Below are 72,089 nucleotides of genomic sequence, written 5' to 3'. Positions count from 1 at the left end.
GACTCAAACAAGCAGACTCGCCGATCACTGATGGCAGCAGGTTGAACTATCAGGTAGTATTCAGGTTCCATGTTTAGTTGAATGATAAATCCCATATAAATGGTTGGAATTCTAATGATGTGCAAGTGTGATTTTGTCAACTTTAGTGCTGTCTGCTAGCAGCCTGTGAAGCTGCACGATAAGACCGTGATAGCAAGTTAGCTCACGACAGCAGCTTCCATAATATTAATGGTAGCTGTCGGTGGCTAAAAAGCAGATAGCTAACTTTACAACGATGATTCCTGTAGCTATTTTGATTTTGATGCTATTAGTTCAACTTCTGTTTCTCGGGCAGGAACGGAGACAAACTCGCATTAGCAGCAAAGCATCTAGAGGAATGATCTTAACATTAGCTAACTGCTTTAGCTACTGCTAGCTACCGTCTCCTTCACTTCTCCTTCGGTAAAACATGACACCGTTGTGTTGTGGTATTGTGGAGGGCTTAGGCAGAAGCAGGAAGAGAAACCACTTTTGCCCCATATAAGTAAAATAATGGTCTCATAAGCATTTTCGATTGTAAAATTGTGTTCACTTGTTTTAGTTTGCAAACATATGCAATTTTCTTAGCTTTCCCAGCTTTGTATGTAGTTTTAATGTGAAAGATACATCTTGAATGCAGTCAAGACAAATTATTTTGCCTCATAACTTTTGTCAAACCCCCTGGTTCCAGTCAATTGGATTATAGGCTATAGGCTACTTTCGTTTACAATGACGTTACCTTATGAACACAAATAGCTTAACCTATAGGCCTACATAAAAACAATAGCCTGAAACCATGTTTATTTACAATGTATTTTCTTTCATTGATAGCATGCCAATAGTTAGGGTGAGGAAAACGACATGCGGTCTCTTTAGCCCTGAGACCATCAGGCAGGCAGCTCGGGAGGTCGTTGAAGGCTATATATATTATTATGATATTATGTCTAATAATACATTCGTTGAAAGAACACAGGCTGATCTACTATACGGAATTGGACCGAGGAGTGTTCTCATATGGAACTAGGCTGCACACGCCCGCCCGCGACAAGAGCTGAATTGTAGTCGATCCGAGCGAGAACGCAGGCGGAATGTTGCTCCCCGTCTGAAACGGCCTTGACTCCTGGAATCCCAAGGTCTTTCATATTGAAATTCTCTTGATGGTCTGGGGATGCGAGACGTGTTAAGGGAGTGCATCAGTCGTGAGCCTTGACAGTAGGCTACCAGCCTGCGCTGCGCTCAGAACAAAGTTGGATGAATGGATGGACTTATTGGAATCCTGGAAAATGTTTATTGCGCTCTAAAATCATGAAAGCATACATGTAAAAATGCAGCAACAGAAGTAGTCTAGATGAGATGGTGGTTTAAATGAATGGCAACACATAAATTGAGACATAAATTGAGACTGGTGATAATGCTGATAATCTACAGTAGGGCCTACCTCTGGCTGAGTTCATGGTTACAGCCATTCATCTCTTACACATGGGCCTATACAATACTTGCACAATCTACTTTGGACGTTAATCCATCCATCTATCAATCAAACTAGCGAATTCAATGGCCGGTCATGGCAAAGCACCCGCTAACGCAGGCTACCCCCCTCCCCACGATCCAGGGCTAGGAAACCGGTTCATCCAGTTTATTTGAATATAAAAGAATTTGGGGGGGGGGGGGGGGGGTTACAATAGTCTAGTCCAGGTTCGCTGGCGAGTGACGAGCTAGTCAGATGGCGCATGCATGTGTGGACATTGTAGGCCGATTCTGTAAAACCTAAAGAATAAAAGTAGGCTACGTTCAACATTCATTGGAGTGGTCCAGTTGGATAGGCTAGTCTAATCTAAATAAATTGAGGACCTGTATTTTCAGTGTTTGCTGGTAGCGGACTGCATCGATCAATGCAATGACTCTCCATGTTTTTCAGTTTTACCCTTTTCATCAATAAAACATTTTTACAACCATGTCTCATTGATTGGGAAGGCATTTAGAGCTGCCGGTCTATTAGCCTACATTCGGACTCAGAGGATGACATAACTGTTTATTGAGAAACAATTGCAGGCTGGGCTATATAAAGAAATACCACAATGCATGCAGTCTAGATATATTACATTATGGTTATACACTTTATGGTAGACTGCCCTCTCGCTCGCTAAGCAGGCTACATTGTGGCTGTTTTGTTCATCGCAGAAGCCTATAGGCTACACATTAAAAAAAAAAAAAATTTATATAGACCTAGAAGGAATCAGAATATGTGGAAATTGAATTTAAGCCTATTTTAATACAATTCAAATTCTGCTTAGAGGGAATTATTTTCAACGGACATTATGACCTGAGCATAATTAATAATTATCTAAGTTAATATAGGCCTACGAGAACGCAACGCTTTTTACGATAGGCTAGGCCTATGCGTCTTGTGATTGTACTGTAGCCTAGGCTACAACTTAAGGCTTGCCCTATTGAATTCATTTTATAGCCTACTAGGCTACTCATTATTATCGAATTATCTAGTTGATATATGAATAAAACAATAAGCCGTTTTAATGGCTATGGGCTACTAGTTGTAGCTATATGATGCGCTCTGCTCTTATACGCACGGTTGAGGCGGCAGCTCAAATACACTTCGCACATATCCTCTGCTATAGCCTCTCACAGACAGCTAGGTGTACTTCATGCATTGGTAGACAGTTCTGTTCTTGCTGCAGCTTGTCTTCACCATGCAAGTATTTTTTTGGGGGTATTCTTCTGTGGACACTGCGAGGGGCGCCGCAGGTGGCTGTTTGGACGCCAGAGCGCGCAGCTCTTCAGCCAACTGGAGGATGTCGCGTCTGGGGAGAAACAAAACGCAAAACCGTCACGTTCACCACATCTTTACTAACAAATATATTAGCAATACTGTTATTTTGCGCATTTGACTTAACAGACACCACGTCTTGACCCGACGTCAGTTGCCGAGATAGATAGGCTACTGTAGGCCTAGATATATTATAGGTGTTCGTAATAATTAAATTACATCGAGATGGAGAAAACATGTGTTTGAGAACAAGTTAATAATAACAATTAAACGTTATTTGTAGAGCCCCTTTCATACAGATAAATTCAGCTCAAAGTGCTTTACAACAGAGCATTTAAATTAAAGAATGTGAAATTTAATGATGCTTCATTCGTAGACTATAGGAGAAAAACACTGAGCCCAGCCTGCTAAATCTACTCAAAGACGCCACCTGGCGGTGGTGCATCACTAAAACAAAATAACACCCGTCTGAAATCCCACGAGATTTCCAACGGGATTTCCCTGCCAAATACCGCGAGGTGAAATGCTGCAGCATGTGACATTTCTAACTTCCCACATCTGTACAAATAAGGAGTAAATGAAGGATAAAAAACAGGACATAGGACAGAATTTAAATATTGTTTAGATTACTTTTTTCTTAATACAAATTCACTTGTTGGCACTCCCAATTTGTGCAAATTTTTTCATAAACTGTATTTGAAGTTCACAAATGTTCAGGCAAATGCTTTGCCCTACTATGGTACACAACCAATGGGAATCAATAATAATGTACGTTGACGTTTCATCTACCAATCAAGATGCAGTATATTGAACAGCAAAAACAAACTATCCGGCTAGCCCTGTGAGGCAGTATACATCCGTAGTAGTGATGGGCAGTTCGACTCTTTTCTAAGATCCGGTTCTTTCGAGTCGATTCATCTAATTGAACCGGATCTTTTCGAACCTTTCAAGTTTTTTCCCGGCGCCAGCACAGTAGACTAGGCATGTTCCTTGACAGCTGACCGAACACTTCTCTCCGGTGCAAATCCATGAATTATCACTCAATCCAGCCTCTAGGCTACATTAGCTAGGCTACTCATAAGCAAATCAGTATTAATTTTGACAGCAAATTATGATTTTGTTTTAGTCATAGTCTTTTGACTAAAATGCCATTTAGTTTTAGTCATATTTTAGTCATCTGACTTGTTTTAGTTTTAGTCTAGTTTTAGTTGACTAAATATCATTACGATTTTAGTCGACGAAATCTACCATAGATTTAGACAACTCAAATTTAACAGGCTTAGTTCAATCAATCAATCAAGTTGGATTTATATAGCGCCCTTCATGAAACCCAGAGCACTTTACAGAGTCCAGTATTCATTCAGACACAGTCATACCGGTGGTGGTCAGATACATCTGTAGCCACAGCTGCCCTGGGGCAGACTGACAGAAGCGTGGCTGCTTCTGTCAGACAGTTTCATAATGAAGCATTCCTTTCCCCCAGTCTGATGCTAACTGTGTCTGTGCCTGATATAGCAAGCTATAACATTATCATGTCAGCACTAGTTGGCTACTCAGGCTAGCTAACATCAGGCACAGGCTAGCTAACGTCACACCGGAGGAGAGGGGCTATGGCGGCGCCAGGTAGCTAACTGTTCATGTCTTATCCATCTAGCTACAGTATAACATTAGACAGCAGCAGTAGTTGCTTAGCCATTGTCCAGGAATTTACATCCAAACACCTTAAACCTTTGTCTTTGTAATTCATCACCTCCCCCCAAGTCCCCTGCAAACCCTAGTTTTCAGTCTCCCCTTTGTAAATGTAAAACACCTCAACCCTCCCCCTTTGTAATTGTAAACACACTCTGCCTAGCTCTTCCTCATCTCTTTGTTTAAGTCAGAAGGGCCACACCTTCATCTTCCTCGTCCTGATTCAGACCTTTGTTTCCTTTGTTTGTCACGTCTGTACTCTTGGCCACGCCTGCCATTCATGTACAATGCAGTAGCCAATCACATCCTCAAAGCGCCGTACCTGTGTTTTGCTTGAATATAAGACTGAGCATGACAAGCTTTGAATTCACTTCTCTGACTATACCACCCTTGCTGTGTTTCTCAGGAAGTCCTTGCGGCTCGTATTGATTTTCACAATAAACCAGACTCAACCTTTTGAACGTATCTTGGTAAATCTTTTGACTAGACCAGTCTAAAATACTATCACAGTTTGGCGAACGGGAATGGGAGCACTGCCTGCGTGTTGCCGGGATTCCAGTGGATGAACTGGTGACAGACGTGTCGGTCCATATAGTGGGCGTTGGAAAATCAATTTTCTCTCTTGCGCCAGAGCGCACGCAGAGATTATTTCCTCAGTTCTTCCACTGGATTCTTGAGGCTCACAGGTACGTTTAAACGAACCCTCTTACGGGTTGAGTTGTATTTGACTTGATTTGGTTCAGCTTGTTGGTCTGGATTGTTTGAAAACAGAAACCCCAGCGTGGGTATTTTAGTACTATAAGTTGTGTAATTATCTAAGGAGGTTGTGAACAGCAATAGATATTTATATCGTATTGTCGTTTTGACTTCGTCCTTGTTTCGTTACGAGGGCATGAGCAGTGTTCAGAAGAAGTGTGATTCAGAAGAAGTGTGATTTTTGGTCTCGTGAAGCTTGTTTCCCCTGTAGTTTGATGTACAATTTAGGTTGTTTATCGGTTACAAGTTAAAACGTGAGTTAAAAAAGGCCACAGAATTGGCACAGAACAGGCTTCCCTTTTGGCCGGTCGCGGGTGAGATTAAAACCGCAGAGCCCGTTGAGAGAGTTTTGCTCAACGGAGATATAGCTTCGAAGTGATTGTTGATGTTCGTTGAAGAACGATTACCAACGAGATGGTAGCTACGGGAGTGATTGAGAGTTTTTGCAATCCGCGTTTCTTGGAGAAACGTTTTCCCCTTTGTTCCTGGGTGACTTGGTAAACCTAACGAGCGTTAGTTTTCACCAAGTGGCTGTACATATTTGGTAGGATCTAGACATCTGGTTTAGCCTGGACCAAATTGCTAGTGCAGCCGAGCATGGTTGTTGTAAACGTGGGCCTTTGTTTCGTCGTGTCTTATGTGTTCACTGTTTGAGCCTCGGCTCTTGATTGTATGTTTGTTACACGCGCCATGGATCCAGGTAAAGTATTGTAAAGTTTTTTTTTTTTACACTTTTTAGACTGTTAAAATTCTGCTAGATTCCCAGTAGGCTAGCTGGTTGCCTAGGAGACGCAGGAAAACTCCCACTCGCGGTGTTCCGCCATTGAGCCAGAAGAGAACAAAGCACTTCCTGACTGGGTGAGTACTAAGCGAATTAAATGTGTCTTAATGTGTGTTTCTTTCGAAATTGTATTCTTTCCCGCCGTGAGTTAACCATAAGGTTTCCTTTCATTGCTGTTTTGGGGTTTTAGGCTGCGTCGTGATTATTAGGGATTTGTTTCTTTAAATTTCCCCGCGCTGCCAAAGACAACTTCCGGGTCATACATGCAACATTTTGGGAGCATCACTAGGTGTAAATGTAACCCCGGCTAATAACATATGGCTAGAGAATGTAACAGAATTCTACTGCTAATCGTCTAGCCTGATGAGATTGTTGTGCTAAAGCATTTTCAATTTCTTACATCCACATCTGACATTTTAGTGTTAAATTCTAAGATTCGGGCTCAGCTAGAGGTGGTTGAGATAAGGTTAAGGGAAAAGCCTGTTAATTCTATAGCACCCAACCAGGCTGTTGCTGCCCCCGCCATTAGCCACGCCCCTTCTCTCTACGAGTTAAGCCACCCCTTTCTACGAGGTATTTGTCCGAACAGGTCCGGAAGGAAGAGCCTCCGATTTTGGGGTCGAGCGCCACCTGCTGGAGTTCCCTTGAACAACCCATAAGGGAGATTTTAAACTAGCCAAGATAGAGAGTTTTAATTTTTTAAGGTAAATAAACAGGATAAAATAGATGTAGAGCGAACTCAAAAGTCTGACAGGGTTTTGAATAGGTGTTTGATTCAGGAGTTTGTTTCAATAGTCAATGAATGGCCATAAGCTGTTCGTTTTATGCATTTCTACTGTATGAATTTCATTCATATAATGATAATGTGTTTTTGAGGAGTTGACTTTAGGCCTTCTCCTCTGCTATTGAACCCAGTCTGTGTTTGAGTCTTATTTTTCAGGTGTTATGGACCCTGGGCGGCAGGTCTTTGAGGAGCCTGGATCATGCCTTCCTGGGGACATTGGAACCTGCTGTTGGTCTGTTTAACTGTTGTTTGTTTTGTCTCTTTTTCTGATATGTAGCTTAAGACATAAGGTTTGTGCATAATAGTGGGGGGAATAGATAAGGGTTGCCAGTGTCTTAATCTGAATGCAGCATCTCATAACCCAATTATATATATTTTTTTAAATGAGTATGTTAAATATCTCATGTTTATAGTTTGAGGCACATTCATCGGGCCTGAGTGTTTTTTCTGAGTGGTTTTTTACAGACAACTGTCGTTCCGGGAGTGATGGGTGAATGCCGAACCAGGAGACGGGCACAGACCGGAGGTGGAGATGGAGGTTACTGGCCTGTTTCCCTACAGATGGGCGATCTGGGGTTCGTGAGATGCAACGCCAACGCCATGTCACCAACTCACTGTGAGCGACAGATAAGTATGAAACGGAGAAGAGACCATTTTGTCCGAAGCAGTGCCCAAATACTCTGTCCTCAAATGCAGAAGAGGGAGGTTTTAGATATACAAATTTTAGCTATACAAATTAAGCTTTGATGGAGTTTTTTGATTAGTTAATTGTAAATGAAGCCAATTCATTTTAGTGTCATTTTCTTTGCCCCATCTCTAATTTTTATCCTGACTTCAGGAAATTTTTGCTTTCACCCTTAGGGGGTGTTGTTTTGTTGAGACGAGAATGTGGGTTATTTTATTTTATTTTCATAAAATCGCGAGAGAAATGCTAGAGCCAAATCCAATTGCCTTGATCATGACTGGGGACTGGGCGTGTTGAAGTCATTCTAACACTGCCCCTGATGTCACTGTAGGGATACTACAGACTGGCTCTAAATGACACTTGAACAGACAACCTGTTTAAGTGTTCCTGACTGAATAACAACATTTTTCCCCAAAGCAGGAGCTTGCGCTTAACCATGTTTCTGAGTATCTCCTACAGACTGCTGATAACCGTTCCTGACCAAAGAAGGGAACAGGGAGACCAGACCAGAGGACTCTCCTTTTGCTCTTCTGTTTTGTCTCTGTTTGTCTCTCTCATCTGTGGATCCACAGACGGAGCACTTCATCAGCCTGTACTGGGGGAGCGGGAGCGCCGAGAGTGAGGACCGCCATTTCCTGAGGCTAAGGAGGGGTTCCTGCATCACATCTCTCCTGGGGATTGGGTCCTGGTCCACGACCACAGACGAAGGAGCTGGAACTCGCCGAGGTGGCTCGGGCCGTACCAGGTTCTACTCACCACGCAGACAGCGATCTGAGAGGACTTCGTGGACCCATGCAAGCCATTGCCGACGGGTCCAAGCAGCAGAGGACGGTCCACCAGGGGATCGCAAACACCAGGAGATCAGAATGCAGCTGAACCAGAGGGCTCAGAGGCCAAAACCATGGGCCATCACACTGTCCTCTCCTCTGACGAGGAATCGGAGGAAAAATGACCTTGCTGGTCACCTCCTCACAAGATGCACCACACACGCACACACACCTGCACACACTAACATTGAACATAACTGATTTCAAGCAACGCGACATTGAAGTTGCGATCTAGAAGAGAAGACGCCTTGCATTCCCCAATGACATTCTATTGGCCAAAAGAGAAGTGCCACCTAAATGACTGTTGGGATACACTGTGAACAAGAGTGACCTTGACAGTCACCGCCACACTCTCCTCTCCTCTGATGAGCAATCGGACTGCACCTCTGATCGCACACACTGGAACCTACATTAAACATTCAGAGACGCACACATGGAATCTATGTTCCATAGGACATCACATGCGATTATTCACAAGAGTGAATGAATTTTGAAATAATCTGAAAAATATCATATTTGTTTACAAGAGTTACAATGGTTGAAACATGAGTTGATAAATAAGTTTGGGTTTTTCCTCTAAATTGACCAAGAGGTTTTTTGCCCCTCTTACACTGGTAACCATTTTATCTTTTTTTTGCCTTGTTAAATCAAGTTTTTTTTTTTTTGGTGAATGGTTGTCCACTCTTAGACTATAAATAGTATATAATCATGTCATCTTTTTTATCTTGTTTCCTGTCAAATTTCTGAAACAAGGGGTTTTGGTGCGTGATTTTGCACGTGGAAAGAAAATAATAAAAAAAAAAAAGAGAATTTTTTTTTTTTTTTTTTTTTGCTCCACCTAGTGGAGATTATTTTCCTTTCCACATGTATAGCATAGCTGACTGTTTACACTGTGTTTGGATTTTATATTTTATTTTTGTGTACCTGTTTCAGGCACAAATGGGGGATTGTCCAGGAATTTACATCCAAACACCTTAAACCTTTGTCTTTGTAATTCATCACCTCCCCCCAAGTCCCCTGCAAACCCTAGTTTTCAGTCTCCCCTTTGTAAATGTAAAACACCTCAACCCTCCCCCTTTGTAATTGTAAACACACTCTGCCTAGCTCTTCCTCATCTCTTTGTTTAAGTCAGAAGGGCCACACCTTCATCTTCCTCGTCCTGATTCAGACCTTTGTTTCCTTTGTTTGTCACGTCTGTACTCTTGGCCACGCCTGCCATTCATGTACAATGCAGTAGCCAATCACATCCTCAAAGCGCCGTACCTGTGTTTTGCTTGAATATAAGACTGAGCATGACAAGCTTTGAATTCACTTCTCTGACTATACCACCCTTGCTGTGTTTCTCAGGAAGTCCTTGCGGCTCGTATTGATTTTCACAATAAACCAGACTCAACCTTTTGAACGTATCTTGGTAAATCTTTTGACTAGACCAGTCTAAAATACTATCACACCATCTTACCCAGACTAGCTAACGCTAGATACCCCCGCCAGCCGCCACAAGCATAGCCCCACTTGTTGCTAGCTAACCTGTGCCTAACATTAGCTAGCCACTAACCTTAGCGTTGCAATGATCACACTTCAGTTCTCCCCCGCCACAAACCTACGTGAAACACTGGTTTCTTTTAGCTTGTATTGTATTTGAAGTATTTCAGAAACACACCAGCTTGGTTTTAGCTAATACAGTAACGTTAGCCGGGGGTGGGGGGGTGCTTACCTTCTCGTGAATTTCGGGATGACTGTTCTCCAAATGTCGCTTTAAGTTTGTTGTATTTTGCCAGTCATTTTCACCCCACACGGTTTACAAATGGTTTTGTTTTCCTTTGCATCAAATATGAAGTTTATCCAGATATCTGCTCTCCTCTTTCTCCCGGTGTGTGCGAACGCTGACAAAGAAATTTCTGAACTGTGGTAATTTACTGATCAGGCGCAGCAGTCGTATGCTGTTAGTTGACTTCCCACCGGGCGGTGTAGCAACGGTACTATTCAAATGTAGGCGATACACACAGGCTACCTGTAGGTTGCATCCAACTCGTTCTATTAATACATCCATGATCCAACTGCGCACATCCCGAACCTCGACATTCTGATTTGAACTTTTCCCATACGTCCCTCCATAACCATTTTAGTCTAGTTTTTATTTGTTGACGAAAATGTGAATAGATATAGTCATAGTTTTTGTCATCATACATTCATTTTTATTTAGTTATCGTCTCGTGACGATAACCCAAAAAATGCCGTTGACGAATAGTTTTCGTCATAGTTCTCGTCAACGAAATTAACACTGAAGCAAATGCGACCATTATCGAGATGTTTAGGTTTTTGTGTGTAGTCTGTATGTAGCTATTTATTTGACAGGTTTCTGGTAGGCTATAATGTTCTGGTAAAGAACAAAGGTCGAAACCATGCCTGACAAGGTTCTCTCCGGTGCAAATACTCAACATGTGCATTTTAATAAAGATTGTTTTTAAAAGCCACTCTACGTTGATTGCTTCGGTTTGTGTCAAAGCTGCAACTAGTAGGGTGCACCCAGGATTACCGCCCCTCTTGGCGGTGACAGGCCAAATGTGTCCGAGTTATTATATAGCTCAATGGTCCGAGTGCCAAAATGTGTCCGGCTAACGTTTTTAGCATAAGTCAATGGAGTTTAACATAACAATACTAGTTTGCTAGTAAGGGGGCCAGCTAGTAATAATGCTAGTGAGAATGCTATGTAGCCAAGAGGAAAGCTGTCCTGGCCTGGGTGCCACACGGTGGGATCAATTGATCAGGGCACCCACCCAGCGTATGTGCCGGCTGATATGACTACTCAGTGTGCTGTGGGGGTGTGCTGGCGTTTAATCATAATTATATAAGTCTATTACGTTCATTTGCAAGCCAGGGAACGAGTCACGTTCAGTCGCAGACAACGAAAGAAGCCGCATGCAGGGAGTGGTGGTAGGTAGTCGGACGTTCGACAGACTGTTCGGTATCGTTCAAAAAGATTCGTTCGTTCATTTTCGCCAATCCGTAGGTGACTCAAACAGTAACTTAAGGCCTATTTCTTCGTCGACAGTGGACAGTAAGTATGAGACAATGTATTCTTTATTATGTCTCTTGGCCTGATGTTTTACTGTTTTGAAATTAGCTTTGTGATCGCTGGTATGCAAGCTAGCTATAGCTATAACGCTAGCTAGCTAACGTAGCAAGTTCGCTAGTGATAGCTGTTGACGTTAGCAGGTTTAGTCTCAACAGAACAACATCCAGACCATGGTATAGCTAATGCAATGTATTGCAATTGAACGCACCGTCTCTGTTGAGACTGTTGACTATTAATAATTGAAGAGTTTGGTTCCAAAACGCGATAAACGCCATTTTTTGACATTTGCATTTTACTACTGGAAATGGTCCTTCAGAGGTACCTTAATGTATGTGTGAATTATTGCCATTAACGAATTTTAAGATTATACATTTTAGGCCTACTTTAAAATGTATTTTTTCCACAAAACGCTATATCCGACAGACCAGTTTCTTTTCAAAAAGCGATATAGCTGGAATAGAACGTTCAGAGCGCTGCGCGTGAGCGCAGAAGAGCGTCTCCTGTCACTGAGAAGCGCACCTCTGAAGTGACACTGATTAGGCTAGGCCTACACTACTGCAAAATAACAATCGGTTAATAGGCTATTATAAAAGGAGGACGAAATAATAACTAGATCCATCAGTAAGGTTTTATTGTTTTTGTCGGCTGCGGTCGAGTCAAGTCAAGTAGGCTATAGCTAGCAACGTAGCGATCAGGTCAGCGATCAAGTCAGTCAAGTCGAGTCAGGTCTAACATCAGCTAGCAATGGATTTCGATGATGGATCGGAGCCGGTCATTCCAGCTGTTGTTGGGAGAAAGAGAAAGCCATCGAAGGCAAGCCACCAAAAACAGAAGGCCAAGATCATAAGGCATTCAGGAGAGGGGAAACATCCTGGAGTTAATTGTGGTCACCGTGCAGCAGCTAATTTTGGTCTTTGTCATGCCGACAAACTGTCTAATGAAGATGTGGCCTTCAACTTCGCCACACTCTACAAAAGCGAGACAAAAGTGGAGCAGGACAAAATACTCCTTCGTCTGACTACTGTAAATAAGGTCAGTAGGCAACGAGTCTCCGACGAGGACAGGCAGAAGCCCAGGGATGTCACCGCGAAATACAGCCTCCTGTCCAGCGCTCCTCCCCACTCCAAGATACCTGTCTGCAAGGCGACATTCCAAAGTGTCCTTGGTAAGATTATTTTTCAAATAAATTCACTAGTCATTTCGGTGCCATGAGAAATCAATGGCCTGTGTAATCTTGGGCAAACTTAGATTTATTTAGTCTCTATAGCCTGTAGACTTAGTTAACATCCGTGCGCAACTTTACGCACAGGCAGCTGGCGAATTCACCGAGTCTGAGGAGATTCTCTTGGACAAATAACGTCTTTGAAACAAAATAGTATACATTGTTATCTTTTTTTTTATTTTTTATTCTGAATGAATTATTATTGCTGTCAAAAGTGTGTCCTTGGCTAGAGTGTAGACAAAATCCTACAATAGAATATTTTATAGGGGCAGAGGGGGCCGGTTGACCGCTGTCAATGTAGGCCTAGGCCCAGGATAGACGTATAGCCTAGAATGCCAATTTTCAGATAACGGAAAAAAAACAACAACACAGAAACACTCATAAATAAAAGGAATAATAAAAAAAAAAAAGTGTGTTTAAAATCATGCCAATCAGCTGTCAGTCTTTTCCCAGCTGCACAACACACTGTCCCACAATTTAGGCATATGCCAAATGGCATTATTGGTGCTGCGTAAAAACTTCACTCAGACAAAAGACAAAGCCTACAATGATTTTCATATGCTAATTTGGTTATGTTGGTTCTTTATTTAGAATGTCGCGTTTGGGTTATCAGATGGTTACCACAGTGTGTAGCCCTGTACCAATATGATAAACTGGTAGAGAATACCAGACTGAATACTGACTACTAGCTTGTAGTGACTACTAGCTTGCTATTGACAGATTGTTAACTGAATAAACCGCCTTTTTCTTAAATACTCCATAGGTGTTAGTAAAGACAGAGTCTCCAGGGTGGTGAAGTATTTCAGTGAACATGGGGAAGCCAGACCGGAGCGCAGGGGTGGAGCCAGAAAAGTGGATGAGAACATGGAGAAGAGAGAGGCAGTAGTGCAGCATGTGTCCTCCTTCATGTGCAAGGCCAGCCACTATGCTCGTCGTGGCACACCTGGCCGGAAGTACCTGCCGAGTGAGCTGTCAGTGGCCAAGATGCACCAGCTGTTCCAGGATCAGAAGCACAGGGACATCAGCTACTCCCTGTACTACAACGTGTTCTGCCACCGGTTCAACCTGGGGTTTGGGCATCCGGCAAAAGACTGCTGTGCCACCTGCATGAGCTCGAAGCTGCGTATGAAGGATCCCAACTTGACCGAGGAAGAGAGGAAGAGAGAGATTGTGTCATTCATGCTCCACCGACGCAGAGCCCGGGTATTCTACAACCTGCTGAATGCAGTGGAGGATTCAGTCACAGTCTGCTTTGACATGATGCAGAACCTCTCTCTGCCCAAGTCTCCCATCGGCCAGACCTATTACTCCAGGCAGCTGTACATGTATGTGTTTGGTGTTGTGGTCCACCATGGAGAGAGGAGCCAGCAGGCACTGAGTGACTGACATCTCTATGTGTGGCTTGAGAATGAAAACAGAAAAGACAGCGACATGACTGCATCTGCTCTGGACCACTGCCTGAGATCCAGTCTAGCTGAAGATGTCCAGCGGGCTGGCCATTTGAGGCTGTTCAGTGATTCCTGCTACGGACAGAATAAGAACGTCAACATGGTTGGCATGCTGTCCAGTCTACAAAGCACCATCTTCAAAGACGTGAAGATGGAGTACTACTTCCCTGTACGTGGCCATAGTTTTCTGCCTGCTGATAGAGTCTTCAGAAGAATTGAGCAGGATATTCGCAAGCAGGACAACATCCTCCTGCCGGAAGAGTACACCAACATCCTGAGGAAGCATGGCTCTGTCTATGTGTATGGGAAGGATTGGGAGAGTTGTGACCACAAAGCTGCAACAAAGGCTCTCGTGCAGTCCACCAGATCGTACAAGATCAGCGACGCCCGGGTGTTGGAGATCGATGGAAAAGGGTTGGGGATGAGAACCACCTTCCACGGCCCCACCTACCAGCACACTCTCCTGAAGAGAGGCAAGAACTGGGGCATGTATAAGGCAGCCCCCCTGCCCATGATGACCACCGTGAAGGCTGTAAAGAAGAGGGACATCATCAGCCTGCTGGAAGCCATTGGTGCCCCAGCACACGTCAAGGCCTTCTACGACCATGCCTTGGCTGTGACCAGTGATCAATCAATCAAAGCTTTATTTGTATAGGACAGTGATGTCCACAGTGAGGAAGAGTAGGGTAAAAGGCACACACTGCCATCTGAAGCCCAGCTGACACTCATGCACGCACACACGCACACACACACACAGTCCAGTCGATGGAAACATGAGCTAAACAAAGTCACAACTCTACCATCCCCTACCTGAGTAGACAATCTAATTGGATTGCCTCTGGTTAATGCTATAACCAGAATGGCCTTTTATATTATATTATATTATTATAATAATAATTATTATTATATAACTCCACTTTTTAAATAGTACACTGCTTTTTTAATGGATTTTGTGAATGACATTAATGTATAGGTGTTAACTATGCTTTTATGAATGTGTTTGAACACACACACGTACACACACACAGTCAGTCACACACACGCACACATGCACACACACACACACACCATTGCTCCACTAGCTTTTCTTAATGGTGTTACAGTATAAGGTGGATATATAGCGTTTTGCAAAAAAAAGGTTGTATTGTGTAGGTTCTGACCAACACTAACTCCAAATTTAATTATTTAATGTGTCTGTATGATTATTATTATTCAATCATTGTATATACTATTCCATATAATTAAGATATTAACCCATTTAAGATGGTTGACAGTGTTAAGATGGATATGTTTTGGACCTATTTATTAACTAGTTGTGGTTATAAAATAAAAATATTTATTCTGGATTTGAAAAAAATGTGTCCCTGGCCTTTAATTAGCTCAAGTCATAGTTTAATTAACAAAAATTGTGAATTAATTTGATTGCTGATTTCTTAAATAATAATGTCAAATAACCAACATTTCTCCAAATGGATATATCTCATTTTGGAAAGAAACTCTTCAATTGTTCTCAGTATTAGCCAGTTGTTTCTAGCTTTATGCAACTGCGATGTGCTAACGTCATCGGAGTTAAGTAACATTACATTTATGCTAACTGTTACCTATACGATGTTAAGCCTAATCGAGTTATCATAATAATCTGAGCAATATTCACATTTTCTTGCATGTTGGCTAAATGTAGCCAGCTACAACAGCAGCACACTTTTGGCTGATGGATTAACTTTGTGTATAATTTCACGTGTAACTTACTATAGTAACATCACTGAAATGGTAGGATGTTGATCATATAGCCAAATGAAAAACAGGAAATAAAACAACATGGTTCAAATGCTTTAATTAAATCCTTAATCAGAGCTGGGGGACCATGGAGAAGATGGCCAAAACAGATGGAAGTGGAAAGACTTTGTTGCTGCCCTATGCGCCAGCCGGATACTTAAGTAGGCTAAGTATTATCAATACTGCAGTCAATCATCCATCATCTGTCTGTTTTCACAGTCTGTACATTCACATAGGTTGGTACATGGAAGCGTATTAATTTTGCATGTACATCTCCCTTTGACACATTTGAACTTCTTACAGCAGCAGTGCACAAGCTCCAAGATGCTTGCTGGTGCTGGAGGTAGTGTCATCCATTCCACCTCACAGGAGCCTTCTGCTATTGTCCATCCATGTTTGACTGGTGGAGGAATGTCTGGCATCCTCTCAAGGCTCCTCCTGTGGAATGCAGCCTGGTAATTTGCCCACTGAATGTGTTTCTGAAGGGAGTCTTTATTGGGTGGGAGGTCCCTCTCATAGTACTTTCCAGACTTGAACATCTGAGCTCTGGCTTTGTTGACGTCCTTGCATCCCATCTGATCATAGAGATCGCAGGTAAAAGCTTTTAATGAGATGGCCTTGTATGATCCAATGTTGACTCCCTCCCTTTTATGTACAATATTTTTGAAAATGGCATTTAACTTTGACAACCTAAAGACTTCTTGTTTATTTAGCAGTTGATCTTCAATCACAGTGTCACAGAAATGTTTATATCCACTCTCATAGAGCTCTCCATCTGTGTTTGTATGTTTCTGTTTTTCATACAGGTACCTTGTGTAATCCCTGTAGCAGGTAGAATGATACCTTGCCTCAGAAGCCACCAGATCCATCCCACGGATGTGCAGAAGAAGCACTTCATCTTTCTTCTCTTCAGCAGCAAGAACCAACTGTCCGGCATTTACAGTTTCACACTGCACCAACCTCTCTTTACTTATTTTTCTACTGTGTTATCAATTGTGTATTTATCTTGTTGGCATATGATGCACTGGATTGGTAGCAGATGAGATCCTCTCTTAAGAGAACCCAATTGATCATTCCAAGTACTGAGGATATTGATTTGTGAACATGATTATGCACCATAATGCTTATAGCTTATATAATACTAGATAAAACCAAACATACTCCAAACAATTAGAATGACCTTGATTAATGATCAACCAATCAAATAAATAAGACAGGCAAACAATAGGCTCTTTGCACAAGCTCCACTTCTTCCTGAAATTCTACGGGCATTTATTTCCTTTCCTATACCATTGGATTGAAGTGATTAATCAGGTGTGGTCAGGTGTGCCGCACACCTGATTAATCACTTCCATCCAATAGTATAGGACAGTAAATAAGGATGCCTGTAGAATTTCAGGAAGTAGTGGAGCTTGTGCAAAGAGCCTATAGCATGACCTTATATCAGCATTGACCCATGACTGTATTGGGGAGCAAGCTGGTAACTCATGAGCTTGTATTTGTGTGTGAGAACAACCACTGCTCCTTATAGGGCTTGGGGAAATGTAGTCCCAGACACGACCATGCTCCCAAACTCTCTCCATCAACATCCTCTGAACCAGGCTCCCAAGCTCTCTCCATGACCATCCCTTTGAACCAGGCTCCCAAGCTCTCTCCATCAGCATCATCTGAACCAGGCTCCCAAGCTCTCTCCATCAACATCATCTGTCCCAGGCTCTCTCCATCACCAGACTGCCCCAAGCCTCAGACTGCTTCAGACATTCCAAGTCCTGTGCCCTCTCTTTTGAGGTGAGTGTGTGAGACAGTATGTTTGTGGGTGACTAAAGTATCCTTTCTGAGCATGTCAGAGGCCATACACTGTATTCTTTTGTCTCACATTCTTTGTCATTCACAGGCAATCCTGCAAAGTCTACAACCACCAGTCTCTGTCTCAGGCTCTCTCCATCACCAGACTACCCCAAGGCTCTCCTCACCAGACTCTGCCTCAGACATTCCAAGTCATGTGCCCTCTCTTTTCTGCTGTGTGACACTAATTTCACAAAATCGTTTGGTAAATATCTTGCAATACGACCAACCATCTTACCTACCTACCTGCCATCATCATTACTTTTTTTTTTAGAAAGATCTGTTGTGAGCTGTCCATGAGAGGTTGTTCCGTATTTTAACTCCCAGCAATTTAACTTCTGTTACCTCTTTAATTTGAACATTATCATCATACAGTTTGGGTAGTTTGTTGTACATTAAAAACTTTCTTGAGGGAATCTCATACCTCTTGTTCAGTTGTTTGACCAGATTCTTGAAACCATCTTTCTCCACTGTATACACTGGCACTTGATCCAAACACACAAATTCTGCCACAGAATTGTAGTGTGAAGGGAGGGTCAGTCCACCAATTTATAAAGATCACAGTGGTGAGTAGTGCACCAGTGGCAAAGCAAATGGCTGAGTGGTGGAGCTGTGCGCTGTACCCAAAGAGGAGTACTAACAATAGCTGTTCAATGGTAATGAAAAGTACCAATTACTGTACTTTCAAATCCAACAGAACTCTGCTTCAAAGGCATTTATTCAAAGGAGAGATGTTTTTTGTGTTTTGACTAAAAATGTTAGATTCAGGTGGATGCGTTGGTCTCTAGTGATTGATAGGGGAAAATCGAATCTCGTTCCCCCACAGAAATTGGTCAGAGTGGAGGCAATTTCAGACTGAAGATCCCAACAGAGTTCACTATTCTGTCTGATATCAGGCTAAGATGTGGGAGACAGGGGCAGATTAAATTTCACCTGTATTATAGTGACACGCTTCAAGCCAAATGAGAACGCACACTCATAAGAGGTCCATGGAAGACAATCTTTTGTATTTGAATTTGTTTTGTTTGTGCATGTACGCGCGCACACAAACACATGCACACACACACACACATTCAAAGAAAGGAGAAGAGCACTAGTTGACTGCTCTGAGCACTCAGTCAGTCAATTTGTGGGTGTCTGTAAAGATGAGAAGGGAGTTACGAAGAGTGATGAATTAATAATCAAGGCTTACGCCAGTCTTCAGGGAATCCTCCCTCATAAATAAAACATACCACAGTCAACTCCCATACTTCACACACACAAACACACACGCACGCGCACACACCTACACACACACACAGAGACACCTACTGTATGCACGCATGCACACACACACGCCCCTACACACACGCACACACATACACACATACTGGGACCCTGTGGAGGACTGGACCAGCTGTCAAGCACATGTGGCCCAGGGCAGTGGGACATCAGTACGTCACCTTACCGTCTGCCCCCCCCGGGGCTAGGAGTCAAACTGGGTGGCTGCACTTGCTGTGCTCTAGGTCTCTCACACACACACATACACACAACACAACACACACACACACGTGTATGTACGCACAAATACACACACAGGCACACATACAGTGACAGTGAAGTGGTGGCACTGTTTTTGGTGATGGTGATGTTCATTATGGAGTAAAGGTTGGGACAGATTCAGAGTAACAGTAATGAGGAGCTCCAGGATATTCCTGAAGAGCGAATAGAGAATTGTGTGTGTGTGTGGGGGGGGGGGGGGGGTTGCTGTGTGTGTACAGTATATGTGGGTTATGGTAAATGGTAAATGGACTGCACATATATAGCGCTTTTCCACCTTAGCGGCACTCAAAGTGTTTACAATGGCCTCTCATTTACCCATTCACACACACATTCACACACCAATGGCGGTAGCTGCCATGCAAGGTGCTAACCTGCTCATTGGAAGCAATTTGGGGTTAGGTGACTTGCTCAAGGACACTTCGACATGTGGACAGTCAGAGCTGGGATTCGAACCACTGACCCTACGATCACTGAACGACCCGCTCTACTACAGCTACAGCTGCCCCAGGTTATATGCTCCTCTTCAAAATAGACCACATTTTCAAGGAATGGGTCCTCAAGACATCGTTCATGAAGGATTCAGTGGAGTCTTTGGTGCAGGTTCACAACACTGAATCTCATAACAGTCGAGTCCTCGTACGTATCTTTGTTCTAACTGAAGCTTATGACAGTCGGGTCGTTGTATGTATCTCAGTTCAAATTCCTGTTATTCCTTTCATTCCTGTTGCTCCTGACACTTTTCTGATGTAGTGAGATGTCACTTATGAGTGCTCCACAACATAGACTCAGATATTCCTGACTAGACTTCTCACTTACATATTCACCAAACATGTTACATTTACCATGAGCCGGGTGTTGGAGACAGACTGCTTTAATCGCTCTAATATACTGTTCTTTCTCCAGATTTATGAGGTATTAATCTATTCATGTGAATGATTCATGGTTCTCACAGTTGGAAGACGTTATTAGAGTTGTTCATTTGTCATGCTCTGCCATTAACATAGGCTTTAAGCTGGGTGTAATTAACGTAAGCTAGGATAGTTTTTTTTTTGCTTCTAGAGAGGCTTATATTTCCTGTCAGACATTTGAGCATGGAATATAATATCAAACTCCGCAGTCATATACTGACAGAAAAGTCAGATAAGCATTGCAGTTCTCTTTTATATAACTTGAGGATACATGCATATGTGCATAGTGTTATGGTAATAACATAATAGAATCCTGTGCATCTTTTTTTTGTGTAAATATGACAGGTGGAGTCCGGTGATATCCACCATCTTTAGATTGTTGTTTGGGCATGCTTGACTCCTGTCTCAACTTTTCTTTTTAATTTCTGTGTGGGATACCTGTGTGTGTGTCCCGGCTGGGGAAGGGCGAAGGGATGGGTTAAGTGCAGAGAACATTTCATCAGCGGCAGCCTACTGCATGTGTGTGTTTCTGTGCGCGTGTGTTCATGTCGCCCATTGCACACGTGTGTTGGATTGTCAGTTGTATGACAAATAAAGCCTTCTCCTTCTTCTTCACTTGTCAGTATCACGTCCACCCTCATTCATCTCTTTTGTACATGTTTGCTACAGATGCTTCAGGTGAACAGACACTTTCAATTTAGGAAACAATGGCATCATCATCAGGAGAAGACAGCTGCAAAGGAGGGTCTGCTTTAGGATATAATTTAGTACTGCTCTCTAGCGGGTCTGCTCTAGACTATACTGTAGTTCTGCTCTATAGGACGGTCTGCTCTAGTCTATACTGTAGTTCTACTCTATAGGAGGCTCTGCTCTAGTCTATACTGTAGTTCTGCTCTATAGAAAGGTCTTGTCACGATGCTAACTTAAGAGTACTGAGTTTAAGTACAGGACGCTGAGCATAGGAGCCAAAAACAAACTTGCTTTAATCCAAAAGAAGGTCCCACAAAGGGTAACAAAGGTACAGGAGTCTCCTAGAAACATATGAGGCTCGAATGCTTGGCAAAACACAGACACCTCTTAAATACAGGTGCATGCAATCAGCAACCAAACAGGTGAACCCACTTAGGGTGAGCCAAGCCCAAATCAGTCCACAAAATCCAAGTACGGTGCACTCTGCCGCCATCTGCTGGACATCTTGGGACACTACGGCGCAGTGCTGACAGTGCCCCCCTCCCGACGACCACCTCCAGGTGGGCCAGGTTTGAGAGGGTGGGCGCGGTGAAAGGCGCGGATGAGGCCAGGATCCAGGACGTGCCGGGAGGGCACCCATGAGCGCTCCTCCGGGCCGTAGCCCTCCCAGTCTATCAGGTACTGGAGGCCCCGCCCCCACCGCCGGGAATCCAGCAGCCTCCGGACGGTGTAGACCGGGCCACCAGCGATGACCCGCGGAGGGGGCGGCAGCGGGGCAGGCCTGGACAAGGGTGAGGAGAATAGAGGTTTCAATAAGGAGACATGGAACACCGGTCTCACCCGGAGAGTCCTAGGAAGTTTGAGTTTGTAAGCCACCGGGTTAACCCTCCTCTCCACAGGAAACGGGCCGATGAACCGGGGAGTGAACTTGGTGGCTGTGCGCAGAGGCAGGTTCTTGGTGGAGAGCCACACTTTCTGTCCAGGGCGGAACGTCGGGGTAGGCCGTCTCCTGCGATTGGCCTGGATTCGATGGCGTTCGGTGGTGCGCGTAAGCGCAGCACGGGCCTTTTTCCAGGCCTGGCGGCACCTGGCCACAGCAGCATCCGCAGAGGGGACCGCAGACTCGGACTGTTGAGAGGGAAAAAACGGTGGGACAAATCCATACTGAACCTCAAAAGGGGACATACCGGTGGATGACCCACTCAGTTGGTTGTGGGCGATTTCAGCCCACACCAGCTTCCGACTCCAGGCACCCGGATTGGATGAGACCATACAGCGCAAGTATGTCTCCAGTTCCTGGTTCACACGTTCCGTCTGTCCATTACTCTCGGGATGATAGCCTGAAGAAAGACTGACAGATGTTTCAAACAAGGACCAAAATGCACACCAATACTTGGACATGAATTGGGGGCCTCTATCAGAGACAATGTCACTTGGGATGCCATGGTAACGCACCACCTCCCGGACCACCACATCGGCGGTTTCCTTCGCTGAAGGCAGCTTAGGTAAAGGGACAAAGTGGGCAGCTTTAGAGAACCGGTCCACGATTACAAAAATCACAGTGTTGCCATCAGAAGGTGGTAGGCCTGTGATGAAATCCATCGAAATGTGGGACCATGGTCGATATGGGACCGGCAGGGGGTGAAGCAGGCCTGCCGGGGCTTGGTTCCCTGACTTCTGTGTAGCACAGACTGTACATGCGTGGACATATTCCTCAATGTCGCTTCTCATGCGCGGCCACCAAAAGTGGCGGCTAACTAGCTCTACCGTGCGGGCAGTCCCCGGATGCCCCGTCACTGGTGAGTCATGCCCCCACTGTAGAACATCAGAGCGGGCGTTGAGTGGGACATACAGATGGCCCAGGGGTACTCCACCAGGACCCGGATCCTCCTCTTGCGCACGCCGGATGGCGTCCTCCAGGGCAAGCGTCACCTGTCCCACCACACAGCTGGGGGGAATGATGCACTCGGGGACAGGGTCAGTAACATCAATGTCATACTGTCGTGATAAGGCATCAGCCTTGGCGTTCTTGGTTCCGGGGCGAAACGTGATGATAAACCTGAATCGGGTGAAAAACAGAGCCCACCTGGCTTGTCGGGGGTTCAGGCGTTTGGCTCCACGGATGTACTGGAGGTTTTTATGATCCGTGATGACAGTGAATGGGTGGCGTGCTCCTTCTAGCCAGTGTCTCCATTCCTCAAGCGCCCGTAGGATGGCCAACAGCTCCCTGTCACCGGCGTCGTAGTTCCTTTCAGCGTCACTGAGCTTGCGAGAGAAAAAGGCACACGGGTGAGTCTTATTGTCCATACCTGACTTCTGGGAAAGCACGGCTCCAACTCCAGAACCGGACGCGTCCACCTCCAATACAAACGGTAGGGTAGGGTCAGGATGCCTCAGCAGGGGAGCCGACGTGAACTGAGCCTTGAGGTGCTCGAATGCCGCTTGTGCCTCTGGGGTCCATCTGAGTTTGGTCGGTGCTCCACGGGTCACTGCTGTGATGGGTGCTACAATGGAGCTGAAACCTCGGATGAAACGACGATAGAAGTTAGCAAATCCCACAAAACGTTGTACCTGTTTGAGAGTGGTAGGAACCGGCCAGTCCAGTACTGCTTGCACCCTGGATTGGTCCATGATCACACCGTCAGGGGAGATGACATACCCCAAAAAGGAGGTGCGTGTAACATGGAACTCACACTTCTCTAGTTTGACAAACAGCTGATTGTCCAGTAACCGCTGTAGGACCTGCCGGACGTGCTGACGATGTTCTGTAAGGGACTTGGAGAAGATGAGCACATCATCGAGGTAAACAAACACACTGCGGTTGAGGAAGTCTCTGAGCACGTCGTTTAAAAAGGCTTGGAACACAGCGGGTGCATTAGTCAGACCAAACGGCATCACATAGTATTCATAATGTCCACTAGGGGTGCTAAATGCAGTCTTCCACTCATCATTCTCTCTGATGCGGACCAAATGGTAAGCGTTCCGCAGGTCTAGTTTGGTGAACACTGTAGCTCCTCCAAGGAGGTCAAAAGCAGAAGACATGAGTGGCAACGGATATTTGTTTTTCACTGTGATGTTGTTCAGTGCTCGGTAGTCTATGCATGGTCGTAGACCACCATCTTTCTTGGGTACAAAGAAGAATCCTGCTGACACGGGTGAGGTCGAGGGCTTAATAAGCCCATTGGTAAGGGACTCACTAATGTAATCCTCCATGGCCTGAGTCTCTGGGACGGAGAGAGGGTACAGTCGTCCCCGGGGGGGAATAGTGTTAGGCAACAGGTCAATGGCACAGTCATAAGATCTGTGAGGGGGTAGTTCTGTAGCTCTAGTCTTACTAAACACTTCAGCTAAGTCATGATACTCGGCAGGGACTGAAGTGAGCTCAGGAGATGAACAGGCAGCGGAACACTCCATCACAGGTGTAAAATGATTGGCTGAAACACACTCTGAGCTCCATGACAAAATTGCCCCAGTGGACCAATTGATTAGGGGGTTGTGCTTCTGGAGCCAGGGAAACCCTAGTACCACCATGTCATGGTGGGATTCGACTAAAGCCAAAGAGATAGTCTCTTTATGTGAACCAATCTGTAGCGATAAGGGGCGCGTCATGTAGTTGATCTTACCGGAGCCTAGGGGTCGTCCGTCGAGTGCCTGTATTCTCACAGGATTGGGAAGAGCCATGACCGGTAGACCGAGGCGTGTGACCAGAGCAGAGTTCATCAGATTCTCCTCTGAACCGGAATCGATCAGCACAGTGATTGGGATGTTCTCAGGGTTCTCTGGGGTCCAGGTGAGTTGAGCACTCAGGGATAGGCGCTTAGCTGGGTTGGGGGACTGAGATCGGACCAAACTGCTCACTAAGCTGTCCCCTTCCCCTAATGAGCGTTTTCGTTTCCCTGCAGCTGGGGGCATCGGTCTCTGTAATGACCAGCCTCACCGCAGTAAAGACAGCATCTCTCTCTGCGGCGACGCTCTCTTTCAGCAGGTGTGATGCGGTACCTGCCTATCTCCATAGCCTCCGCTTGAGTGGGCTGAGCAGCGGGAGCTGACGCGCTCTGTGGCGAACACACTTGGGGCTGTGCGGAGTTGGGAAGCCTGCGCTCACGCCTCCTTTCGCGTATGCGCTGATCGAGGCAGATAGAGGTGGTAATGAGCTCATCTAAAGTGGCACCCCACTCCCGACTAGCCAAATCATCTTTGACCGCCTCAGACAGGCCGTTATAAAAAGTGGTCAAAAGTGCTTCATTGTTCCATTTACTCTCAGCTGCCAAGGTGCGGAATTCTATAGCATACTCAGAAACGGCTCTGGCCCCTTGGCGGAGCGTGCTGATGCGGCGTGCTGCTTCTCTGCCACTCACAGGATGGTTGAAAACCTGGCGTAGTGCTTTAGAGAACTCTGCTGCATTAGCACAAAGTGGGGAACTAGCCTCCCACAGGGCAGTAGCCCACACTAGAGCTTTACCTGAGAGCAGAGAAATCATAAAAGCGACCTTAGCTCTTTCTGAGGGGAACTGATCTGGCTGCATAACAAAAAACAGGTCACATTGAGTCAAAAATCCCTGACAGGTCTCTGGGATGCCATCATACCGCTCCGGTTTCTGAAGGAATGTCTTGCCGCCTGGGGGGTTCTGTTGATGCATTTGCTGTGTTATCCAGGTCTGGATCTGCTGGATTGAGGATCCTTGGGTCTTCAAAGCTCCGAGCACTTGGGATAGGCTGATGTCCGCTCCTTCAGCGCCTGTTAAACTCATGTTGATGATTCGAGCCTACTGTCACGATGCTAACTTAAGAGTACTGAGTTTAAGTACAGGACGCTGAGCATAGGAGCCAAAAACAAACTTGCTTTAATCCAAAAGAAGGTCCCACAAAGGGTAACAAAGGTACAGGAGTCTCCTAGAAACATATGAGGCTCGAATGCTTGGCAAAACACAGACACCTCTTAAATACAGGTGCATGCAATCAGCAACCAAACAGGTGAACCCACTTAGGGTGAGCCAAGCCCAAATCAGTCCACAAAATCCAAGTACGGTGCACTCTGCCGCCATCTGCTGGACATCTTGGGACACTACGGCGCAGTGCTGACAGGTCTGCTCTAGTCTATTCTATCTCTGCTCTATAGGAGTGTCTGCTCTAGTCTATTCTGCAGTTCTGCTCTATAGGAGGGTCTGCTCTAGTCTAGTAGAGAAATCATATTTCTGCTGCCTTTCACTGCCATCTATAGTATTTATGTGAGTCAGGGTTTTCCATTGTGACTGTCACAAAACCAAAGGCAAGGAACAAACTGAAAGCAACACTACTCTGTCAGCCTCCATCTTAAACACATATCAAGCATATATTTACAATTCATTTTTTCCATGAGCACGTTATGTTCTTTTCTCATGTATTTGGGAAGATTTTTTATAACAATCAAAAGTGGGCCGATACAAAAGGTTGAGAACCTCTGCTCTAGTCCATCCTGTAGTCCTGCTCGATAGGAGGTTCTGTTCTATACGGTAGCTCTACGCTATAGAAGGATCTGCTCTTGTCTAGAAACCCTCAAAACATAGAGTTACCTGCATTTTGTGAAAAGAGAAAGTGTCCTGGCACACATGTGGTCTCTTTAAAAAAAACTTTATTAAGGAATTAAACCAGGCCAGGTCAAGCCTGGCTTATGTGTGTTGGCTGGCTTGTTTCTGTGCTGGACTGGTAGGACGGTAATGTCTGATAAATAAAGATGGGTCTTGTCACCTGGACACATCAGTTCCAATGCTTCCAATGCTAATCCAGCACAATGAGAGTGGGATAGCCAGTAAGCTCATGGGCTCACAACAACTAGCAGCAGCTTCCATAACATTATTGGTAGCGGTCAGTGGCTAAAGCAGTTACACTGATGATTCCTGTAATGTTAGCTATTTTGCTGCAATGGGTTCAACTTTTGTTTCTGGATAAAGGTCATGACTTGCTGTTTTGCACTTCCCTTTAGGTGGTGAATAAGTAGACCCAGGACACAGTGGGATATTTGGACATCTACTAGGATCTTGATATTATATTGATATGAAGATATGAAAGTCAAGTATTTGCCCTTAGAAGTAAATTGTAATTAAAATGGTTCTTAGCTAAGTAACCTAACTGTAGGCAGACTTGAAAGGTCAATTGTAATAATATCATGAATGAACAATTGTAAACATAGTACTCAACAGAATAGGTAATACTCAAGTCTTGATTGAACCTTTTCCTAAATGCTTTATTAAACATACAGACGTGCACATTAAAAGTAGCCATAAGTTATTATTTTGCATATGCTCTCAGGACATGTTGTGGTTGTGACCATCTTTGTAAAGAAGAGAGGCATGTAATGCACATGTATACAGTAGTACATAGTCAGTTGTCTATTGTATAGACAAGGTGCAAGGTGTCATGTGTTCACTTGTTGGTCCAGGGGGTGGCAATAGACAACTGACTCTGCACTACTGTACACTATCACTTGAATCAACACCTGACAACACTTGAGCAATTGAACACCTTGTCTATACAATAGATAACTTACTCTGCCCTATATACTATTGTACAGTATACTTGACATGTTATGTAATTGCACTGCCTGTATCATGGACAGAGTCACCGCCATCCATGATCAGATACTGCTGTCTGACCATGTCCTGTCCGGGTGGGACTTGCACCTGAAGACCACCTTTGGGGGGGCTGGAAATCAGCGTTGCACAGCAGCCAACACCTGACTGGTGTTGCATCACGGTGTTCTCTGGCCTCAACAACACCAGGCATCCCAGCATCAAAGCTGCAACAGAACAGAAGGGGGTGCATTAAAATAGTGCATTAAAATATTGGCCAAAAATAACATTTATATAAAGCCTTTTTTGTGTCACGTAGACATACAATACATTTAATCTGCATAATAACATGATATGGTGGTGAATAAAAACAGTGGTCAGAGCAGATTCCTGGTGCCACAGCACAGGTGGTGTTGTAGTCCTATCCCCAACTGAAAATATTGATCTACTGATTAGTCAACCCATCTACAGGATTCATACTTTGCGGCGAATTTGATGTCAGAACACCAACGGACACCAATTACCCCCTCGGTGAGTTTCTTGTCTTTGAAATTGAGAGTTTAACATGTTTTTTGAATGACTTTTCACGGTGCCCACCCACATCCATTGTATGACCAAAACGGTGGTAGAACAATTATCAGCCTTTCTCAAAAGTGCTAGTTTTGTCAACTTTTTGATCTGAACCATTGTATATGATCATAAGTAACCTTAAAACAGGTCTAAACATGATTTTTTCCTTTACTACTCCTTTAATAACTTAATGCCGTGTTTCACTTGTTGTCTTTGATGCATTGGTCGCGTGTCCAGCTTGGCCCCCACATTGCTGCTTGCAGCTATATTTTTATTTTGTTTTCCCTAACATAATTTGGAAAGTGGATTGATGTCATCCAAAAGATAAACTCTACTAATCTTTTGATCAAGACTAGTCAAGATTATTATTAATAATCTAACTGGTAATGTGTATCTTGTCTTGTATTTTCTCGATTTGGCTATCTCTGCTTCCATACAGGCTAACTGAGTTGTATAAGCAGAATCACAGTGAGCTTTCGAGGATTGATACACATTAGTATCGATCCTCGATACCCAATCGACCCTCAATACCCAATTCGATATCAGAGTTCAAAAAGTATATATCCCATGTACTTCAACATGCACTACTTTATTAAAAACACCCTCCAGCCGATACTGTGAAAGAAAAAATAGGAGATTTCAGTTAGCAAGTATAGCTAATAACTGTAAAAAAAAAAAAAAACGTTGTGTACAGTAGGTTCTTCTGCGGTACCTACAACGGCTCTCATAGGCTGGGTAGATAAGAATATATAAATGTTTCCCCTATAATTGTAACAATCCCCGCCAGGCTAAAAATAAATATTTGTTTTAATGCCAAAACTGGAAGACTTTAATATCGCTAATGTTTTTAGCATAAGTTAATATAGTTTAATATGCTGAAAATTAGCATCGTGGCTAGTGTGGAAAATTCCAGGGTTTGACAGCTAACTTAGCTATAGCCCATCGGGTAGAATTCATTGCTGAAGCTAGTAGTGGGACGTTGGGATGTCCCATTCAAATATCAGCCAGCAGGGTATACATAAGTAAATATAGCTAATGTATCATAATGTAATGACCTGGCTGCTATCCTAATGTTACACTGTAGGATGATAGAAGCCAGTTAGACAACAAGATTATGGTTCGCTATATAGCGTCATCAGTTGACAATTTGCCACAATGGAAAGACGGGTGATGTTAGGTAACGTTGGCACTAGGGTTTGCATGTGGCTACTGCCTGGTTAGTTTACTAGCTAATTAATATTACTTACAATAGCACTAGTCTGGAAAGAGAAAAAGCTACTGATGTCTCTTTTCCTCTTTGGAGGGGAGGTGGCATGATGGATGTAACTTTAGCTAATTTACTACACAAACATCGTGTGGCTAGCCTGCTAAACGTCTGAATCGCTGTCTGCCTGTAAAGGCTGTTGCCTGTTGGTCTCCAGATCCAGCGAATATTTGAAAAATTATCTTTTTCAGCCAATCAAATGTGAGTATGCCTACATTTAATATTAATACTGGGATGGCACATTCACAATGCTGGAAATGGGGTAGTGTTAACGGTCTAATATGTAACTCTGAAGATAATGCAAACAAATTCAATAATGGTAGGGGCAATTCTGTCCTCCCAAAACATGGGAAGGCCATCTAAATTATCAAATATAACTACACTCCAAAGATAATGCGAACAAGGTTGAAATTGGTAAAAATTGGTAGGGACAATTTGGTAAAAATTGGTAGGGACAATTTTGGCCGTCCGGAATATTGGTAGGGACATGTCCCCACCTTCCATATGCAAACCTACGCCAGTGGTGTGATCTTGGTGTATAATGTCTCTTTGTTCTGAGTTGTCAGGGATGTGCTTGGTAGGCATTAGACACTGTCTAAGAATAGCCAGGTATGGATCCCTACAAATCACACAATGTAGCAAAACATACATTTTGTCTGAAGCTAAGAAACTGAGAGAGAAACAATTTGACTTTTGTATTTCCTCTGCCTGCAAACAAAGATATATAAATAAGACATTCAATAGTGTGTGACAGGATTCAGCTGTATCCATTTGCTGAGGTAAAGACCGCTCATTTAGTTTACACAACAACATGCAGCACAATCAATAACCCAGGCTCTGATTTATGTCCTCTGTTCCTCAGAGGACCACGGTTGAAGATAAGAAAGGAGAGAGGATGGGAGGGCAGGGGAGAGGAGATGTGAGAGGAGAGGGGAGGAGACGAGTGGGGTGAGGAGGAGAGGAAAGAAGAGGAGATGGGAGGAGGGGAGAGGACAAGTGGAGAAAATAGCAGATGGGAGGAGAGAGGAGAGAAGCAGAGAGTAGAGGAGAGGCGAGATGAGAGTAAAAGGAGAGCAGGGGAGAGGGGAGGAGATGAGGGGAGTTCCTTGTGTGAGGGTTAGGGTTACTAACCCTGTTAGGGTTAATATCCCTGTCCACCACTAAACTCTCCCAGAGCGCACCTCAAACTGAGCTCCTATCTCTCACAAACACAACTACAACCACAACCCCAAACATTAATTTACCCAGAGCCCTGTCTGTTCTCCGTACATTACTTTACAGTTATTTAGCAGACACTTTTATCCAAAGCAACATACAATAAGTAATACTACTACTACTACTACTACTACTAATAATAATAATAATAATAAATTATTATTATTAAGTCATCTAGACAAAACGTGCTGACAAAACGGTTTAGCTATGTTGTCTGCTTCCCAAATGCATTAGCTAACATTCAAACTGTGACCCTGATATAGTTTGGTAGGACACAGCAACAGTTATAATCTGGTTATTGCAGTTACCTTTGCGGTGATTGAATAAAACATCTGTAGTCTAATAATAGTGCCTTCCATGCATATTTCATGTGTTTTTAAAGCTACTCCTAATCTGCCTCGGTGAGTCACCCAGTCATACGTTTGGATGTCACATACCTTTGCAAATCAGCTTCCATTTCCTCCCCAAATTCCTGCTCATGTTTAATGCAACACAGATACATACATTCTAATTTGACTGTGTTAAATTATTTAGCCCAGAGATGATAGAGTTAGGTAGAAACATTAGTCTAGGGACTTCACCTCACCTGTGAGTGGACTCAGAGCATACAGGTATTATACAATATATGGTTAGATATATTACCATACCATATCTATCTATATCTGTATCTATAGCTATCTGTATCTGTGTAGATATATGTTTCTATCTATCTATCTATCTATCTTGGTCAATGGTGCATAACATTGATGGAGACAACATTAGTCAAGGAGCAGGGACAAAATGGGACAGAGCAAAGACAGGACAGTGCAAAATGAGCAGTACAAAATACAAATCCAAAATACAATATATAGGAGTCCAGGTGCTGTAGAATGTAATGAAGAGCCATGTTTACTGGGTCATCCAGACCTGTTGGCTCTATAGGTGAACTGGAGGGGGTCCAGGAGTGGGTCTGTGATGGATTTGAGGTGCAGCAGAACAAGGTGCTCGCAAACCTTCATTACTTCAAAGGTCAGGGCGATGGGTGTGTAGTTATTGAGGCCAGTGCTCCTTGTTGTCTTTGGGATGGGAATGATGGTGGAGGTCTTGAAGCAGTGGAGAGGTCCGGTCCCCTGTTGGGGTGGGGGCTGCGGAGGTGGGGCTGGTGGGTGGGGATGGCAGGGGGGTCCCATTGTTCCTTACGACAGGCTTAGAGAGTTTTAGTTTCTGCCTGTATTCAAGGATCAGGTGGACGATAGCGTGGTCCGAGTGTCCCAGCGCAGCATGGGAGACGATGTGATAAGTGTTGTTTAGTGTGGTGTAACAGTGGTCTAGAGTGTTCGCCTCTCAGAGAACGTTTGACCAAAATGTCCAGTAAGTCCACAGTTGGGATGAGAAAATCAGTGATTAAATCCGGAGGGGTCTATCTATCTCTCTCTTTCTCTCTCCCTCTCTCATATATATACAGTATATATGTTATGCCTATATCTGTACATACCTACTGTATATCTATGTCTGTATCTACTTTTTCTAAACGTTTCAGTTTCAGAGAGAAACAAAAATATAATTGTGACAAACCCATTTCATATATTCTCTTCCATGAATGTAATAACAGGTGGATACTACAGGTAATAATAGTCACACACACAACACACAAACACTGGCACCTTTTATTGTGGTCCTACCATGATTACTACAAGTGGCGACAGCTTTGTGGCGCATGAAGTGAGAATGGTTCCATATTTCTATGAGCACAGGTGGTGAACAGGTGGGCGTCCAGTGATCAGCACGGGTCTGACACCCTATCATCATAACTCCTGTACGGATATGGATCTAACTGAGGACATCTTCGCCCCTGAATCAGAGGCATAGACTGTTTGAATATTCATCTAATCCAGTGTGACTGTTGGGAGACAGCAGGTGTTCCTCTATACGGCTATATATCTGTCTCAAAGGTCTCCGTGTCTCAGGGTGACATGATTTCTAGAACCGGCCAATGTATGAAGTTGACATTTGTCAGGTGTATTTCTCAGGACCCTAGGGCATGGGGTGTCGTCTGTGAAGTTGTTTGGATCAGTGGTTCTTAATGGACGCTGTGCCAGTAAAAAGTAGTTCTGTGCATCAGGATACACTCCTCTCCAGTGTTACAATCAACCCCATGCCAAGGGGCGGTGTACAATGCTACCAGCTAGCTAGCTACAGATGTAGCTAGGCTGTAGGCTGTAATTAGCATTCTATCTTACAGTCGGAATGAAGAAAGGTCAAGATTCCTAATGAACAGAATGTTCTATTTCATGGAGCTCAGCCCCACAGGGCTAGCTCTTATTGGCTTGTGAAACCTAGCCAGCTACAATTGACTGAAGAAAAAAAAACATACATGCACCTCTGCCCAACCAGATCCGGTGCACCACTGCATAAGCGGGCTTCACCTGCACAACTGCTCCTTTGACATTTTCAGCTTGCAAAAGGACTGAGAAGACAGAAGATGACTAGCCAGCGACTCACCGTGGAGCCGGCGCTATCCCTTGGGACGCTCCGGCCGATGCTGTCTAGTCTGCCTGAGACGTTCTGTGGTTGCGGCGCCCTTATAGTGCCATGGGATTTCTACTCTGCAAGAGAGGCTTCGCTGGGCGCAGTTCTTCGACTGCCTGCTGCCGCCGCTGGGGAACGGAGATCCTATACCTGAGGAGGGCGGCTCAGACAGGGGTGAAGATGTTGGGATTCTCACACAAGACTTGTGGAAGGAGGAGATCAGCTGGGATGATCCGATCCAACCTCAAAACCTGCTCAACGAATGGTGCACCTGGGAACGAGAGATTCCTCAACTCAGTCACCTGGAGTTCCCCCGAGCCTATGGTCCTCCACATGCAGACACTTCTATGGCAGCCAGGGACCTCCACATCTTTTGTGACGCGTCTGAGTGAGCACATGGCTCTGTGGCCTACATGTGGACCGTGGATGACCAGGAACATGTTCACATTTCCTTTGTGCTTGCTAGGTCTCGGGTAGCTCCCAAGAAGCAACTGTATTTGCCTCGCCTTGAGTTGAGTGCTGCCCTCACAGGTGCTCAGCTCGCCGGCGTACTCCAAACTGAACTCACCATCCAACAGGTGATTTTGTGGTCGGACTCCACTATGGTTCTACACTGGATCAAGGCCGAGTCCTGACAATACAAGGTGTTTGTGGGTACTCGAGTTGTGGAGATTCAGAACCTGACTGAGCCTGAAGGCTGGAGAGTGTGAACTCAGCAGACGACATTACTTGGGGTCTGACCCTGGAAGAGCTGGCACAACCACATCGGTGGCCTACTATACCTTCTGCTGCTGAGAAGGCCCTCCTTGTACAAGCTCAAATGGACTCTTTCCCAGAAGAGGTCAAGGCCCTTAAGTCTAGCCAGCCTCTTCCATCTGATAGTCGTCTGGGACCTTTATCTCCTGAGTACAATGAAGTCATGGGATTCCAGAGTCAGCGGCAGACTGCACAGAGCAGAAAATTTAGAGATGGACCAGATCCACCCCATCGTTCTGGATCCGCATCATCAGATCACTAAACTACTTTTCCAAGATTTTGACGAGAGGCTTCTCCATCCTGGGCCAGAGCGAGTGCTGGCAGAACTCTGACGTTTCTGAATTCAGCAGGGAAGAGAGGCCATCCGGAGGTATCAGTACACCTGCTGAGAGTGCCAGATGTGCCGAGCGAGACCCGACCTTCCGAAGATGGACGATCTTGCACCGGCCCGCCTATGTCTATACAACCCCCCCTTCTACTCCACTGGCATAGATTGCTTCGGCCCCTTCAACGTCAAGATTGGACGTCACCAGAAAAGAGGTGGAGGATAATCTACAAGTGCATGACGACTCGTTGCTTACACCTAGACCTCCTCAAGAGTTTGGACTCTGATGCCTTTCTCCTGTCTCTAAGACACTCCCCTGCCCAAAGAGGGAAGCTCTACAAGCTCCTCTCGGACAATGGAACAAACTTCTGTGATGGAGACCAGGAGCTACAGGAAGATTTCACAACAATGACTCCCCACCTCAAGGACCAGCGGGCTGAGCAGAAGATCAAGTTCCGTTTTAACCCACCAAGCACACCTCACTTCGGTGGAACCTGGGAGAGGGAGGTGAAGTCTGTGAAGACCGCTCTCAAGGTCATCCTGAGAGACCAGATAGTGTCTGAGACCATCCTTCAGAAGCCATTGGGCTCCCTCTCATCGGGCGTCGCCGATCCAGATCCCATCACCCTGAACATCCTCATTATGGGATGCCATAATTCATCTCTACCACAAGCGGTTTATAATTCTAGTGAGCTCCTTGGGAAATGCTAGAGACGCAGTCAGAAGTTAGCTGATCATTTCTGGTCTACCTTCATTCGCTACCACCTGCCGGGTCTACAGGAGAGGCAGAAGTGGAGGAAGGATAGTTAAGAACTGTGAGTCGGACAAGTGGCCCTCATCATCGACCCGCAGCTCCCCCAGGAACTTTGGCATGTTGGGAAGGTCACCCAAACATACCCTGGAGCTGACAGGCGTATCCGCACTGCAACTGTACAGGTAAAAACAAACACAACATATCTGCGCCCTGTGTCCCGGATAGTGCAGCTACCGAGTCTCCCTGATGCAGCAGAGTCCTGAGGGAATTTCCTGTTCTGTTCAAATGTCTTAAGTAGACATTTAGGGGTGGGTGGCTATGTAGGAAAGTCCTGGATTTTATTGCTATGCAAGTGCATTTTCTTTTTTCTTTTTTTTTTTTTTACAAAGGAGCAATCAGTAATAGAACCATATAGACTTGCAAGTGTGATTGGATGTTCTATAACTATTTCTTTCATTACAAATGTACCTGTGGTCCTGTTTAATATAAGTGTATAAGTGGGCAGCAAATCTTTAGGAGAGCTGGCTAGCGCTCTCTGGCTTTGGGAACTTGAAACTGCTCAGTTGTGCTCAATTCATCCATGAGCCTTGGGTGTCCGCCAGAGTATTTCCTTTTGCTCGGTAGGCTAGTTACAGTATCGAGAGTTAAAAGGACTACGAGGGAAACTACTGAAAGAAGCTGTCTACGTGTCACATCTAGTCAGGGACAGTCTATAGCCAGCATGCGCATAGCACAAGTGTAATATTAGTGTAGTGACCTGACGATAGGTAGCCTTTAACCAAGTTATTTTGTAATTAGCTTTTCCACGAAGACCTGTCAGAGACAATCATGAGAACACCTGCATACACCATCGTCAAGCCATCTCATCTCAGCTTATCGACCGAGCTCGCTACATGCTCCCTGATTCATCCTTTACCAGCTGTTCTTGGGACTCAGGTGAACTCCATCCTATTAGCCTGCCCACGGGTGCCTGTTCCCAGCTAGCAACAGGACAAGCATGTTAGACTGTCAGCATTGTTGCCAGATTGGGCGGGTTCACGCCCAATTGGGCTTCTTTTGATCACGTTTGGCCGGAAGAAATAGCATTGGGCGGTTGGGCTGGAAAAAATAGCATTGGGCGGGCGTTTAAAAAAAATAAAATAATTACAACTGGCGGGACAGACGGTTCAATTTTATCCAATGATGTTAGTAATAGGGTGGGAGATCCTGTCCAATAGGGGCGAGGGAGCTCTCCCTGTTCAATGCATTTGATTCACACGGTAAAGGAGAAAGTCGAGGTCAAATCTAGCTAGCTACCCCCGAAGAAACCTAAAGATGCCAATGTGGGGATGTGGGATCAGCAGGTTTCTGTCATGATCACCGCATCGATGCCTTTTGGCTGGAGGTAGAGGCCTTTAAAGATGCCGGAGGAAATCTGTGCTTTCAGGATGTGGCACTTGGCGCAATCATATTGCTCACTCTGCCCATATCAAATGCTCATCTGCCCATATCAAATGCTCACTCTGCCCATATCAAATGCTCATCTGCCCATATCAAATGCTCATCTGCCCATATCAAATGCTCACTCTGCCCATATCAAATGCTCACTCTGCCCATATCAAATGCTCACTCTGCCCATATCAGATGCTCACTCTGCCCATATCAAATGCTCATCTGCCCATATCAAATGCTCATGTGGAGAGAGCATTTTCCCAAGTGACGCTAAAGATGATGGCAGAAATCGCACGGGGTTACCGCTGCTTTCTGATTACCGCTGCTTTCTGCTCGCATGGACGCCCTCGGTCCAACACGGAGCGGTTTGACGTCTGTACGTTCCACCCTCCCCGACAGCTTTGACTCAACCATCTATTAATACTTGCTTATTAGCAAGTTCACCACATGTACATAGTTTTACATTGACGAGTTACGTTAGAAGTTGGAATGGACTCCTGACCTGTTCGGCGTGACGGTAAGACATTTTTACTTAATACTATACAGCAGGTGTTTCTGGATGTCGCATCATTGAGTGATGCATTACTTGTGTCTCTGCCTGCTTGCCTGCCTGAGTCACACTCCTGACTCGGTTATTGTAGGCGAGCAGGCAGGCTATTCATGGGTGGTTATACAGGTGGTTATATAGGCCTACCATTGGAAGTTGTGTAGCCTAGTCCACTTGTCACATTCTGCGGTTTCTTGTCACCACTAAAGCTTGTTATCTAGCTTGTCATCTTGAGTTGCTCTCGTTTATGACCGCAGCACCGCCGTTCCTCTATTCATGATATAGCCATGCTTCTCATGTGTTATTATAATTTGTTGCCTGCATTATCATTTCTTTGACTATTTGATGGGATCACGCAACTTTCTCTCTGTCGTAGGCTGTGCGTGTGATGTGTAGGCGTGTGTTGCAGTTTACCACGAGTTATTATTATTTTCGGTATTTCAACTGAAAGGCATTTTTCTTAGCATGCACTGCTATATATTATATACTATAATATTTGGGCGGTTTTTTATCACATTCGGCGGATTTTGAGCACTCATTGGGCTGGAAAACATCACACCAATCTGGCAACCCTGACTGTCAGCTCAATCATAAACAAGGATGCACAGTGACTGTGAGCATTTGTGCATGTTATTGATATTGCCACTGTTGTAGATTGACTAAACTAAGACAAGACTAAGATGTTGTTTATATATATATGTATATATAACTGTTGATATGCATTACTGAGTAGGCTTATTGTTTGCTTATCTAGAATTGGGGTACCCCATTAAGTTAGCATCCAATATAGTAATTGAAGTTTCCTTTTTATTTCCTTATTGACCTGAGTATTGTGTTATTATTTTTGATTACTGTTTGGGTAAATGTTATGACCCTCCAGTAAATACAGAAATGTGTATGTAGTTATTGTGTAACTAAATGGTAATAACATAACATAACCCGGATAACAGAAAAAACAGGATCTCAAGCAGCTGAGGGTGCAAATAAAAGGAGGCGAAACAGCAAGCGTTTGAGTTGCAACTCATATTAAAGAACCAGAATCACACATACAAGACAGCACTGCCAAAACAAGATAAACGCCACATGACCTAGGGGGAAATGGATGTTGCCAAAAGTAACAAGAACAAACTAGAACCAAAAAGACCATCTACATAACCAACTAAAATAAAGACAGGCAACTAAAACCAGAAATGAAACCCTGCCCAACTACACTAATGAGCGGGCCAGAGAACTGACCAAAAATACACAAACAAAAGACAACATCCGCCTAACTGGTGTTAATAGACAGAGGAACTCCCTGCGTGTAAGTGTATAGAGGCCTCTGTCTAACTACCCCTAGGCCATGGACTAACATGAAATACAACAAAGAAACTAACAAAGAAATACTAAACTAACTGGCAGTGAACTCACCCAAAGGGACAGAATATCAAAATGAGAGGGGCTGAGGAGTGGCAAACAGAGCTTAAATAGGGTGTGTTTCGGGCGGGGCACGTGAATGGATCTAACAGGTAATTGGCAGCAGGTGGAGTTGGGGGAGAGGTGATTGATGACCGGCACTGCAGCAGGGTGGGGTGATCTTCCTGGAATGCTAGAAGACAGACAGACACAGGAAGACACACCACACCAATCCCACACACACACACACACACTAGACATGTACATTCAACACATCCACCAACAAGAACAAACATGTATAAACCTACACATGTTTGTTTATGTAAGCCTGTAACATACATTACACTGTCCGGTACAACAGTACAACAACTACATTGTACACCTGTAGTGTAGACGTTAACACCTTTAACAAACCCTAAACCAAAGCCTCTAATGCGCACGCGATAAGGCATCTGCCAACACATTATCCACACCCTTCTTGTGCTCTATTTCCAGGTTGTAGTTCTGGATTACCAGCGCCAAGCGCATTAATCGCTGGTTATGGTTGTACATTCGCACCAGGAACACCAAGGGGTTATGGTCTGTGTAAACTAGTACGGGGACCGAACTGGAACCTACATACACTTCGAAATGTTGGAGTGCCCACAATAACGCAAGAGCTTCTTTTTCTATGGTGGCATAGTTGAGTTGGGCTTTGTTGAACTTTTTCGAAAAGAAGCAGACAGGGTGATCAATTCCGCCTGTACTTTCTTGAAGTAACACGGCCCCAGCTCCTAGAGCGCTCGCATCAACCTCCACAGTTTAAATGGAAGCGCAAAATCTGGAGCGGCTAGAACAGGAGCACTACTCAACAGCACCTTAGCGCTCTCGAAGGCATGTTGGCACTCAGTGGACCAGCCGAACTGTCGTGAGGTGCTAAGCAGGCTAGTTAACGGGGCAATGACTGAACTAAAATTCCTACAAAAGGAACGATAATACCCAGCCATGCCTATGAACCTGCGAAGCTCACGCTTGGTCGTAGGAACAGGAAAGTCAGCTATAGCCTTAACTTTAACATCCAAAGCTCTGACTGTACCTTGCCCAACCTGCTTTCCTAAATACGTGACTGTCGCCTTACCAAATTCACATTTCGCAAGGTTGACAGTTAACGAAGCAGATGCAAGCCTATCAAACACTAGTCTCAATATGCTTATGTGTTCCTCCCAGCAACTGGTGTACACAACCAGGTCGTCGAGAGGCATTGCAATTTGGAACATCTAACAATACAGTGTTGACCAGCCTTTGGAAGGTGGCCGGAGCGTTACGCATGCCAAAAGCCAGGACATTGTATTGCAGGAAATCATCAGGTGTTACGAAGGCGGAGATGGTGGAAGCCCGAGGTGTTAATGGGACTTGCCAATAGCCTTTAAGTAAATCGAGTTTACTGACAAAACGTGCGGAACCAATGTTGTCGATACAGTCTTCCATCCGCGGGAGCGGGTAGGAGTCGGGGACAGTAACTGTATTCACTTTGCGAAAGTCCGTGCAAAATCTGGACGTACCGTCGGGCTTGGGCACCAACAAGCACGGCGAACTCCAGGGACTTGAACTAACTCTAGCAAGCTTGTGGTCCAACAGATATTTCACCTCTTGTTTCATAATGGCACGTTTGGTAGCATTGACCCGGTAGGGATGCTGACGGATGGGTGCAGAGTCGTTTACAACAATATCATGCTGGATAACTGTGGTTTGGGTTGGAGTGTCACCAAAGAGCATGGGATAGCCATTGATAAGTTGAGCAATATCTCTATACTGCTCTTTGCTCAAGTGACTAAGGTGAGACGATAAATCTGCCAACACCTCTGAATTGGACAGCCTAGCGCATAGCTGAGAAGCATTCCTGAGCACCAGGCCATCTTCATCACAGTCAGAAGTGTACACCGTGGACACAGGGACTACAGAGATCGGCAGCACACCATCCTCTTCCAGCGGGGGTCCAGCATGATACAATTTCAACATGTTAACGTGACACACTCTAGACTGACGTCTACGGTCAGGAGTACGGATGACGTAGTCTGTGTCACTTAGCTTCTCTTCAATGAAATAGGGACCTGAGAAGCGAGCAGATAGCGCAGAACCCTGAATCGGTAAGAGAACCAGAACCTGATCTCCAACCACAAACGAACGCGCCACAGCGCTTCTGTCATAACGCGCTTTCATGGTGCGCTGGGAAGTGCCAAGGGCCTCCTTCGCTAGAGCGCATGCCTGATGTAGGCGCTCTCGAAACCTGCTAACATACTCCAACACATTGGTGGGTTTGATGGACGGGTCTGTGGACATCAACTGTTCTTTAAGAACCTGCAGAGGGCCCCGCACCGTGTGCGCAAAAACTAACGCGGCTGGGCTAAAGCCAAGGGACTCCTGCACTGATTCCCTGAGTGCAAATAACGCAAACGGGACTCCCTCGTCCCAGCTGTTCCCACTATCCAAACAGTATTTACGCAACACTGACTTAAATGTCTGATGCCAGCGTTCTAAGGCGCCTTGTGACTGAGGATGGTATGCTGAAGATACCTTGTGCATAATACCCAGCACAGCTAACACCTGTTTGAAAATGTGCGAAAGGAAATTAGATCCCTGGTCAGTCTGCAGTGTTTTGGGAAAACCAAAAGTCGAGAAGAACTTAGTCAAAGCCTGGACTATTGCCTTGGTAGTGATTGTACGGAGTGGATCGCCTCTGGGAACCGAGTAGTGGCACACATAATGGTCAGGAGGTATTGGTTACCGGATTTACTACGCGGCAACGGCCCCACACAGTCAGCGATGACATGGCAAAAAGGTTCCCCTACCACCGGGATTGGATACAGAGGGGCAGGTGGAATAACTTGGTTGGGCTTCCCCGTAACCTGGCATCGATGGCAGGACCTACAATACTGGACCACCGTAGATTTTAATGTAGGCCAAAAGAAATGTTGTAGCACTCGGTTATACGTTTTGGATATACCCAAATGACCAGCCCATGGATTGTCATGTGCCAGGGACAACACCTGCTGGCGATACGGAGCAGGCACAACCACTTGGGTCACCACACCCCAGTCCAGGCCAGCTGAAACAGGTAAGGACCACCTTCTCATTAATAGCCCTTCATCCACATAGTAAGCTACGGGTCTAGTTTCGGCAGCTTCGGGAGTGATAGCCGATCTAAAACAATGCGCGAGGGAAGAATCCATTCTCTGAGCTACTATGAGCTGGTCACGCGTGAGCGGTAACATGATAGAAGGCATATCCACTTTCAAGGGCTTAACTTGGTGCTGTTTAGACAGGCATTCAGGTGGTAGAGTATCACTGGTAAGGGAAATGGCTAGGATAGAGTCAGAAAGGTCAACCTGCTCGCCACCCTTCCGTGCTTGTGCGCGTGTAAGCACACATGCAGGATAAACTGCAGGGAAACTCCCCACGTCATCCTCCCTGTGGGTCTCAGGGCGCTTTAAAACCTCCAACACAGGGTAAACTTTACCGCCCGCCATATCGTTCCCCATGAGGAGGTGTACCCCTGGCATGGGTAATGCTGAACGCACAGCTACCTTGAACTGGCCGGAAACCAGACTACTGTTAATCTGCACTTGGTGCAGGGGAAGACTGACATACCCCATCTCAACGCCTTGCACAATGACGTTAGAGCCACACGCAGTCACATCTGACAAGGGCAAAACCCCATCTAATAACAAGGACTGTGATGCTCCAGTGTCTCTAAGAACACGGATTGGCCTAACGTCAGGGTCCCCAACAAGGGACACCGTACCCTCAAATATGAACGGCTTATAGCCATCATTATCTTTAACGGTGCCATCGCCGTCAGTCGGTTTGGACACAGTCTTAACGAATGCGTTGGGGCGTGTGGTGCTTACATTTCGCTTCTTAGCAAGAAAGCAGTCAGCTATAACGTGTCCCTTTTTGTGGCAGTAAAAGCACTCTCGCTCTTCCCTGGTCGACGCAGGGGGTGGCTTCGAGGTAAATGTTTTAGCGGGGGCTGCCTGGGCAGCATCTGCTGCTTTTACGCGTGATGGAACGAACACATTTTTGTGTGTGAGGGTAAACTCGTCAGCAAAAACTGCAGCCTCGCTCAATGAAGCAACTTTTTGCTCATTCAAATAGACCACGCAGCGCTCAGGCGCGCACTTTTTAAACTCCTCCAGTAGGAATAACTCGCAGACTGAATGTAAATCAGTCGCTTTGCTGGCAGAGCACCACTTCTCAAACAGAGTTCGTTTTTCTCTAGCGAACTCCACAAAGGACTGAGAGGCGCTTTTACGGTATTCTCTGAACTGCTGCCTATATGCCTCCGGCACCAGTTCATAGGCGCGGAGCACCGCAGCCTTGACTAGTTCATAGTTCATACTGTCTTTGAGCGGCAAAGCAGCCACAACGTCTTGTGCTTTTCCTGACAGCTTGCCTAACATTAAAGTGGGCCAAACGTCTTTTGGCCATTTAAGGGCAGTAGCAAGACGCTCAAAAGTGGCAAAATAGGCGTCAACCTCCGTTTCCCTAAACGGGGGAAAGTCTACAAGACGCCGCACGTCATGCCCAGAGAACGGGGAGGCTGTTTGCGCTGCAGCAGCCGCATTCTCTAGCTCCATTCGTCGCAGCTGTATTCTGGTCTCTGCCTCAAGCTCTAGTTTGCGCATGGCTAGCCTATGCTCATATTCAAGCTTCTTAGCCTCCTGAGCAGCTTGCCTTTCCTTGGTTTCTCTCTCTATCTGTAGGCGAGCCAACCTGACTTTCAGCCTAGCTCCAGCTGGCCCACCTAGTCCCACAGAAGTGGAACCAGAACCAGAGAGGGTCAGGGAGGAATCCCCCTCAGACGGTGCTGGTAGAGACATCCCTGGCCTACCTGCTTTGTCTTCTTCCTGCTCGACCACTGGGGCAGGAGCTGCATCACCCCCAATGGCCTCCGCCACGTCCTCCCCCAGATCCTCCTCTGGGTGCATTTCAGAGCACGTGAAAACACCCAGCTCCACTAGCTTGTCTGCTACAGCAGTCCTAATCTCCTGCTTTCTAGCTGTCTTGCTGACTGAGATGTTGTAGTGCTTTGCAATACACAATAGGTCTTAGACGCGGCAGTCATCAAACACTACCACAGAAGGATCACTAACAAAGGCCTCCAAATCAAACCCCTTACCACCAGAAGCCATCTCTAGCCAACCAATCTAATCAGGACCAGGCACCTCACCAGTGCCACAGCACCCTACAAACACTTGACCTACAAAAAACAAAGCAAAGCAAAGCCGACCAGACCTCCCAAAGGCCCTACAACAACCTAGTCCTCCCAAATTACAATTTCACAAGTTACTTACACCAACTGCTTGAGATCCCGGACGAGCCCCCATTTTATGTAATGACCCTCCAGTAAATACAGAAATGTGTATGTAGTTATTGTGTAACTAAATGGTAATAACATAACATAACCCGGATAACAGAAAAAACAGGATCTCAAGCAGCTGAGGGTGCAAATAAAAGGAGGCGAAACAACAGCAAGCGTTTGAGTTGCAACTCATATATTAAAGAACCAGAATCACACATACAAGACAGCACTGCCAAAACAAGATAAACGCCACATGACCTAGGGGGAAATGGATGTTGCCAAAAGTAACAACAAACTAGAACCAAAAAGACCATCTACATAACCAACTAAAATAAAGACAGGCAACTAAAACCAGAAAGGAAACCCTGCCTAACTACACTAATGAGCGGGCCAGAGAACTGACCAAAAATACACAAACAAAAGACAACATCCGCCTAACTGGTGTTAATAGACAGAGGAACTCCCTGCGTGTAAGTGTATAGAGGCCTCTGTCTAACTACCGCTAGGCCATGGACTAACATGAAATACAACAAAGAAACTAACAAAGAAATACTAAACTAACTGGCAGTGAACTCACCCAAAGGGACAGAATATCAAAATGAGAGGGGCTGAGGAGTGGCCAACAGAGCTTAAATAGGGTGTGTTTCGGGCGGGGCACGTGAATGGATCTAACAGGTAATTGGCAGCAGGTGGAGTTGGGGGAGAGGTGATTGATGACCGGCACTGCAGCAGGGTGGGGTGATCTTCCTGGAATGCTAGAAGACAGAGACAGACACAGGAAGACACACCACAGGAAGACACACCACACCAATCCCACACACACACACACACACACTAGACATGTACATTCATACTACATCTATACGTAGCATTACGTAACAGTAAATAAATATTTTTCCTCTTTTCCTTACAACCTGTGTGACTTTCTTACTGGAGTCACAAAGCCCATATTGTCTGCCAGCTCTAGTCCGCACCCTTTAGAGGCCCTAGTCTAATGTTCGCTTTATTGGGTTAGCTTGGTTAGGTTAGGTTGGTTAGCTTTAGTTATTTATTAGCTTTATCTACACGATAAAGAGCACTTCTTCTGCTCTTATATAATGATGATGGTGGTGATGATGATGGTGATGATGGTGGTGGTCAGGGTAGGAATTTCATCATTTTACGGGCCTTGGCCTTCGGTGTCACTTAATTTTCTAGGGCACAAAGGCCACATGCCAAGGCACAAAGGCCATTGAGTGAAATAAGAGGATTTGGAGCCGACGAAAAAATGACTTTAAAGCAGTGTGATCCCTTTAACTGAATGGTCTACTGATTTTTTTTACCACCCAAATAAAATACAATAACAGTTCTCTATGCCCAATAAATAAGAAACATGAAAAACATAAATAGCTTTATTTATTCACTTTATAGGCGATGTAGCACTATAGTATTGCCAAGCTGACTGACAATCATCCAGGCACTTACAGTAGCAGCACAATCTGTTTCAGTTGATGTAGTGTAACGGTAAACAGGTTTTGACTAAAGACCCTTGAAATACACAGCAGGAGGCAGTCTATTCCTTAAATGCAGTTTTTATTGACAATCGTTAAAACAAGATCACCACCATGGAATAAACTAACTCGCAAGAAAACAGATGACACTGTACCAAAAATCACATCACATACAGGGTGGTTAGACAGCACCGGGTACGGCCCCTACAGCTTTAAAAGAAAAGGTTCACTGGCCAACGGTGAGGGTGAAGAGTAGCTGGACTCAGTTTGGGCTCCCCCTACTGGGGAGTGGAGGTGCTGCTGCACTAGATTAACTAAGGACACTGCAATCCTTCACAGCACTCGTGCACACATAAACCTGTGACAGCAATAGAGTACAAACTACTTAACAGTACTTTGGGCAGTCCGCTGAAAGCGTGCACTATGCATCCTCAGTTTGCGTTTGATATACAAAGCCAAGCCTGTGCCTCATGAGTAATCAGCGCATGTTACCACCCTCATACCATAATGTGTGTGGGGGGATTATAGCAACTTGCAGTATGCAGTCTTGCTTTGTCCATAATTAGGCTACCTAATTACAAAGACAAGGGCAGACTGCAGTGCATCATCCGCTCCGCTGAGAGGTGGATTGGCTAGGCTGCCATCCCTACAGGACCTGCATGCCTCCAATCAATCAATCAATCAATCAAAGCTTTATTTGTATAGCGCATTTCATACCCAGAGGCAACACAATGCGCTTTACAGAGAACAAAGCAGGTGGGCAGACGTCCCACCCCTACATATTCCAGAGGGAAGCAAAAAAACAGTAATCACCCGGGGGCCAGATAAGTGAGCTGTAAAAATTCTTCCCTGACCCCTCTCAACGAGGCGATCGAGCAAGCTCCTGGAGTATGTTTGTCTACCGGCTAAGAACATTTATAAAGCAATAAATAACATTAAATTACATTTTCAGAGTAAGAGAGGCTAATAACATCATAGGAGAGACATGGCAAACACTGGTGTATGTCTGTGTGTGCGTGAATGTGCCTGGGCCCAGATAGAGGCAGGGGTCAGGGGTAAGATCGGGGTAGGAAAAGGATACGGACCCGGGTTAGGGTGAGGGGATCTGAGCCCAGGACTGGTGTATGTCTGTGTGTGTGTGAGTGTGCCTGGGTCCAGGTAGAGGCAGGGGTCAGGGGTAGGGTGGGGGTAGGAAGAGGATACGGACCCGGGTTAGGGTGAGGGGAAGGGGGTACTGGGCCCAGGCCTAAAGCCGGAAGTGGACTGTTGTATGTCTGTGTGTACGTGTGTGTGTGTTAACTAATTTGCTACGACATCTGCAGCAGACACAGGGGTATCTATCGGACTCAGGGTGGTCTGTTGGTGACAGTGGGGCATCCACTGGACCTGGTTAGAAGATAGGAGGGAGAGAGAGAGGCACTAGGGAGAGGGGAGGCAGAACAGGGTGAGTAGCACACAGAGCCATATAAAGAGCAATACATTACGTCAAACTACATTTTCAGAGCAAGAAAGGCTAAGAGCATCATGGGAGAGGTGTGGCAAACACTGATGTGTGTCTGTGTGTGTGTGCCTGCCTGGGCCCAGATAGAGGCAGGGGTTGGGGTAGGGTGGGGGTAGGAAAAGGATACGGACCCGGGTTAGGGTGAGGGTATCTGAGCCCAGGACTGGTGTATGTCTGTGTGAGCGTGAGTGTGAGTGTGCCTGGGTCCAGGTAGAGGCAGGGGTCAGGGGTAGGGTGGGATAGGAAAAGGATACGGACCCGGGTTAGGGTGAGGGGGAGGGGATCCGAGCCCAGGACTGGTGTATGTCTGTGTGTGTGTGAGCGTGAGTGTAGGTGTGCCTGGGTCCAGTTAGAGGCAGGGGTCGGGGGTAGGGTGGGGGTGGGAAAAGGATACGGACCCGGGTTAGGGTGAGGGGAAAGGGAACTGGGCCCAGGTCCAGGCCTAAGCTGGATGTGGACTGGTCTGTGTGTACGTGTGTGTGTTAACTAAGTACTACAACATCCACCCTTAAAGGGACCCCGAGGAGTTTATTTTTGGTTACGAAACAGTCTCAATTTAATGTGGGTGAATCTACATTACCCACACTTGTTTATGTGTCCATTTTCGACAAATGTCGTTTCTTGTATGTAGTATCTTGTATTTTTAGATTCCGTCTTCAAAACACTCAGGTAGCTAAGGTTTACGACAGTGCGCGGGGAGGCTCATGGGAAATGTGGTCTTTTTGGGCGGAAAACATTTCCGCTTCCCGAAACTCCTCGTAGGGCCTTTAAATGGGCTGCCAAGATCATGACCGACCCCTCCCATCCCAGTCACGGTCTCTTACCTTCGCCCCTCTGGCAGGAGACTGCAGGCCATTGGGACCGGGTCCTCACGCCACAAACACAGCTTCTTCCCCACGGCCATCAGACTCATCAACAAGCCTCTTGTTGTTTGTATTTTCACTATTTTTTGCTCTGTTTTGCACTGTTATGTATTTGCACTGTCCTGTCCTGCAGCATACAGTGTATGCCTTAACCCTAGTCAAATTCCTAGTATGTGTGAACCATATACATGGCTAATAAACATATCTTAAATCTGTGTAATTGACTGCTTTAAATCATGAGGACTGATGTGGTAGGCTCTCTTTAGGCTAGTCAATGCTGTTGTTGGTTTAACACAATGATCGCATCGGCCATGTATCTTACTTGCATTGTAGGCTATCCCTGTTATCTATTAATTTTCTAAAGCCAATTGTTTACAAAATCTTGTAGCCCTGAATGGTGCCAGTTGTAATCTGTGAATGTCTGCATTGTGAATGCTCCAGATTTAATCCGTTATAATCGTAATTTACTGCATGTTTAGAATTGGGGGTTCAGGTGATGTCGCTACCATCCACACAATGAATGCACAGGAGTCGGAAGGGCCGTTCAGTTCCTTTATCTTAATCTGTAGATTTCTCACATCATTGAATATGGATATGGTATCTGGAGACAACAAAATATAGGGACGCAAAGTTGGCATCATAACATGCACATAACACATGCACAATAACATGCATATAGCTTGCATGCACTACTACAGTAGCATAACACGTAGCACATTTAGCACATAACAGCACCTAACTCAATAAGATGGAAGCACTAAACATGTCACTAATGAATCAGAATATAGAAGATAGTAATTTGACCACAAGAAAATATGCACAAGGCAGGCACTGCTGGATAGCCTAAATGAACTAGCTGGGCATACACTGGCGATCATACATTCCATCACGGACATCAACATTAGAAACTGCGCACTACGGAGAGCATGGCTAATTAGCATAACAATCGGACTGCTAAACACAGCTAAACAGTCTAACTGCTAAATCTAACCACAGAAACGAAAGTATACACTACATCGGTATTTGTTATGTTTTACAAGAATCTCCAACTTAAAGGGACAATGGACAACTTACTTCTTCACGAACGCATATTGATGTCTACAGGATTTCTTTGATCTTGCGAGGCGCTGTATCTCGCGCGCATCTGACTGGGGTCCTAACTAGGTAAAATCAGGTGTCCAGAGTGCGCCGGTAGTAAATGAAAATAATACTAGGGAATTTGTAACAGCCGCCCCCAGATTAGCTAAGATAAGATGAAAGAAAAGAAAATTCCCTATATAGGAGCTGTATATCAGTCCTCATCTGGAATGACTGGCAGGGGGATGAGGCGGGCCACTGGACGTAAGTAGGTACGGTCTTTCACTTTCACTTCTGCAGACCTGATGTGACCATCCGGACTCGGAACCAGCTTCACCACTTTTCCAACAGGCCAGTGAGCACGTGGCAGCTGTTGGTCCACTATCATGACCACTGTGCCCTGGGTCAAGTCCTTGGTGGGTCGCTGCCACTTCTGACGTGCTTGAAGGTTGGGAAGATAGTGGCGGAGGAGTTGAGCCCAGAAGTGGTCTACCATGGTTTGACTGTGGCGCCATCGCCTTTTGGAAAGTCGATCTGGAAGGTAGGCTACCTGGGGCAAAGAGGCGTCCCGCCGCCCCATGAGTAGCATGTTGGGTGTCACTGGGTCCGGATCCGCGATGTCTGATGAGACGTATCCTAAGGGCTTGGAATTCAGGATGCCTTCAACTTCTATTAAGACTGTGAGCAATACATCCTCAGACACAGACTGGGTTCCAATGACGACTTGCAAGCCTGTTTTCACCGATCGGATTTCCCGCTCCCAAGCACCACCGAAGTGTGGTGCATTGGGGGGATTGAACTTGAATGTGATCGGATGACCTGCTAGGCGCTCCTTCAAGTCTGGCTCCAGAGCAGCGAATGCCTCCTTCAGTTCCCTCTCGGCACCGCGGAAATTTGTTCCGTTATCTGACAGAATCTCTGACGGCGTTCCTCTCCGGGCAATGAACCGGCGTAGGGACAGGAGGAATGCATCGGCATCCAGACTGTTGAGTAGGTCCAAGTGAATGCAGCGGGTGGTGAGGCACTTGTATATAACTCCCCAGTGTTTCTCAGTGCGTCGGCCGATCTTCACCAGAAATGGACCGAAGCAGTCCACACCAGTAGAGAAGAATGGGGGCTGGAACAACCGCAGACGGGCCGGAGGTAGGTCTGCCATAATCGGGATAATAGGCTTTGCCCTCCATTTCCGGCATCCCACGCAGCTCCCTTGGTGTGATCGAATGGCCTGTCTCCCCCGTAAGACCCAGTACCGGCGGCGAAGTTCGGCAAAGACACGGTCTGGTCCAAGATGAAGGAGACGCCCATCGAAGTCCCTAATCAGAAGCTTGGTGACGGCATGGGATGAGTCCAGGACGATGGGGTGGATGTCAGATGAGCTTGGGCCTTCCATCCGTCGTAGTCGACCTCCCACGCGCATCAGTCCTGAAGCCTGATCAAGTTCTGGGGCAAGGGTGATGAGACGGCTGCTGGATGACACTGACCCTGTGGCTTTGAGGGCTTTGATCTCATCTGGGAAGCAGTCCTGTTGACAGCTTCTCAGGATAAGAGCCTCTGCTTCTTGGTAATCTGGTGTGTGAAGACTTGGGTCTGCGGCTGCCGCCCCGTGAAGAGACTGGTACGTTGCTTCCACCAGTGCTTTCCAGGAGGTGAATAGGCTGACATTAGGTAGGTATTGGTTCTGAGTCATGGAGAGGCCACAGAAGACTGGTTTCTTTACCTCTGCCGGGTCCTCCGCTTTCTCCAGGGAAGGGACTGCTGGCCATTGATCTGACGGTAGTCGAAGGAATGGTGGGCCGTTACTCCAGCGGCTGGGCTTGGACAGATCAGCCAATGTCTTCCCCCTGGTAAGATCATCAGCAGGGTTATTCAGGGTGTCCACATACCTCCAGGCCTGGAGACTGGTCATTTCCTGAATCTCTGCGATCCTGGTCCCGACAAACACCTTGTATCTGCATGACTCAGAATGCAGCCATGTCAGGACTGTGGTAGAGTCAGACCATAGGGTGGTTTGAGTGATGTTCAGAGTGAGCTCTTTCTGAAGGAGTACGGCCAGCTGAGCTCCTGTCAGCGCTGCACAGAGTTCTAGGCGTGGCATGGACAGCTGGCGTTTCGGGGCCACTCTGGATCTGGCCATGACAAAGGAGGTGTGAGCTGCCCCATCTTTGGTAGTAGCAAGGTAGGCCACTGAGCCGTACGCTTGTTCAGAGGCATCACAGAAGATGTGGAGGTGGTATTCGGCAGCTTCAGTGTTGACCTCTGTAGGGGTGTAGCATCGTGGGAATGTGATGTTGGCTAGATCAGGCAGCTCTGTCTCCCATGCATTCCACGCTTCAAGGAGGTCAGTCGGTAGATTCGGGTCGTCCCAGCTTCTCTTCTTGGCCCAGAGCTTCTGAACCAGCACCTTAGCCCGAGTGGTGAAAGGGACGATGAAGCCCAACGGGTCGTACTGACTTGCCAGGACTTTATATATGTTCCTCATAGTCGGAGGGCCAGTCTCCATGGACCGGTGCCTGTATCTGAGCATGTCCGTTGGGTAGTGCCACCGAAGGCCTATAGCTGGCTCCTGAGGGTCAGTGTGGTCCTGTGCAAGTCAGTACGACCCGTTGGGCTTCATCGTCCCTTTCACCACTCGGGCTAAGGTGCTGGTTCAGAAGCTCTGGGCCAAGAAGAGAAGCTGGGACGACCGGAATCTACCGACTGACCTCCTTGAAGCGTGGAATGCAAAGCTGTCCCTGTAGTGCTGCGGAAGCTTACCGAGCAGCCGGTCCACATGACCTGTACAGGTCAGTTCCATGCCTTGGGGGCCCTCGAGGGAGGTCAGCATACCTACCAGGAGATCGATGCTTAGGGCAAAGTTCTGGAAGGCCTTTGAATCACCGGCTCTGACATTTGGCATATTTAAGATAGTGGCTATTTCACTCTGAGCCAGCTGATGTGGTTGGCCGTATTGCCTCTGCAACGCCTGCATGGCTTCGGTGTATGGCTCGGGATAATGGCGGCAGGCCTGTGCTATGAGTCGGGCTTCGTCCAGACGCAAGTGCTCCATCAGCACTCTGTATTTGTAGTGCTCAGAAAGTTCAGTGTGTCGGTTTAGAAGACTGTCCAAAGCCATTTTCAAATCTGCAAATTCTCGCTCACTGTCAGTCACCAAGTCGGAAAGTGCTGGCACAGGGACTGGCTGAACACGTGACAGGGCCATGAGCTGTTGATAGTCCAGCATGGTGGCTGCAGATGGCAGGGACTGGTAACGTGTCGTTTCAGGCTCTGCAGGAGGCTGGTACTGCAGAGTGGATAATGGTTGAGGGTGTGCGTCCCGCAAGGTGTGATACACTGGCTGAATGGGTGCTGCCATGCTAGGCTGTTGTATGTGGTGCATGGTGGGTGCAGGTAGAACCTGGTATGCCTGCGGTTCTGGGGTTGCTGACTGTAGCTGCCGATATTCCGGTTGCTGCTGATAAGCTGGCAGCGCAGAAACCGCTGGCAGGTGCTGCTGGTAGGCTGACGGCGGTGAGACCGCTGGCAGGTGCTGCTGGTAGGCTGATGGCGGTGAGACCGCTGGCAGGTGCTGCTGGTAGGCTGATGGCGGTGAGACCGCTGGCAGGTGCTGCTGGTATGCTGGTTGATGCGCTGAGGCTACTGGTCGATGCAGCTGATAGGCTGGCTGCTTCTGTGCCACTGGTAGATGCGCTGAGACTACTGGTCGATGCAGCTGGTATGCTGGCTGCACTGAGCTAACCGGCAAGTGCTGCTGGTATGCTGGTTGATGCGCTGAGGCTACTGGTCGATGCAGCTGATAGGCTGGCTGCACTGAGCTAACTGGCAAGTGCTGCTGGTATACTGATTGTGCTGGGGGTATATGCACTGCAGGCAATATCTGATATGCTGGGAACACAGTACTGACAGTTGGTGGCTGGTATGAATTCCTGGGCACAGGGGGTGGAGGTTGGTAGGCTGCTGATGTGATTGGGAGAGTAGAAGGCCTTGTGCTTAGGATTGAGGATGGCAGTGCTGTGGTGAGGGTGCAACTATGCTGATCGACCGTTCTGGTCACCGGTGTTTGCAACGGTTGGTGCGTATCCACAAATAGAGCATAGGTGGAGAACTGGCTGGCAGGTTGAGATGTGACGGGAGTCATCCCTGCAGCGGTCAGCGACAGATGTACATGAGTGACACTCCTGTATGTAGTATCGATGAGAGGGGCTTGCACCACCCTTGGTGTGGCGGTAGTACAGGTGACTGAAGTTTTCCGTCTGACCACTGGAAGTGAGTGATAAGGGCTGTTATGACTTGTCAGCTCATCCTGATATTGCTGGTCGTGGAGGGGAGTAATAGCCCCGCTAACTTGGGATTCGCACTCTGAGTCATCCAACCTCCTCTTCATCTTGTGTGCTGGCAGGTGAGTTGTAGTCAGCATGAAGCCCCAATGTGTTGTCCATGTGGTAAGTGAGACTTGTGACTTCTGTCTGGGAGCTAACTCTGTCTGTACCGTGACTCAGGGGGTTCTGTCCATACTGCTGCACCATTGGAGACCCAAACATAGCTGAATACTGGTCCACAGTCGGGGCAGGCTCGGCTTGCCCACTGGGAAACCACATCTGTGCTGTGCTAAGAGTCTGAGTGTCCCTCTGCACTCTCTGTTGAATGGCGGGAGGGACTGTAGGTGGCAGTAGTGACTGAGGAAGATCCACCTGATAAGGTAGCAGATGGGATGGGATCTGACGTATCCGTCTTGCTTCTCTCTCCTGTGCCATTTGCAGTGGTGGGTGGAGCTATTCGGCTCGAAGGACCATTGTTGAGAATTGGGGGTTCAGGTGATGTCGCTACCATCCACACAATGAATGCACAGGAGTCGGAAGGGCCGTTCAGTTCCTTTATCTTAATCTGTAGATTTCTCACATCATTGAATATGGATATGGTATCTGGAGACAACAAAATATAGGGACGCAAAGTTGGCATCATAACATGCACATAACACATGCACAATAACATGCATATAGCTTGCATGCACTACTACAGTAGCTTAACACGTAGCACATTTAGCACATAACAGCACCTAACTCAATAAGATGGAAGCACTAAACATGTCACTAATGAATCAGAATATAGAAGATAGTAATTTGACCACAAGAAAATATGCACAAGGCAGGCACTGCTGGATAGCCTAAATGAACTAGCTGGGCATACTGCGCACTACGGAGAGCATGGCTAATTAGCATAACAATCGGACTGCTAAACACAGCTAAACAGTCTAACTGCTAAATCTAACCACAGAAACGAAAGTATACACTACATCGGTATTTGTTCTGTTTTACAAGAATCTCGAACTTAAAGGGACAATGGACAACTTACTTCTTCAAGAACGCATATTGATGTCTACAGGATTTCTTTGATCTTGCGAGGCGCTGTATCTCGCGCGCATCTGACTGGGGTCCTAACTAGGTAAAATCAGGTGTCCAGAGTGCGGCGGTAGTAAATGAAAATAATACTAGGGAATTTGTAACACTGCATTTGAATCATGTCAGGCCTTAATACATTGGGATATATTAAATCAATTTGAGACCAATTTGGTTAGTAGGCTATGTGACAAAATAACGCCAAAAACGGGCACTGACATGTTAGTACATCTGCCTCCAGGCCCCTGCAGCATTACTGACAGACTAGCAACATGCCAACTATTACTTTGCTTCGACATTGCTTACAGGAATACTCACAGGAAATACAATTTATTTAACATTTATAATGAGTCTTTATTGCTATATCAAGTGTAATTTGTATTGCTTGTATAATGTGGTTTAATTGTATTATTGCTTGATTTATGCATGCATGTTACAGTGATGGAGTGATGTTTACATATTTGCTATTCTGTGTTTGTAATATATTGTGGTCTATTGGCATCACACTCATATGGAGCAGCTTAAAGGAGTAATAAAGGGAAAATGCATGTTTAGCCCTGTTTTAAGGTTACGTATGATCATATACAATGGTTCAGATCAAAACATTGACAAAACTAGCACTTTTGAGAAAGTCTGATAATTGCTCTACCACCATTTAGGTCATACAATGGATGTGGGTGGGCACCTTGAAAAATTATTCAAAAACATGTTAAACTCTCGATTTCAAAGACAAGAAGCTCACCGAGGGGGTAATTGGTGTCCGTTGGTGTTCTGACATCAAAAATTGCTGCAAAGTATGAATCCTGTAGGGTTTTATTGATCATTTTATGAAATCCATTGACTTGTATTGAAGCGACCGTTGTAGATGTGTAGATCAATCCGCAGAGGGGATTCAGGAAGCGAAACTACTTACGGTAGCTATTGTTATTGTTTATGTTGCTAGGCTACCTAGTTTGCGGAAGTTTACACACGTATGTGCGACTAAATAGTTCTATGCTAAATATTTTAAAAAGCCTTTCCAGATGAACTAGAATCTTACTGAACTAGAATTATATGTCAGAACGCCAACTAACACCTCGGTGAGTTTCTTGTCTTTGAAATTGAGAGTTTAACATGTTTTTTGAATGATTTTTCAAGATGCCCACCCACATCCATTGTATGACCAAAATGGTGGTAAAGCAATTATCAGACTTTCTCAAAAGTGCTAGTTTTGTCAACATTTTGATCTGAACCATTGCATATGATCATAAGTAACCTTAAAACAGGGCTTAACATGATTTTCCCCTTTACTACTCCTTTAAAATGATAATTTGCATACAGAACAACATGCAGAACACACTTGACAAGTAATTGCGGGTTCTGTTGTATGTTGTGTTTATGTTGTAGCTTGACAGTACTTGTGCTACAGTAACTGTTGTCCACAGAAAAGGCCTTTATGAGTACCCAACACAAGTGTAGCAGTTTAGCACTATGGAAATATGACTATGACTAGGTATAATTTATGATTATGCCGCGGTTATCACAAGTATGAAGGAAAATTGATTTAATACATTAATCAACTCGTATGGGGCACCAGACGGACGAGGTCTTGACTCAAGCAAGTGACCTAGAGACCAGTTGATGACGCTACAGCGATGTGATCAAAGCATTTAACATTTATTGAAGTATACTCATCAATTATCAAGATAATATGAAAACACGCAATTGGAAACACAAATGTGGCAGTATGGAAACAAAGCAGAAGGGAAATGAATGATGATATAAGATTGCAGTCTGTCCTAATTCTCTAAGCTCAAAACAGCGTAGCACCACAGACCACATCAAACAAGACCGCAGACATATGAACTTATGTTGGTGTGGCACGCTGGCTCGCATGGCTGTGCAGCTCTCGTTGGAGTCTCGAAGACCCACGTGACCAGCGTTGTTGGGTTTGGTGCAGGGCGTCGCACACCGGTTCTTCCGTGGATGCAGCTTCGCAGTTAGGCTGTTTGGCGAACGTTGCGAGTCGCAGAGACTCAGAGTTGAGACTTGGTACTCAGAGTTTTTAGAATACAGTCTATTCCACCGCTGTTTGGTGTACAGCCAACCGAAATGGTTCAGAATTAAGTTGCAAAAGTCTCAACTGCTCACCTCTCGCTCTTGCTGAGAGGGTGGATCCTAGAACAGCTGTGGATAACTTATTTCAGCAGATACTCACCGCGTCGACTCGCAGGTACCTAGCAGGCTGTTTCCTGAGACAAAGTTACTTGCTTTAATGGCACATGGGATCTGTGATGTTATAGTACATCACAAAACAAACACAAGAGAAAGAGAGCATCTCGTCCCGGGGGCTATACACCTAGCCAGGCCCGCATCAAGGCACCCATAGGCCCTGGGGCTATTGCATTTTCCAAGGCCCCCAATCATCATCCCAGTAAAAGTAGGCTACCATCACCACCACTGATGATTTCACAATACTGTAACAAACTCTGCAACTTAACAGGCTAGTTCAAAGCAAACGACGGTGACAAGGAAATATAATTTCAGAATATTTATTCATTATGCAAAGGGAAATCATGCGTCAGTCACATTAGTGTACAGTGAGTAAAAAACGAAATACAAAAAGTTAGGGCATTTCCAAAGCACAATATTGGCATTTAAGTCATTTATCTACAATATGCCAAAGGAGAAGCAGTCTTTATGGCAATCTTTTTACAGGAGGAGATATTGGTAATGTTTTATTTCATTTACAAAAACAATAAATGGTTGTTGGTTTTTCAGGTAATATTATATTATTAATTGGTTTTTACATTATCCAAATTTCAAATTCATGTCAAGATTTAGCCTACTAATTTAACTTCTAGGCCTACTCCTCAGCGAGGCTTACAGTCCTATAGGCACACTCCACTCTAGTGCACGACTCAATAAGCACCAACACAACATTAGCCTACTCTGAACTCAGACATCACTTGCCTCACCAACACACGTCCTTATAATGAAACTTCCACTCACAAGCTGACATAGCCAGCCAGTATTGATCATTGAAAACCGCACACAAATAAAATAGGCTAATGATGCCTTAGCCTACTTTGATCTGAAGTTTCTTACCTTTAAAAAGGTTTCTTCCTGGCTTTACGCATAAAAAAGTATTTAATTAGATTGGAAAAGTCCAAGGCTCTAAGAATATCACTTTCCAATGACATCAATGTCAAGTGATTTAGTCTTTGCTGTCCCATTGTAGAACGCAGTCTATTTTTGACCAGACCAAGTTTAGAAAAGGAGCGCTCGCCAGAGGCGTTTGATACAGGAAGAGTTAAATAAATCCTAAGAGCAATATCTGTGTTTGGAAAAACTGATGACAAGTCCATCTTCTTAATGATTTGAAGCAAGGCCCGCGCACATGTATATTCTTTGTTTGATATAAATTCTTTGAACTGTACAATTTCTTCAATAAAGTCATCCTGCAAATCCGCATTATATTTCTTCTGGAGCACTGTTGCAGCTGAGCGAATTTCTTGAGGCGAGAGAATGCTTGTTTTATTTAAAAATCCAAATATTTTATTCAACGATTCATATGATTCATACCTGTGGTCAAGTTCAGCCACCAGTTTGTCAATTATCAATGTAAAAACGTCAACTTTGAACTTTTCTCGGCCGATCATTGCTGTATCTGGTTCAGCTGATTCATCAAATTGTTTTTTACGTTGTCTCTGTCTGTCCGTGTCTGTTTTATATGTGTCAGTGACACTGGGTGACAGCTCTGTTGCAGCGGACTCGAACCTGTCAAACTGATCCCGTAGCCCAGCGATAAAATCCCTGAGTGACCGTACCAATTCCACAGCACTAGAAAGGTCAAGTTCAACTTCTTGGAGTTTGGTGCTTGTTTTCTGGACACGGTGGAGTACAGTGTTCCATAGATTGCATAGGAAAGCGATTTCTAGCCTCTCCATCTGTCTGCATAGAGCCAGGGCTTTGTTGCGTGTGGTCACGTTTTGATTTAAATCCCCAGCAATTTTAGTAAGCAAGTTGTGGATGTTGTGATAGTTCAGGCATAAGGCATGGATAGCCTGGGCATGCGCACACCATCGTGTGTCAGAGAGTGACTTGAGAGTCTGAACTCTTTTGTTGTCGTTTGGTTCAAGGCCCGAAGTGACAGTCTGCCACCGCGATGTAGAGCTCGAGCAAAAGTTGAATACACCTTGAATAAATGAAACACTCGTCTGTCTGTAGGCAGCAGTTCACACTATTTACGCCAACTAGATTTAACGAATGGGCAGCACAAGGTACCCATTCAGCCAGCGGGTTCACTTGTCTTATTCTCGACTGAACGCCTTTATAAGCTCCTGACATGTTGCTGGCATTATCATAGCACTGTCCCCTGCAATTGTCAATATTAATGCCCAGCTCCGCCAGGACAGAGAGCACCGAGTCAGCAATGGATTTGCCCGTGTGACTGTTGATGGGCAAGAACAATTCACGCTCATGAATCGATCCCTCAGGAGAAACATAGCGCAGAATAAAAGTAAACTGATCCATGTGGGACACATCTGGAGTAGAATCTATACTAATGGAAAAATATTTTGCTATTTGAATGCTACATATAATTTCTGATGGGACCTTTTCCCCCCTTAACTGCACAAACTCGTCACATATAGTTGAGGAAAGATATGAAGGTGTTCCCTTTCCTGCATTCCCATAACACGCTATGTGCTCTCTCAGAAACGGGTCGAATTGACTGATCTACTCTAAACACCCCAGATAGTTACCGTTATTTGGTGAACCAAATGTATGTGTCCCCTCTCAAAGGAAGCCCACGCTCAGAAAAAAATGTCACAGTGGCTACAACCCTTTTGAGCACCTCGGTATAGTACTGACACTCAGCCTCAAATTGCTGGCACAGCTCACAGTCAATTTGTCCCCTCTCCGTTGTTCGGTTTATGTAGACAAGCATTGCCTTGCGGTGGGCCTGTGAGCCTTCGTGCTCCGCAACACGCTCTCTCGCATGTTTCCAGTCGTTAAAGCCACAAGTGGCAAACTTTGTACCATTGTCATCCCCAAATAAATAGCAAACGAAGCAAAATGAACACCCTTTGGAAGGAGAATACAGTAGCCAATCCCGTGGCACAGTTTCACTGTTTACAAGTTTGCGTGAGAATAGGCTTTTAGAAAAGCATCGCTGTTTGTATATCTGTTCAGACGCTGAAAAGTCAGCCGTTCTGTTCTGGCAAGGGATCGGCCCCTTGCTCAGCCAGTATTCCCTTGCCTCCTCGCCTATTTTCCCCCAGTCTCCTGGGTCTGTGCTCGTGTGCGAGGGTGGATGTGGCTTGTCCGCTGCCGCTGGGGGAGGGACGTAGTCGGGTTCAGCTGATATGGTCCCAGTGCTGGATTCCTCTGTATAACATGACAAAAGCACCACCTTAAATTAAAAATGCCAATTTGCATTTTGCAAATGCTGGTTAGGCCTACATCTGATGATGCTAGAATAGCTGCGCTATGCAGCTGATACTAAACACTAAAGTTACCTAGCCTGCTAACGTTAGCTAGCTAACCTGCTGGGGCTGTGGCAACAGCCGATGGTGTCATCGTCGACTCGTCCTCTGGGGCTCCAGTAGAATCATCTTCTGGTGCGGGATTTGATAAAAGCACCACAATTTAGACATGCTAATTTATAGAGCCTTGCCTGGTTGCACAGCCAGCTAGTTAGCTAGCCGAGTGGCTAGCTAACTGGCAGGTGGCTAGCTAGCTGGCGTGCAGCCGGGCTAGGTTAGCTAACGTAGCAGTTAGCTAGCTAACATTACTCGTATTTGAGTATAGCCCTGTTAACATTACAATTCTTGTTCAGAAACTCAAAATAGCTGACGTGCAAAAGGCTGCTCGCTAACTTAGCCTGCTAACGTTAACTTAGCTAACCTGTGGCTGATGTCTCCTCAGGAGCAACGTTATTAACCAACGTGACTCTTCACACCGGCAGCGTTGCGTAGCAAAGCTCCGCGGCCGGCTCGCGCGCTGCAGCGGATAGTTTTTGCTTCTGTTCTATTTTTGCGCAATCCGCAAGTGAACGCAAGCAAATTTGCAAATGTCGGACAGGGGAAAAGGGCTTTTTTTTTCAAATAAAACCTATTACTACATGCCGTTGGTCATCCAGTTTGTATATAATGTAGACGGAAAGATTTTTAACTGATCTAAAGTAAAAAAGGATTTGTCAAGATTCGCTCAAAGAGGTTACGTCTGGCTTATTGAGAAAACATACGAGTGCAAGGACTTCAGAGGAAACGCACGTGAGTGGTATCCAGCAGAAGTGCCGCAGTCTGGTCTTGCGCGGCCTTATATTCAAAGTAATACACAGGTATGATGCTTCCAGGGATGTGATTGGCTAACCCATTGTACACGTCATGACAAGACACACACATATATTTGTCATTTCTCAAGTAGGTAGCAATTTGGAATAGGCTTTCTGTGATTTCCACGTCTATCTTTTTTTCTGTCAAGTTAAGATTTGATTTCAGTAGCCTATATCTGTAATTGTGTACTAGCCTAAGTATTAGTTGTTTAGGATTCACACTTGCTTTGACAATGTAGCCTGTAAGCTTTTGATGCCAATAAAGCACCTTTAAATTTAAATGAGAGAGAGAGAGGAGCTGGGGGCGGGGTTGGGTTGACCAAACACTTGAGAGAGAGACGAACCCCAATTACACTTGTAACATTTTAGAAGATGATCGACGACATAAAATTAATCCTTGAAGTGGAGAAATACAGGGAGTTTTACGATCCCAAGCGCATGCTGTACAAGGACACCAACAAAAAAAAAAGCTTTGGGATGTCATTGCAAAAACAAGAGACGGATTGTTGGTGGTATAATATATGCTAAATATTGGGCTCTGTAGCATAGATTCAATAACAGGGTCAACACTGACCATATTTCCATCGTTTGTAGGGCCAAGAGGCCATCTTTCTGGCCATCTTTTCTTCCTCCCCCAATGCTCCCAAGGAAAACTGTTCTCACCTGAACATACTTGTAGTCCAGAATAAACCTTCACTGCCGTGTATATGCTCATAACAGCAAAAACATGTCACATTATTACGTATTGTGAGGCCATGTCAACATTATTGTTATAGCCTATAATTTAAGTGGTTAACATCGACCTAAAGTAGTCTACAGTAGTAGAAGTAGTAGTGTGAATTGGCCCACTATTGGTGTGAGCGATTTGTTGTAGGCCTAGGCCTCAAAATAAGAATAGGCTACTGAAAAGCATTTAGAAATAACATTATAAGAGTTTTCTATTTATGGCAAATTCTGGTCGGTGTACTAGATTAATTACTACTTTATTGGCATTTATTTCTTCCCACTGATGGTCTAATCAGCTCATGGGCACAGTTCCTGTGGCAGACAACCTACATTTTTTCCTCCATAAGGAAAGTGATTTTTGTACTGCAGCAAAGCATAGTTCAACCAAGACTCAACTTTTACTTCAATACATGCAATTCCTATTGCTAGAAAAAGGTTTAGTGAATGTAATAAAATGATTCTCATTAAATTATTCAATTTTATTTAAAGCACACAATAAAACAGAGGAATTAGGACGTGTGGATATAAAATATGCTTTAAATTTTGACATTTCCTTTTGACTTGGCTAAAATGCTATATATACTGTCCCCATGTACTCTGTCTTTGATGTACATGTAACTGGAATGGGCATATGACACTACAGCAAGCGGGCCTGCCAGGGCACGCTTCCCTCAGGGGAGTTGAAGAAAGCACAGAGCTTCTCTCTCACGGCATATGCTTCTCTGTTTCCTCTGTTTCCCATGTTCCTCAAATCCGGCAGGCGTTCCCCTTGGTGTTCTGCCTCTTCCAGTCACCTCTGATAGCAGGTAGTTGTGCAGAATGCACACGGCCATAACCACAGAGTCCACATTCTGAGGCTTCATGGGGATGCGAGTGTACAACATCCTCCATCTCGCTGCCAGAACGCCAAAGGTGCACTCGACCACCATTCTGGCCCTGGACAGTCTGTAGTTGAAGATGTTCCATCTTCTTGCCAGACGTGCTCCCGGGAAGGGCCTCATCAGATAGGTTTTCAGTGGGAAAGCATTATCTCCCACCATGGTGAATGGAACATCACCTTGTTGGCCAGACCCTGGCAGAGGACAGTCTGCAGGAACGTGCAGAGCTTTTGCTGCCATGCCTTTTCCCAGATCAGAGCCGCTTTACGTTCCTCCGTCACTAGACCTTCCATAGTCCCCCACCTGGATGGTAATGAACCGGCAGTCAGCATCTACCAGTGCTAGCAGGACAATGGAAAATGTCTTCTTGTAGTTAAAATACAAGCTGCCTGATTTATGTGGTGCCGTTATGGTCACGTGTTTTCCATCAATGGCCCCGATGCAGTTTGGGAAATTCCACTTGTCCCAGGATTTGGATGCTGTGTCTCTCCACATCTGCCCTGTTGGCTTGGGGAACTGTGTTGCCATCATCCGTTCCTCAATTGCCCGGCAGGTCATGGGTACCGACTGGGACACAGTGCTCTTCCCTAATCGATACTGGAATGCCAGGCTGGCAAAGCTTTCTCCTCTAGCTAGGAATCTGTAGAAATAATTTTAAAAAAGTTGAAAGTAAATATAAACAGTTAATATTAATGAAAAGTCAGAAGTTGGAGAATATCTTGCTTCCGTACTTCCGGTTGCAAGGGCGGGATTTGAACGTTATCGAGCGCGCGGGATATTCAACACTTGAGGCTGCAGAGTAGTTGACGTTTTGATTGTAGGATTGTAGTAGGATAGCGTTGATTGACGGGTGGATGTCGTGAGATTATTGGCCTAAAATCTAAGGTACCTGGTGTCGTAATTGCACGTGACCTACCGCGTTCCAGGAAGTAAGAAATTATATACTTTGATATAAGATTACAACAAAAATATAATTTAGATTTTTTTTTGGCATACATCGTTGAATAGGTGAACACTGACCAATTATGTGAACCAAAATGGGACAGAATGCTTTTTTCATTTCTGTGCGACTTTAAGAGCATATTACATTTATTGTGTGTTACTAATGTACTAATGTACTTTACAGTCACAGATGGCCCAAAATGCAGGCTAAGGTGGAAGACTTTGTGAGACATAAAGACAAAAAAATCCCTAGTGGGTCCGCTGGTGGTAGCAGCGGGGAGCCATGGAAATATGAACATATAATGTCCTTCATATTGCCATACACAAAGTCCAGAAGGTTAGTGGTTGTGTTTCTAAATGAAAGAGTATTTTTTACTTAAATCAATCCCCTTGAAATCACATCTGTAATTAATAACAACAATAATTAATTATTATTTTATTTCTATTTTAGCTCTAGAAGTACTCTCCACCCTCAAGATCTGGAGGAAAGCATTAGTGACAAAGAGGATGTGGAACGAGAACTGGCAGGAACATCGCAGCTGGCATCAAGGCCTGCTACACCAACGTCCACAATCTCCTCTCCACATCCCACAGAGGTTGGACAGAGGCCTTTACCCACACGCAACACCCCAGAGTGCAGGCCTTCAGGTTCAAGGCCAAGAGCTGGTACACCAACCACACTGGGGTCCACATCCTCTCCACATGACACAGAGGTTGGACAGAGGTCTGTCACTACCCAACAGCCCTCTGAAATACAGAGTTCTGCTACCCCGCCACAACACCCCAGAGTGCAGGCCTTGTCATCAGGGTCTAGCAGTCTAGCAGAAAGAGGAAGCGGGTATCTACAACAGATACTGAGCAACAGCTGCTAGACATACTGACAGCAGAGAAAGCCCAACTGCTACCCCATGTTCCAAAAGATGAGGAAGAAATGTACTATTTTGCTCTGTCTTGTCCCCAGGCTAAATCGGATGACCCGTGGCACCCAGGGACAGGCACAATTACACATCATGCAGTACCTGACCAACTTGGAACAGGAAGAACATGATAAACACTCCCAAGCTCCTCCTGCAAGACACACCGCTCTACAACTGGAGACACAGACAATGCAGCCACACACCTCTGCTTTTCAGGCCTACCCATTAGGTTTCCACTGGCAAGGTCACAATCCACCTCCGACAACATATCCTGGGCCTGTTCAACCCCCAAGAATGTCCCACCGCCATCAGCAAGGACAATACCACGGCATGGAACCCCCGAGAGGTGCGAGGTCCATGCTGGAAGAGGTAGAAGACCTCTCATCTCCAACAAGATACCACCATTTTTAAAGAAACATAGCCTCCCTTTTGGCTTCTTTAGTATGTGGTTTGTTTGTTTGTTGAAGTGTTAAAATATAAAAAAAACGGATGGATGACAACAAAAGAGGAAGAGAGATCCGGCCCGGAGGATGCCCGGGGCCCTCATCTGGAGCCAGGCCCAGACTGCGCCTGGTGGCCGGGCTTACCATGGACCCGAAAAAGCGAAGTGGAGACACCATCTCATCCTCCATCCCGTGGACCCACCACTCGCGGGAGGAACTGTCGGGGTAGACTGTGTTTGTAGTCAAGACTGCAGTGTCAGCATCAATAAATTCAATCTTTTGACAGATCAGGGGGGGAAAGAGGAGAAAATTGGGGAATTAACAGGAAGAAATCGGGGTATCTAAGCGGTCACGGGAGAGCAGACTTATTCCAGCAGTCTTAGACTGCTAGCCTCACCATCTACTGTATGAATCTTGACAGATCAGTTTCCTATGGCTACATCTAGTGGTCATATCTGATATTACTATTGAGCAGTTTATTATTGCTACATCTAGTGGTCCCCTCTGATATAACTATTGAGCAGTTTATTATTGCTACATCTTGGTGTTGTGGCTGTCTAAAACAATCATACCATATGATGATTATGATTACAATATTATGAGATGATTAAAATGAAGGGCAGTGGCTAGTTCCAGTGCGAACTAGAATGGAGAAGTAAGACGCCTCCTTCCCTCCACTAGTCTGGGGGTCCACCTTGGGCAAGTGGTAGTACCCCCTAGCCCCCCTACCTGGGGTTACAGGTATAAACCTCGATGGAAAAATACCAAAGAGGAAGAGAGACCCGGCCGGGAGGAAACCCGGGGCCCTCGTCTGGAGCCAGGCCCAGACGGAGGGCCCGCCTGCGAGCGCCTGGTGGCTGGGCTTACCACGGAGCCCGGCCGGGCGCAGCCCGAAAGAGCTACGTGGAAGCACCAATCTCCTCCGTCCCGTGGACCCACCACCCGCGGGAGGAACTGTCGGGGTCGGGTACGCTGCCAACTAGGTGGCAGTGAAAGCGGTGGGCACCGACGGACAGGACCCGAGCGGCAGAGGCTGGCTCTGGGGACATGGAACGTGACCTCGCTGGGGGGGAAGGAGCCGGAGCTTGTGAGGGAGGTGGAGCGATACCAATTACACCTGGTGGAGCTAACCTCCACGCACAGCACCGGCACCGGAACCAAAGTCCTGGATAGGGGTTGGACCCTGTTCTTCTCCGGAGTTGCTCACGGTATGAGGCGTAAGGCAGGTGTGGCTATACTAGCTAGCCCCCAGCTGAGCACCTCTGTGCTGGAGTTCACCCCAGTGGACGAGAGGGTCGCCTCCCTGCGCCTTAGGATTGTGGTGGGGGGGACTGACTGTGGTTTGTGCTTATGCACCAAACAGCAGTTCAGAGTACTCAGCCTTCCTGCAGACCCTGAGTGGAGTCCTATTTGGGGCTCCTGCAGGGGACTCCACTGTCCTATTGGGGGACTTCAATGCACACGTGGGCAATGATGGAGAAACTTGGAGGGGCGTGATTGGGAGGCATGGCCACCACGATCTGAACCCGAGTGGTGTTTTGTTGTTGGACATCTGTGCTAGTCACAGTTTGTCCATAACAAACACCATGTTCAAACACAAGGATGCCCACAAGTACACCTGGCATCAGAACACCTTAGGCCGAAGATCGATGATAGGTTTTGTCATCGTATCAGCCGATCTGAGGCCATGTGCTTTGGACACTCGGGTAAAGAGAGGGGCAGAGCTGTCCACTGATCACGATCTGGTGGTGAGCTTGTTCCGATAGCGGGGGAAACCTCTGGACAGACCTGGAAAACCCAAGCGTGTAGTGAGGGTGAACTGGGAACGTCTGGAGGAAGAGCCTGTCCGGAGAGATTTCAATTACCACCTCTGGCAGAGCTTCTCTGGCATCCCTGTGGAGGTTGGGGACATCGAGCATGAGTGGTCGGTGTTCAAAGCCTCCATTGCTGAAGCTGCAGCTGGGAGCTGCAGCCTGAGGGCCATAGGTACCTCAAGGGGCGGTAACCCTTGGACACCGTGGTGGACAGCGGTGGTCAGGGAAGCCGTCCAACTAAAGAAGGAGGCCTTCCGGGATATGTTAGCCCGGGGGACTCCAGAAGCAGTTGCAGGGTATTGGCTGGCCCGGAGAGCTGCGGCTTCGGCCGTGACCAAGGCAAAGCAGCGTGTATGGGAGGAGTTCGGAGAAACCATGGAGAAGGACTTTCGGTCGGCATCAAAGTGTTTCTGGAAGACTATCAGACACCTCAGGAAGGGAAAGCGGGGGACCATCCAAGCTGTATACAGCAAGGAAGGGACACTTCTGACCTCAACTGAGGAGGTTGTTGAGCATTGGAAGGGGCACTTTGAGGAACTCCTGAACCCGACTAATCCACCCTCTACAATCAAGGCAGAGCGGGAAGATGATGGGGGGTCATCGTCAATTTCCCTGGAGGAGGTCACTGAGGTAGTCAAACAACTCCACCGTGGCAAAGCCCCAGGGACTGATGAGATCCGTCCAGAAATGCTGAAGGCGCTGGGTGTTGAGGGGCTGTCTTGGTTGACACGCCTCTTTAACATTGCGTGGAAGTCCGGGTCAGTGCCAAAAGAGTGGCAGACTGGGGTGGTGGTCCCAATATTTAAAAAAGGGGACAAGAGGGTGTGTGCCAATTATAGAGGCATCACATTACTCAGCCTCCCAGGGAAAGTGTACTCCAAGGTGCTGGAAAGGAGGGTCCGGCCGATAGTCGAACCTCAGATCAAAGAGGAAAAATGCGGATTTCGTCCTGGTCGTGGAACCACCGACCAGCTCTTCACTCTCGCAAGGATCTTGGAGGGGGCTTGGGAGTTTGCCCAACCTGTCTACATGTGTTTTGTGGACTTGGAGAAGGCTTACGACCGGGTCCCTCGAGAGGTCTTGTGGAGGGTTATACGGGAGTATGGGGTGAGGGGATCCCTACTTAGGGCCATCCAATCAGAGTGAGAGCTGTGTCCGTGTCCTCGGCAGTAAGTCGTCTTCCTTTCCGGTGGGGGTTGGCCTCCGTCAGGGCTGCGCTTTGTCACCAATCCTGTTTGTGATTTTCATGGACAGGATATTGAGGCGTAGCCGTGCGGAGGTGGGGTTGCAGTTCGGTGAGCTGGGGATCACGTCGCTGCTATTTGCAGATGATGTGGTCCTGATGGCATCATCTGCCTGCGACCTCCAGCACTCTCTGGATAGGTTCGCAACTGAGTGTGAAGTGGCTGAGATGAGAATCAGCACTTCTAACTCTGAGGCCATGGTTCTCAGCAGGAAACCGGTGGTCTGTCCCCTCCGAGTAGGAAATGAGTCCTTACCCCAAGTGAAGGAGTTCAAGTATCTGGGGGTCTTGTTCACGAGTGAGGGAACCATGGAGAGGGAGCTTGGCCGGAGAATCGGAGCAGCTGGTGTGGTTCTGCAGTCGCTTTACTGCACTGTTGTGACAAAAAGAGAGCTGAGCCAAAAGGCAAAGCACTCGATCTACCAGTCTATCTTCGTCCCCACCCTCACTTATGGTCATGAAGGATGGGTCATGACCAAAAGAACAAGATCACGGATACAAGCGGTCGAAATTAGTTTTCTCCGGAGGGTGGCTTGGGTCTCCCTGAGAGATCGGGTGAGAAGTTCAGTCATCCGGGAGAGACTCGGAGCAGAGCCGCTGCTCCTTTGCGTCGAAAGGAGCAAGTTGAGGTGGTTCGGGCATCTAGTGAGGATGCCTCCTGGGCGCCTCCCTAGGGAAGTGTTCCAGGCGTGTCCAGCTGGGAGGAGGGTAGACCCAGGACTAGGTGGCAGGATTACATCTCAGCACTGGCCTGGGAGCCGCTAAAGATTCTCCAGGCAGAGCTGGTTGATGCTGCCAGGGAAAGGGATGTCTGGGGCCCCCTGCTGGAACTGCTGCCTCCGCGACCCGACCCCGGATAAGCGAATGAAGATGGATGGATGGATGGATTAAAATGCAGGGGAGCTAAATCAAATTAAATCACAACACTCTCATCTGACCCTGTGGGTAGGGCGGTAGGTACAGTATATATAGTCCACTAAACAAACAGCAAATACTGAGCGTCACGGTTCAGAGATCTACATTTCATTACCATAATTATCCTGACCTTTATGTATGGCACACTGAACAGGTTTCAAAATAAACAGTGTTTGAGTGTGTATCTTCCCTCCCTGAGGGCTCCACACTAGGAGATGGCATGCAGGGTTGTTGTGCGATGCAAATGAAGCCTTGCCTGGCGGTGTAAAGACTATGACGTAAAGACACAACCTTCCAGGACTGAAGCCAACTCCGGAACCTAACCCCTGAAGCCCCCAACAAAAGGTGTGTGTGTGTGTGCAAGTCTGCGTGTATGTATGCGCGTGTGTGTGTTTGAGAGTCAGTGTGTGTGCGCATGCGTGTGCATCAGTCATTGTACGTCTGTGTGTGTGTGTGTGTGTGTGTGTGTGTGTGTGTGTGTGTGTGTGTGTGAAAGCATATGTGGCCGGGAACTATTTTGCAGTAGATGTGCTGATTACAAACAGGGTGGTCCCATGTGGCTGTTTAACACATAGTGACATTATGCCGCAGGAAGTGGCAGATATTTACAGTAAATCTACATGCAGCCATCACATGACGTACCTAGGCCAAGCCCCCAGGAACGGCTTGGTGTTTTGAAGCTATGTTGCCCCGGTGGCCAAGATCGGTATTGTAGGGGCAAAAAGCCTATTTCCCATTGCCCATAATGAAAAAAGAAATGTCTGGGGAAGGAAACACAATTTGTTTCTTGGTATCATTCTATGTAAAAAAACAACAACAACAACAACAAGTGATCGAATCAAGTTTTGACCCATTGGGCTCTTTTTTTTTTAGAAGCCACCAGGAGACGGATAAACCAGGTAGAAAATCGCACTGTGGACGCGCCTCTGGGATGCCGAAGCGCGCTCCGACCACTCCCAGATTCCGGCATCACTGTAACCACGTCAACATCTGCTAGTAAACCATAGGCTATAAGACCAACAACAATGTCAATACTGTATAAGCTTAGCTTAAGCATGGAGGGCGAAACTGATCATGGATGTATTAATACAACGAGAAATCTCGGAAATCTCAATGCCTTGCGAATTATCAGCGAGATACCGAATGCTGCAAGCAACAAAAAAACGTAACGAAAAGCCTTGTCTAATCGTTTTGGAAGCTAAAGGTAGGCAGATGTAGCTACTGTAGCTAATGTGATCCACCTAGCTAACGTTAGCTAACTTTGGACTTTGACCTTTAGATATTTGTTTTCCATAAAGATGGACAAGCTAGCTAACTGTGGCTTCTTCTTTCGTATATCATCAGATGGTCAGCTCAGTGTCGTGCAGCCATGCCCTCATCTCAGGACCAATACCTCCATGCTCCAGACCTACATCGAAGAGGCTTATGAAGGTACTCTGTATAGGGGACAGCCGGAGATGATATGCTCCGCAGTCAGACTCATGTTCAAGCTCGCTGCACTCACATGCTTTGAAAGAAAAATGACTAACAACGATGAAAAACTACTTTCCATATGTGTTGCACTAAATATTCTTCACTTGGGTCACAGTAGACTAGGCTACACAAATTTTATCTAGAAACACTGGCACATTGTCGAGTCAGTGCTTTCCTGTTGTGTGGTGCTATTCAATGTCAATGGAGGTATTGATCCTGAGACAAGGGCATGGCTGCACAACACCGAGCTGGCCCTAATGCTGAGCTCTGATGATACATGAAAGAAGGGTACCATACCATTGTTCCGACATCTCATAAGTCCGACGTCTCACTAGTCCAAAACATCCCATTGTCGGTCGGACTCTTGAGCCGTCGGAACAATGGCACGTCTGACGATCGTGGAACAAGTTTCGGACTAATGAGACGTCGGATCAATGGTATGTCGGAACAGTGGGCAGTTCCCGAAAGAAGAAGCCTTAGTTAGCTAGCTTGTCCATCTTTACTGCAAAAATAATATCCAAAGGTCGATATCCAAAGTTAGCTAACGTTAGCTAGGTGGCTCACATTAGCTAACATTAGCTACATCAACTACATCTGCCTACCTTTAGCTTCCAAAATGATTACAGACAAGGCTTTTCGTTACGTTATTTTGTTGCTTGCAGCGTTCGGCATCTTGCCGATGATTCGCAAGGCATTGAGATTTCTGAGATTTCTTGATGTACAGTATTAATACATTGACGTTGTTACCCAGCGAGACCGGAGGCAGGGAGTATTCGGAACAAGGTTGGGTGTCCACGAGGCGCGTCCACAGTGTAATTTTCTAAGAGCACAATGGGTCAAAACTTGATGGCTAAAAGCCTCTTTTTTTTCTTAACCTAGAATGATACCCAGAAAAAAATATGTTTCCTTTTCCAGCCGTTTATTTTTTCATTATGGGCAATGGGAAATAGGCTTTTTGCCCCCAAAGCCTGCAATACCTAGATTGGCCACTACGCAAGCTGGCTTCATGCACTGGGTGAGCAACCTCCATTGGAATGAATGCAAGGCCATTTTTAACACCGCCATATAATGGCTGTATGCCTGAACTACTAGGCTAACTAATCCAGACATAACTACTAACTAACCCTAACCCGGACAATACTAACTAACCCTAATTCAGTCTTCTCCTCTTCCCATAATTTGGTGAAACATTTTCTGCTCTTGGTACTTGTTGATAATTGAATGAGTCATGGAAATTAGATTGTATGACCCAATCAGATAGTATCAAGCAAGGGGCTACAGCATGCAGCGCTGATATGTAAATCTGTGCTATTTCTTTATTGATAAGCAATCACTTTGCATGAGACACCACCTTGCCAAGACACACATACACACACACACACACTCATACATACATTCACACACACCCACACACATACTGTACACACACACACCCATAGGCATTTCTGTGTGAAGTCATGAATATATAATTTCCTTTTTGCCATTTACTGTGTATATGTAATTAGACTTGTGGGTCCCCGGGGAAAATATGGAAAATTATTCTGCAATTAATTTGATAGTTAAAGGCAATGTGCTCCAAATCTGAACACCCACTAATCGTTCAGCAACAGCGTGTGACCAAACAATCATGTTGACGCATTTACAGAGAAAAAGCAGCAGGAACTAAGGCTTTAGTCAAATCTATAGCACGATGGTCTCTAAAATATTTATGCGACAGAGTCAGAGACCATGAATTAAACATAGCAAAAACGACCCCGGGGTCACACTACCCGTCAATGTGGGTGTACCATCATAACATGTAAATATAGTTTTGATGGTACTATTTGTCCTTCCAGATTTGTTAAATGATACCACAGCAGCCAAACAGAGACCGGAGAGTAACCCAGATGGCCCTTCAGAATGGAGACGGCTCTTTAGGGTAAATCTAAGATCGGCTGTGATTCTTTACTATACTCTCATTCATTAAACATGAGGGCGGTTTAGAATATGCTGTTGAATAAGTGATGGCACCTGTTATCAGGTAGACGTTGTCTGGGAGCTGGAGAAACAGATAGACCATTCTCAGTACATAATCATACTATCCTAAAGTATTTTATAGTATTCTGAAGCATGTCATGCTATTCTAAAGTATTTTATAGTATTCTGAAGCATGTAATGCCATTCTAAAGTATTTTATAGTATTAAGCATGTCATGCTATTCTAAAGTATTTTATAGTATTCTGAAGCATTTTATGGTTTTCTAAAGTATTTCATAGTATTTGAATACATTCATTTCAATGGCATACGTACACACACACAATACACAAACACACTGACACACAAACTCACAAACACACACACCCACATACTGTACTCTCTCTCTCACACACACACAAACTCACAAACACACACACAGAGTAGAACTTCTATATCAATAATGGTGTGATCAGAATGCTGTGGGAGATGTGGGAGGATACGTTTCTCTGAGACCAGTCTCTCAGTGGTACAGCACAGTATTTGAACTGTCACATTAGACTGGGTACCACCAGAGATGTGATCCTGACAATGTTTCTATCAACATTACTCAAACGGAGATGATTATAAACCTACAGTACAACCTCACACGCGCA

Source organism: Borostomias antarcticus (genome assembly GCF_949987555.1).
Source record: "Borostomias antarcticus genome assembly, chromosome: 3".
Taxonomy (NCBI): Eukaryota; Metazoa; Chordata; class Actinopteri; order Stomiiformes; family Stomiidae; genus Borostomias; species Borostomias antarcticus.
This window is presented reverse-complemented; position numbering follows the sequence as displayed.